This window comes from Pinus tabuliformis, chromosome 3_1 (genome assembly GCF_031772625.1).
Source record: "Pinus tabuliformis cultivar Carrire ecotype Pingquan chromosome 3_1, CPIR1, whole genome shotgun sequence".
In the NCBI taxonomy this organism is placed as follows: domain Eukaryota; kingdom Viridiplantae; phylum Streptophyta; class Pinopsida; order Pinales; family Pinaceae; genus Pinus; species Pinus tabuliformis.
Genome location: NC_142301.1, coordinates 84,828,386 through 84,900,474, shown reverse-complemented (window position 1 = coordinate 84,900,474; position 72,089 = coordinate 84,828,386). Strand labels below are relative to the sequence as shown.

General features: G+C 38.5%; 2 protein-coding genes across 2 annotated transcripts; one reads left to right on the top strand and one right to left on the bottom strand.

Moving 5' to 3' along the window:
• Positions 1 to 16,924: 16,924 nt before the first annotated feature.
• LOC149185881 (LEAF RUST 10 DISEASE-RESISTANCE LOCUS RECEPTOR-LIKE PROTEIN KINASE-like 2.4) lies at positions 16,925 to 19,552 on the bottom strand. Its single transcript, XM_089409158.1, has 4 exons — positions 19,094 to 19,552; positions 18,748 to 18,766; positions 18,465 to 18,659; positions 16,925 to 18,153 (listed from the first exon to the last, which is right to left on the bottom strand). Exons 1-4 carry the CDS (start codon positions 19,550 to 19,552, stop codon positions 16,925 to 16,927), a joined length of 1,902 nt encoding a protein of 633 aa, XP_089265284.1.
• A 5,903-nt stretch (positions 19,553 to 25,455) lies between these two features.
• LOC149185880 (uncharacterized) lies at positions 25,456 to 54,936 on the top strand. Its single transcript, XM_089409157.1, has 6 exons — positions 25,456 to 26,632; positions 26,806 to 26,813; positions 27,043 to 27,300; positions 28,702 to 29,289; positions 29,482 to 29,891; positions 54,837 to 54,936. Exons 1-6 carry the CDS (start codon positions 25,456 to 25,458, stop codon positions 54,934 to 54,936), a joined length of 2,541 nt encoding a protein of 846 aa, XP_089265283.1.
• The last annotated feature ends 17,153 nt before the right edge of the window (positions 54,937 to 72,089 follow it).

The following is a 72,089-nucleotide window of genomic DNA, read 5'->3' as shown; positions in this document are numbered from 1 at the left end:
CTTTGAAGATTTCAAAGCACTAGTTGAGACACAGCCAGAGAGAAAGATCAAAGCCCTCCGTACAGAAAATGAGGGGGAATATGTTAACACAACACTTCGGCACATTTTCCTTCAGTCCAACATACAATTGCAGTACACAGTTCCATACACTCTGCAGCAGAATGGAGTTGCCGAGAGAAAGAATCGATCTCTCAAAGAGATGGCTTCCTGCATGTTACATGCTAAGTCATTGCCTCATAAGCTATGGGCTGAAGAACTTAATTGTGCTAACTACATCCAGAACAAATCTCCTCATAGGTATATCAAGGATCAGACCCCCTTTGAGGCTTAGAGTGGCACTAAACCAGAGGTCACCCACTTCTGTGTTTTCGGCTCCTGAGCATGGGCCAGGATCCCCTCTGAAAAGAGGAAAGCTCTTGATCCACAGAGCATTGAGTGCATCTTTGTTGGATACCCTGATGGTGTGAAGGGTTACCAGCTCCTGATTCCCTCTACGGACAAGCTCATTATTGAGCGAAGTGTCAACTTTGAGGAAAGTCTCTCGCATGCACCTCAATCGCCGCATGTAGACACCTTTTATCTACCTCATGTCCGAGATGATGAGTCAGTACACTCAGATGCAGATACAGAGCTTGCAGATGCCGAGGTAGAGCATGCAAATGCAGAGACAGAGTCTTTAGATACAAATCTAGTGCATGCAAATGATGCTCCACATCCAAGCCCAGATCGGGCTTCCAGTAGTGAATCATATTCCCCTGTCATAAAATAGAGAACAAGGAGCTTACGTGAGATATATGTACAAGACCACCCAGCTGCTAGAAATGGTCTTGTGGGAGATAATTTTGATCTATAGAGGACTAGCTCAGAGTTTATTGAGCCTCCTCTTGTCCTCACTGCCACTGAACCATCGCCATCCTGGCATTGTCATTTGGTTTAGTCTTCTGATCCACAGTCTTATGCTGAGGCTACTAGGCAACCATTTTGGGAGTCCGCCATGGAGGAGTATAACTCCCTACTCAAGAACCAGACCTGGGATCTGGTCCCCTTCCTTCAGGAAGGAAACTTGTTCGATGCAAATGGGTCTACAGGACCAAGAGTGCTGCAGATGGGCAAATCACTAGACGGAAAGCAAGGCTAGTAGCCAAAGGCTTCCAACAAGTGCATGGCATTGATTATGACGAGACCTTTGCTCCAGTAGCAAAGATGGATTCCATACGCCTTACACTTGCCATTGCGGCTACCCGGGGGTGGGAAGTACATCAGATGGATGTGAAGAATGCCTTTCTTCACGGAGACCTATCTGAGGAGATCTACATGGAGCATCCACATGGTTTCATTCAAGATTCATCCTTGGTTTGTAGACTGAAGAAATCTCTCTACGGCCCTAAGCAGGCCCCGAGAGCTTGGTATGCGAAGATGGATTCTTTTCTCTTATCACAAAACTTTGAAAGATGTAAGTTTGATCGAAATGTTTACATGCTTAGGACACATGATTCTCTTCTTATCTTAGTTTTGTATATGGATGATCTCCTAATCACCGGCAGCTCGGCTTAAGCCATTGCTATAGTTAAGAGGGCCTTGCATGATAGGTTCTTGATGACGGACACGGGTCCATTACACTTCTTTCTTGGTCTTGAGATCAGCCAGAATGCCACATGCATCAAACTCTCTCAGGCTATGGATGCATGGGATCTCCTCGAGAGATTTCGCATGACTAACTGCAAGCCAGCACCGACTCCTTTTCTGTCTGGGGTCCGCCTTGAGGATGGAGGTGACACTCCATTAGTTGACAACACTCTCTACCGACAGCTAGTGGGGAGCTTATTGTACCTCACCCACTCCAGACCAGATCTCTCATATGCAGTAGGGGAAGTTTCCAAATACATGTAGGAGCTGCATGAGCTACACTGGAATGCTGCCAAGCGCATCCTCCGATATGTGCAGGGCACCATTACCTTCGGGATTCACTATGCAACAGGCACTACATTGAATCTCCTTGGTTTCACAGATTCTGATTGGGTGGGAGACAACATTGATCGCAAGTCCACCTCTAGATATTCACTCAGTCTAGGATCTGGCCCTATCTGTTGGTCAAGCAAGAAGTAGGCTGCTATTGCTCTCTCTTCAGCTGAGGCCGAGTATAGAGGAGTAGTCAACATCACCATTCAGGCTTTGTGGCTACAACACCTCCTCACTGAGTTGGGCATCCAGTTCCACTAGCCCATTGTCATCTGGTGTGACAACCAGAGCACTCTCAAATTATGTAGGGATCCAGTACAGCGGTAGCGGACGAAGCACATAGAGATCCATATGCACTACATCAGAGACTTAGTACATGATCGGGTCATTGATTTGCAGTTCTGTCCTTCAGTAGAACAGACTGCAGACATCTTCACCAAGACCTTCACTGAGCATAAGTTTCGCTCTTTGTGCGATCATCTTGGAGTGAATGACACAGTTGCTTAGCAACTGTCTTTTCTTCCTCTTTTCTTTTGATTACATTATATTTTGAGGGGGGGTTTTCCCATGAGGTTTTCCCTCTTTCCTCAATTTTAGTACAAGTTGCATTGTATTTTGGGTGACCTTTGGCCTTAGTTGCCAGGGGCCATTTTCTATTTTTCCCCATAGTGGTGTTCAGGGGGGGTGTTGGAACTACTACACACCTACATGCAGACTCTTATTTAGAGCATGGGACTACATGCAAGATTCCTTCTCCATGATTTACTCCTTGATTTGCTCCTTCTTTAATTCCGCAACTGCTTAGTTCTTCTGCATGATTTACTCCCTGATTTTCTCCTTCTTTAACTCCTCAACTGGTTAGTTCTTCTGCATGATTTTCTCCCTGATTTGCTCCTTCTTTCACTCCGCAACTGGGTAGTTCTCTCCGGAACTTCTTGTAGGTGTTGAGTCTTCTCATTGATCACCACTATGGTGCGTTACCTTGGGATCTTCACCCAGTAATGCTATATCATGAGCATTGTAACCTATTTTCTAACGATTCATTCTTTTTTCTTTTGATTTTCTTTTAGTGTTTTTGCTCTGCAAAGCTGTGTGTTCAACCTTTACTAGCTAGATCCATCTGTGCAGGTTTTCTAACACATTTACAACATCACCCTTGATTATCACACCTCTTAGTACGCTTCCACTACGTTATAACCTCGCCAGACTTGATTCTCTTTAATCGAGTCTATATGTGGATTCCAAACCCTGTAAGTGGATCCTTAACACACTCATTGACTCCTCTGCACAAAAGAACTTTATATGAGTATATTTAGGTAGGGAGATTAAACAAATTCCTGAATAATAAGAACTAAATCTTAAATGAAAACATAATCAAACATAATATAATAACTCTTTTCGTTATTTCTAAATAAAAAACATTAAGACAAACATTTTGAACATAAATATAAAATTTATAAATAATTAAAGTACTTTTTGAAATTCATAGGTTGATGTTTAATAACTGGAATTAAAAAGTGTGATGGTTTAATGCATATAATAAAACTAAAAGTGTAAAGACTTAGTCATTGGATTGAAAATAAGGGTGATGATTTCATGAATATGATAAAACTAAAGGTTTGAAGATGGTCTAAAGATGGATGGATTGTGTAGAATTTATTTCAGTTTTACTTTTTAGGTGGATACTAGGCAACCATCTTGGGAGTCTGCCATGGAGGAGGAGTATAACTCCCTCCTCGAGAACCAGACTTGGGATATGGTCCCCTTCCTTCAGGAAGGAAACTTGTTCAATGCAAATGGGTCTACAGGACCAAGAGTGCTGCAAATGGGCAAATCACTAGACGGAAAGCAAGGCTAGTAGCCAAAGGCTTCCAACAAGTGCATGGCATTGATTATGATGAGACCTTTGCTCCAGTAGCAAAGATGGATTCCATATGCCTTACACTTGCCATTGCAGCTACCCAGGGTTGGGAAGTACATCAAATGGATGTGAAGAATGCCTTTCTTCACGGAGACCTATCTGAGGAGATCTACATGGAGCAGCCACATGGTTTCATTCAGGATTCATCCTTGGTTTGCAGACTGAAGAAATCTCTCTACGGCCCTAAGTAGGCCTCGAGAGCTTGGTATGCGAAGATGGATTCTTTTCTCTTATCACAAAACTTTGAAAGATGTAAGTCTGATCCGAATGTTTACATGCTTAGGACACATGATTCTCTTCTTAACTTAGTTTTTTATATGGATGATCTCCTAATCACCGGTAGCTCGGCTTCAGCCATTGCTACAGTTAAGAGGGCCTTGCATGATAGGTTCTTGATGATGGACACGGGTCCATTACACTTCTTTCTTGGTCTTGAGATCAGCTAGGATGCCATAGGCATCAAAATCTCTCAGGCTAAGGATGCATGGGATCTCCTTGAGAGATTTCACATGACTGACTGTAAGCCAACACCTACTCCTTTTCTGTCTGGGGTCCGCCTTGAGGATGGAGGTGACACTCCATTAGCTGACAACACTCTCTACCGACAGCTAGTGGGGAGCTTATTGTACCTCACCCACTCCAGACCAGATATCTCATATGCAGTAGGGGCAGTTTCCAAATACATGTAGGAGTTGCATGAGCTACACTGGAATGCTGCCAAGCACATCCTCCGATATGTGCAAGGAACCATCACCTTCGGGATTCACTATGCGGCAGGCACTGCATTGAATCTCCTTGGCTTCACAGATTCTGATTGGGCGGGAGACAACATTGATCGCAAGTCCACCTCCGGATATTCACTCAGTCTAGGATCTGGCCCTATCTGTTGGTCGAGCAAGAAGTAGGTTGCTATTGCTCTCTCTTCAGCTGAGGCTGAGTACAGAGGAGTAGTCAACATCACCATTCAGGCTCTGTGGCTACAACACTTCCTCACTGAGTTGGGCGTCCAGTTCCACCAGCCCATTGTCATCTGGTGTGACAACCAGAGCACTCTCAAATTTTGCAGGGATCCAGTATAGTAGCAGCGGACAAAGCACATAGAGATCCATATGCACTACATCAGAGACTTAGTACATGATCGGGTCATTGATTTGCAGTTCTTTCCTTCAGCAGAACAGACTGCAGACATCTTCACCAAGACCTTCATTGAGCACAAGTTTCGCTCTCTGCACGATCGTCTTGGAGTGAAGGACACAGTTGCTTAGAAACTATCTTTTCTTCCTCTTTTCTTTTGATTACATTGTATTTTGAGGGGGGGGGGGGGGGGGTTTCCCATGAGGTTTTCCCTCTTTCCTCAATTTTAATACAAGTTGCACTGTATTTTGGGTGACCTTTGGCCTTAGTTGCCAGGGCCCATTTTCTATTTTTCCCCATAGTGGTGTTCAGGGGGGGTGTTGGAACTACTACACACCTACATGCGGACTCTTAGTTAGAGCATGGGACTACATGCAAGATTCCTTCTGCATGATTTACTCCTTGATTTGCTCCTTCTTTAACTCCGCAACTGATTAGTTCTTCTGCATGATTTACTCCATGATTTGCTCCTCCTTTAACTCCTTAACTGGTTAGTTCTTCTGCATGATTTACTCCCTGATTTGCTCCTTCTTTCACTCCGCAACTGGCTAGTTCTCTCCATAACTTGTTGTAGGTGTTGAGTCTTCTCATTGATCACCACTATGGTGCATTACCTTGGGATCTTCACCCAATAATTCTATATCATGAGCATTGTAACCTATTTTCTAACGAATCATTCTTTTGTTCTTTCGATTTTCTTTTAGTGTTTTTGCTCTGCAAATCTGTGTGTTCAACCTTTACTAGCTAGATCCACCTGTGCAGGTTTTCTAACACATTTACAACCTCACCCTTGATTATCACACCTCTTAGTACGCTTCCACTACGTTATAACCTCGCCAGACTTGCTTCTCTTTAATCGAGTCTATATGTGGATTCCGAACCCTGTGAGTGGATCCTTAACGCACTCACTGACTCCTCTGCACAAAAGAACTTTATATGAGTATATTTAGGTAGGGAGATTAAACAGATTCCTAAATAATAAGAACTAAATCTTAAACGAAAACATAATCGAACATAATATAATAACTCTTTTCATTATTTCTAAATAAAAAACACTAAGACAAACATTTTGAACATAAATATGAATTTATAAATAATTAAAGTACTTTTCAAAATTCATAGGTTGATGTTTAATAACTGGAATTAAAAAGTGTGATGGTTTAATGCATATAATAAAACTAAAAGTGTAAAGACTTAATCATTGGATTGAAAATAACGGTGATGATTCATGAATACGATAAAACTAAAGGTTTGAAGATGGTCTAAAGATGGATGGATTGTGTAGAATTTTTTTCAGTTATACTTTTTAGGTGGACATTTGATTTATCATTAGGGATCATAAAACTAATAAATTTCTAATGATGGGTGGAGTGTCCACTTGAAATCTCTCTCATAGAAAAGATTTTGTTCATATCACTCTACTCATCATCAAGGATCATAAAGCCAATGAATCCTTAATGATAGAAGGAGTGTCCACTTGAAACATTTGACAAGAAAAGATTAATTAATGAATTTTATGTATGTCTTTTATTTTTAATAGAAGAACATTGTTTGTGTGATTAACAAACCGAATGAGTTACGGATTTGCATCACAAATAGTGTTTAGTAGAGATCTTTAATTTGATTAAAAATTTCCGAAATATTTAAGAATGAAATATGAACAAGTTCAATAGATATGAACTAGATTAAACAATGAACTTTGTTTATATCTCTCAGATTTTAGAATATTCCAAAAAACCATAATTAAATTAAATCTAAAATTTTTACTTATTCATAGTTCAAAATTGCATTTTATGGTGATTATGAACAGAGATTTATTTACGAAGACGCAAATTCTGCTACCAAACTGATGTCCACCTCTATTATGCCAACTGCAAGAAAGTCAATTTGCATATTATATATTGCTATCAAACCGATGTCAAAGAAATTAAATTAAAGGAAGTACTGTCTACGATGCAGACAATTATACCTTGAATTCTCTGTTGAAATTATAATTTCAACTGCAGTGAACAGAACAGCAGCAGCTACTTTATTTATTTGTTGTGATCCGGCGCCCCACATTTTCTCCCGATCTTTTATGTCACCGCCATTACCATCTTTTCACTCTTTAATTATTTTTGAGTTCCCAAAGGATGAAGATCAGATACAACACTACATCATTACTTCTCAACAACCATATTAATGAGCAGAACGACTGAAAGAGAAAAGAACCAGCCTCGAGCCGACGTAGCATTTATCAACCATAGATTTCAGCACAACCGACTCAAGAAATACAACAAAAGATCAAATATGTTAATCATGAGGAGCAGAAACTTTATCAGCAAGTTAAAGCGGTGAAGACCCTTTCCCGCACTATAAATAGAAACAGAAACAGAAGTAGAAAATAGAGAGAAGATAGATTGAAAGTCCTTTTGTAACACACATCAGTGTAGAACAAGAGAGTTTTTTTTGTATTGCATAGCAGTGCTGAAATTTTCTGAGATAGTTGTTTTGTGGAACTGAAGCGTTCCTGTTGTAATCCCTCTGTCAAGAGGAAGATGCTCTTTAGCATAATATTTTGTGAAGATCCCTCTACGTGAGGAAGACTTATTTTATCAGTTGGTTTATTTTCATAAATAGAAGTTTCTTTCTGTGTGTTGTTGTTACACCAAAAGTTATTTTGTCAAAAATTTCCTGTTGCTGTTACACCGTAAGTCGAAAAATACTTGACGTCAAAAATCACGTTGCTGCAACACCACGAACAACAACTGAAAAAATTTACGTTGCTGCAACACCACGAACAGCGTCGCTGCAACACAAGTTACAGCAACTGAAAAAAAACTGTGTTGCTGCAACACCGTTTCCAGAGAACGAATTTTTCTGTTTTTCTGAGTTAAAAACAGAGTATTTTTCTACGTCAAAGACAAAGTATTATTTTGATCAGTTTTTGATCCTGAGGCAAAGTAGAGTATTGTTTTATGCTCTATTCTTGTGTTTTTGAATTATCAGAAAACAGAGTATTGCTCTCTGTTCATATTTTTGTTGTTTCGGAATTTATCAGAAAATTCTGAACAGTGGAAATAGAGGATTTTTCCACTATATTTTGTTTGGAATAACCAGAAATTCCCGACATGGTATCAAAGCTTGTCCAGGCTCTTTGAAGACATCAAAGAAGCTGAAAGAAGATTTGTTGCTGCAGCAGATTATCCAGCAGAGCGAAAACGCTGTCAAGGTATTTTTCAGATTAGTTTTTTGTGTAGCTGGTGAAGATAATTAAGTGATTTTTTTTTACAGTCAAGTATTGCAAGAATGGCCAACACCAGCGTGGGTATGTTTAATACCCAGCTCCCACAGTTCAATGGGAAAAATTATGACTACTGGGCAATAACCATGAAAGCCGTGTTTGCCTCACATAATTTATGGGAACTTGTTGAATATGGATTTGAAGAGCCAGCAAATGAAGAAGAGTTTATTGGATTAACTCAGGCAGAGAAAGCGCTGTTGAAGAGCAATAAGAAGAAGGACTCAAAAGCCCTTGTATTCTTATATCAAGCAGTGCATGAGAGTGTGTTTCCGAGGATAGCAGCAACCAATACATCCAGAGAAGCATGACAAACTCTCAAGGCAGCCTATCAAGGCATGGAGAAAATGAAGACAGCAAAGCTACAGTTGCTGAGGAAAGATTTTGAGAACCTGCGTATGAAGGAGTCAGACAATATTGACTCATTCTTCACACAAGCAATTGGTTTGGTCACACAGATAAGGTCTCATGGAGAAACTCTTGAAGAAAGGAGGATTGTGGAGAAACTATTGAGGTGCCTACCCTCAAAGTTTGATGTGATTGTCACCACCATAGAAGAGACAAAGGATCTCTCAAATTTCTCAGTTGATGAATTTCATGCATCACTGATAACTCATGAGCAGAGGTTGAGTAGAAATGAAAACTCATCTCTAGAGCAAGCCTTCAAGACCCAGATGTGATTTGGAAAAGGAAGAGGTCAAGGCAGAGGAAACAAGAGAGGAAGAGGCAGAAGCCAATACAGAGGCGGAAGAAACAGTCCAGCAAACGTTCAAGGAAGAGGCAGCAATCCAAATCAGAACCAAGACCATGGCAGCATCCAACAAAGTGGACAACATCATGCTCAAGGACAAAGGTATGAAAAATCCAATGTCCAATGTTATTATTGTAAAAAATATGGGCACTATGCAAATGAATGTAAGAAAAAGCAGCATGATATGAGTAATAGATCTAGTGCAAATATCACTAGAGAAAATATCAGCCAAGATAATGTGTTGTTAGTTTGTAATATGGCTGAAACAAACAGTGAAGATATATGGTTTCTAAATTCTGGTTGCAGCAACCATATGACAGGAAACATAGCCCTGTTTTCTGCTTTAGATCAGAGTGTGCAGTCACAAGTCACGCTTGGGACTGATAGTAAAATTTCTGTTATGGGAAAATGAGAAGTTAAAATATTTACAAAGAAAGGTGAAAAGAAAACCATAGCAGATGTTTATTATGTTCCTGGAATGAAGTGTAATCTCTTGAGTATTGGACAGCTTGTTCAGAAGGGTTACAATGTTTTCTTTGAGAATGATGTATGCACCATCATGGACAGATTACCCAGCAAACGTTGTATTGCTGAAGTGAAGATGACAAGGAACAGGATGTTCCCTCTCAGAATAAGGGCAGATCTGAAAAATAAAGAAGTAATTGCAGCAGTGACACAAGAGGCTCTCCAAAGCGTACCAAAGGATGAAAATTGGTTGTGGCATTTGAGATTTGGACATCTCAACTTTGGAGGTCTTAATTTGTTGAGTAGAAAAGGAATGGTAAGAGGATTACCATTGATAGAAAAGCCAGACAACCTTTGTGAAGGTTGTATATTGGGAAAACAACACAGAGAAAGTTTTCCAACTGGGAAAAGCATAAGGGCAAAAGCACCTTTAGAAATTGTCCACTCAGATTTATGTGGACCGATGCAAGCTCCATCACTTGCAGGCAGCCAATATTTTCTAACATTTATTGATGACTTTACCAGAAAGACTTGGGTTTATTTTCTGAAGAATAAGAGTGAAGTATTTGAAAAATTTCAAAATTTCAAAGCACTTGTAGAAAATCAAAGTGGGCTGCGTATCAAGGTTTTGAGAACTGACAGAGGAGGTGAGTATATCTCCAAAGAATTTTTACGTTTTTGCAGAGAAAATGGAATTCATAAGCAATTTACAGCAAGGTACACCCCGCAGCAAAATGGAGTTGCTGAAAGGAAAAACAGAACAATCATGGATATGGCAAGGAGCATGTTGAAGGCAAAGCATTTGCCAAATGATTATTGGGTTGAAGCTGTACACTGTGCAGTATATATTTTGAATAGATGTCCTACAAAAGCAGTGATGAACAAAGTGCCAGAAGAAGCATGGAGTAGGAGAAAGCAAGGAGTCACCCACATGAAAGTTTTTGGTTGTGTGGCTTATGCACACATTCCAGATCAGCTAAGGAAGAAATTGGATAGCAAAGGGGAGAAATGTATTTTCATTGGAGACAGTGAAGAATCCAAAGCTTACAGGTTATATATCCCATCCACCAAGAAGTTTTTTGTGAGCAGAGATGTTCAATTTATTGAAGAGGAAGCTTGGGATGGAAGCATAGAGAAAACAGTGAATGTTAAAAACTATTTGTCTCATGATGATGATGATGAGGAGTTGGCTGAAACACATCCCCAAACAGCAGCACCAACAACAGAACAGCGAGAGACACCCTTGAGGAGAAATGAGAGTGTTTCTCCAAGCACACCACAAGGAGGAAATTCAAGTGCATCTACAAGCACTTGCACACCGAATGAAAGAGGTAATAAATTCAGAAATTTAAGTGATATTTATGATGAAGGAATGAATTCTTTGTTTGCCTTGTATTGTCATGTTGATGACCCTGTTCATTTCGAAGATGCAATTAAGGATAAGAAATGGATAGAAGCTATGGACGAGGAGATGAATGCCATAGAAAGAAATAAGACATGTGATTTAGTTGATCTACCAAAAGGTAAAGAAGTCATTGGAGTTAAATGGGTCTACAAGACCAAGAGTAATGCTGAAGGCAAGATAGAAAGGCATAAGGCAAGACTTGTTGTCAAGGGATACAAGCAGCAATATGGGAGAGATTATGAGGAGACTTTCGCACCGGTTGCAAGAATGGAAACAGTAAGAGCAGTGTTGTCCATAGTAGCACAAAACAAATGGAAAGTTTACCAAATGGACGTGAAGTTAGCATTCTTGAATGGAGTATTAATGGAAGAGGTTTACATCGAGCAACCTCTAGGCTATGAGAAGGAAGGCCAAGAGCACAAAGTCTGCAGATTGAAGAAAGCTCTTTATGGGCTGAAGCAAGCACCAAGAGCGTGGTACAGTAGGATAGATTCCTATCTACTAGAGAACGGATTTGAGAATTGTGAGGGAGAACCCACTGTTTACATCAAAGAAAAGGACTGTAAAATTTTAATTGTTGTGTTATATGTTGATAATGTGATCTTTATAGGTAACGATGACTACCTCATTGAAAATTTCAAATCAGTCATGAAAGAAGAATTTGAGATGACTGACATGGGTTTGTTGAGATACTTCTTAGGAATAGAAGTAGATCAAAATAAAAATGGAATTTTTATTTCACAGGCAAAATATGTAAATGAAGTGTTGAGCAGATTTAACATGCAGGACAGCAATGCAACAATCACTCCCACAGTGATGGGATTAAAACTCAGCAAAGAGGACAGCAGTAAAGATTTTGACCCTAGTGTGTACAAGAGCATAGTTGGCAGCCTCATGTATTTGACTGCAACTAGGCCAGACATAATGTATGCTGTTAGTTTAATTTCCAGATTCATGGAGAAGCCAAAGGAAACACATTGGCAGGCAGCAAAGAGAATTCTGAGGTATGTTAAAGGTACAAAAAGGTATGGCATATTTTATACTGTTTCAGAATGTTCAGATTTAGTTGGATACACAGATAGTGATTGGGCTGGAAGTGTAGATGACCGGAAAAGCACATCTGGTTACATTTTTCACATAGGTTCAGGAGCCATTTCATGGGCTGCCAAGAAACAACCAATTGTGGCATTGTCTACAGCAGAAGCAGAGTATGTGGCAGCTACAGCAGCAGCATGTCAAGCGGTTTGGATGAGGAGAATGTTGAGAAGTCTATGCCAGGAGTAGGCAACAGCAACAGTTATTTTTTGTGACAATAGCTCAGCTATTGCATTATCCAAAAACTCTGTATTCCACAAGAGAACAAAACACATAGATACAAAGTTTCACTACATCAGAGAATTGGTGAACAATGGAGAAATCATTTTACAACATTGCAGGACTCAGGAACAGGTTGCAGATATTCTGACAAAGCCATTGGATCAGAAAAGTTTTGAGTTTTTAAGGAAACTTCTGGGTATGACTGATAACCCAGCAGTTGAAATTAAAGGGGAGTGTTGAAATTATAATTTCAACTGCAGTGAACATAACAGCAGCAGCTACTTTATTTATTTGTCGTGATCCGGCGCCCCACATTTTCTCCCGATCTTTTATGTCACCGCCATTACCATCTTTTCACTATTTAATTATTTTTGAGTTCCCGAAGGATGAAGATCAGATACAGCACTATATCATTACTTCTCAACAACCATATTAATGAGCAGAACGACTGAAAGAGAAAAGAACCAGCCTCGAGCTGACGTAGCATTTATCAACCATAGATTTCAGCACAACCGACTCAAGAAATACAGCAAAAGATCAAATCTGTTAATCATGAGGAGCAGAAACTTTATCAGCAAGTTAAAGCGGTGAAGACCCTTTCCCGCACTATAAATAGAAACAGAAACAGAAGTAGAAAATAGAGAGAAGATAGATTGAAAGTCCTTTTGTAACACACATCAGTGTAGAACAAGAGAGTTTTTTTTGTATTGCATAGCAGTGCTGAAATTTTCTGAGATAGTTGTTTTGTGGAACTGAAGCGTTCCTGTTGTAATCCCTCTGTCAAGAGGAAGATGCTCTTTAGCATAATATTTTGTGAAGATCCCTCTACGTGAGGAAGACTTATTTTATCAGTTGGTTTATTTTCATAAATAGAAGTTTCTTTCTGTGTGTTGTTGTTACACCAAAAATTATTTTGTCAAAAATTTCATGTTGCTGTTACACCGTAAGTCGAAAAATACTTGACGTCAAAAATCACGTTGCTGCAACACCACGAACAGCAACTGAAAAAATTTACGTTGCTGCAACACCACGAACAGCGTTGCTGCAACACAAGTTACAACAACTGAAAAAAAACTGTGTTGCTGCAACACCGTTTCCAGAGAACGAATTTTTCTGTTTTTCTGAGTTAAAAACAGAGTATTTTTCTGCGTCAAAGACAAAGTATTATTTTGATCAGTTTTTGATCCTGAGGCAAAGTAGAGTATTATTTTATGCTCTGTTCTTGTGTTTTTGAATTATCAGAAAACAGAGTATTGCTCTCTGTTCATATTTTTGTTGTTTCGGAATTTATCAGAAAATTCTGAACAGTGGAAACAGAGGATTTTTCCACTGTATTTTGTTTGGAATAAACAGAAATTCCCGACATTCTCATTTAAACCTGTGTACTCAGAATCTGGAATATGCAAATGGTTGAAGCAATCATGTGTAAGTTCTAAGGAATTTATAAGTCACCATGGTTCAAGGCATTGTGTGTATGAGAATTCGCAATTAGTTGCTTCCCACGGAGATGGCGCACAGTTTACGAATGTTCTTCATGTGAAATTTTGAGGGTTGGATTTTTCAAGTCATTTTGGTTCCTAGATATTGGAGTTCCGATGAGTTAAACAGATTCCAGTTACAGTGACTGTAAAATGACGTCTTTTTTTTAAAGCGTTGAAGGAAATTTACGTTTTTTCAAGAAGGGGAAAGGAGATTGCATTGGTAATTTACTAATTTTCCATGAAGGAAAAAAAAAATCCGTCAACTGGGCGCTGGGGTAAATTTGAATAAACTTAAAATTTATTATTCATTAATAGGACTAATACCAAATTTTACCAATAGTTACATATTCCTTTAATTTATATTTATATATAAACTTTTCCAATTCGAATTAAAAGTGCCATATTCTTCTAGGATTTCGTTCCATCTTAAGAATTTCTAATCCCAGTGACATATTGGTTAGAAGTGCTCACACTAGTTATGGGGTTCGTCCATTTTCAATTCCTATTTTGTTAGCTGCAAATTTAATGAGACACATAGGTGACGTAACCCTGGTTTTAGATTTATTGTACTAGGTCAAATAACGGTGGCATAATCTCTCGTTAAAGATTTATTTTCAGAAATAAGAACAAAACTTAGAGCCATGAAATGTGAGAATGTAAAAAAGGGTTGCAAGTAATGGTGAATGAATTTTGAGAAACCTTTATTGAGATACCATCAGTCCATTTTCATAAACAATAACAAAGCCAATGTATTTATTACATCCATTTACATCCATTAAGTGATGTTAGGTAGGAAAAGGCATACATTTTGTAATGGCATAGTGCATCAATTTTAGCATTTATTAGGATGGTAATTAGGAATTAGGATGGTAATTAGGAATTATTATTAGGTTTTTAGTTCAAATTTCATGGGAAACGACTACATTAACGTTAATTATTTGTAAGATTTTTTTATTTTATTTTTTATAACTATATTGGTATGATTTTGGTGATTAGATTTAGAATTTTAAATTTAATTTACTTTTTAAGTAGATTTAATCATGCTTACTTGTTTATCACACCCATCATTTTATTGTTTATGGATATCAGTGAATGCCAACTCTATTTTTATTATATGCAAATTATGTATTATCCCAGTCAAAGGGGTTATTTTGTGGAGCATCAAAGATTATTTTGTGAAGCATCAAATCAGTACTCAAAACAAAATTTCCCTGAATCTAAGGGCACCCATCATTTCATTCTTTATAGATATTAGTGAATGCCAAATCTATTTTTATTATATGCAAATTATGTATGATCCCCATCAAAAGGGTTATTTTGTGGAGCATAAGGGTTATTTTGTGCAGCATAAGATCAGTACTCCTAACAACACTTTCGTTACTCTAAGGGCACCCATCATTTCATTGTTTATAGATATTAGTGAATGCCAAATCTATTTTTATTATATGCAAATTATGTATGATCTCTGTCAAAGGGGTTATTTTGTGGAGCATCAAGGGTTATTTTGTGAAGCATCAGATAAGTACTCAAAACAACACTTTCCTAACTCTAAGGGTTAAGTAAAGTTGTGAAAAAATGTCTTTTCTTATTTGGTTGCAAGTTTTAATTATAATGAGAAAAGTTTACTGCTTCAAATTGGACTAGAACCAAGTCATTCTCTTCAAGTGGTTTAATGGTATAATGAGAAAAGTTTACTGCTTCAAATTTGGACCGATTGAGAACCAAGTCATTCTCTTATTTGGTTGCAAGTTTTATTTATAGTGAAAAAAATTTACAACTTCAAGTTGGACCCAACCAAAACTTTTGCTTTTAAATTTTGCAAAAACTTATTAGATTTTGAATAATAGCATGCTAATGAACATTAACATTACCACGTGTTTTTTTTCAAAAGCTGTGCAAAGTTGCAGCATATACATGCAAAACAAAAGAACAATGAAAAACCATTGCAAAAAAATAGATTTATTAGTGAAATTTGAATTAACACTTACTTGTTACAAATTCCTTTCTTTTATCTCTGGAAGCAAAGAAATGTATCCCAGATGAGAAGAAAATCAATCACTATTATAAAATAAAATCTAAGGTAATGACCACTTGCCCAATATGAAACTATTGATCCAAACAACCATTATTAATCTATATAAAAAGTGCAGAGGATATCAATCTCGGACAATGACCTCATGCAAACAACTTTGACATTCTTTCTACAATAAGTGGTGCAAACAACTTTGACATAGCTTCCACAATATCAACATGTACTAGCCTCATATGCCTTTAGCCCTGTAAACCAAGCATTAAAAAGTATGACAGGTAACTTAAATTATTTGATGTCACATTTACAGGTTCAAATTTTGTTTCCCTGTCACTCTTGTCCTTTCAGAATATTTATTCATTGCAAATATATTTAAAAATAATAATAATTGTAGCTAGTGATAACATTTTGTAGGTTTTGTAGGTGAGTAGATCATTTTTCCATTCAATATTGAGGCTGAGGCGTAGGCTGAAGCTAAAGCAATATTGAGGCTGAGGCTGAAGTTGAGGCTGAGGTTGAAGCTGAAGTTGAGGCTAAAGCTTATCTCAACTCAACTTAGCTGAAAAAATAAAAACAAAACACACTATTAACATGGTAAATATCGAATAAAATAATAAATAATGAGATAGATGACTTTAGTAATAACGTAAACAGAAAAAAAATAGATAACTCAAACCTTCGGGTAAATCAGAGAAAGAGATAACGTAAATCCAAATGGAAATCAAGAAGAAAAAATCAACACAGATTTGAAAATAAAGATTAAAAATAATTCAAAACAGATTTAAAAATAAAGGAGGTATGGACCTGACGAAGAAATACTGGGGAAATGCCCGTTTTATTTGGAGTTATCTCCCAGTATTAAGGATAACATGAGATGTTGGGATATGGACCATTACCAAGAAGAGAGATTTTATACAAATTAGAATCTCAAAAGTTATGCATTGGATATAGAATGCAGAAACGGTTTGCAACATCAACTCATTAAGACGCTTTCCTCTTAAAAAAAACAACATTTTTAATTGGACATTTCTCTTTCAAAATTGGCAGACAACACTATACTTGTATTCAACAAAAATAAATAGGGTGTTTTAGTAGTTATACACAATATCATATTTGAATGCAAGCATGTGGTGTGAAATTTTGCTTTCTTAGTTATTTTTATTTATTTAGATATAAAATATTCTATATTTTGATGTGCTGATCTCGTAACTTTACCTTCAAGGTTTTGGCAGATTGAGTACTTGTCGGATTTATCATTTGAACCTCTGAAGCATCAGATGAAGAAGATCCGTGAGATGCAGATTGCTGCACAGGTGTGTCAACTGGAAATGGAACCGGTGGAATAGAAATGTCAATGACTCCTTCTAACATCTGGATCACTTTGTTCATCGAGGGACGGCCAGATGCTTTGAACTGGATGCACCATAGTCCGACTAAACTTAACTTTTTGGCTATCTCTTGGTCATCTTCTGACATGTTAATACCCTCTCTCAAATTTCCAAACTCTCCATTCTCCACCTGCTTGAAAGCCCACTCAGGATAGTAGAATTTGCTGGATGCACTGTCTAAATTTTTGTCAATATTTTTTCTGGCGCCCACCATCTCCATGACCAACATACCATAGCTGTAAACATCAGACTTATCAGTCACAGATCCATACATGCCTGACCACATCTCTGGAGCAGCGTAACCTAGTGTTCCTCTATTAGCTACGGAGATGTGAGATTTCCCTCTGTCTGATATTTTAGCTAGACCAAAATCTGCAACTTTTGGTGAAAAATCTGCATCAAGTAGGACATTGTGAGGCTTTATGTCACAATGTAAGATGTGATTATTGCAATCTTCATGTAGGTATGCAATACCGCGAGCTGTACCAATTGCAATTGAATACAACTGTTTCCAATCCAACTTGTCTCTAAGGTTTCCATGGATATACTTGTCTAGGGAACCATTAGTCATGTATTCATACACCAAAGCTCTTTTGGATCTCTGCACACAATAACCCAAGAGGCGCACCAGGTTAACATGATATGTCCTCCCCACTGTAGCTACTTCTGCTATAAACTGTTGTTCACTCTGTTTCGATTCATCCAAAATCTTGACAGCGATGGGACGTCCACTTGGAAGCTTCCCTTTATAAACTGTTCCAAAACTTCCTTGGCCAACCTTCTCTCCCAAATTTTTTGTGTAAGCTTTAATCTTAGCATAAGAGTATCTAGTGGGCATTTGTGAGGAATAATAATTTAAGAAATTCTCGATCGGGGGAGATGTAGAGTGAAGGGGATCCATAAATGCTCGAACGCTCTGCTCTTGAGCAATGCGAGACTTTTTAGAACAAATTTGACGATGGATCATTATCCCGGAAACCAGTACTGCTATGCTAAACACAGCACAGAGTGGAAAAATTATCTCTGAAAATAAAACTCAACGTTAGTAGGAAAAAACAGATATATGTTTGCTTCTACATTCCATATCATATATATTGATACACCAAAAGGCCACAAGAAATTCAAAAGTGTCTCGATTCCCAATTGCATGAATTCAAGTTCCATGAAACTTTCCTAGAAATCAAATCTATTACAAGAATTCGTGAAACTTTCCAAATCTTCACAGCATATTACAATTTACATAAAGATATTAACAAAGAAAATATTTTTAACCAAGATGGTGGACCTAGTAAGGAAGTGTAACAGTGGTTGTGTGACAAATATGAGAGATTTACCTGCCATATGTTTTGACGATGTTTTCTTTGGTAATATTCTTCCTTCCTGGGGAGCATCCCCAGGTGCATTTGTATACTGATCTGGTATTCTTCCTTCGCGGGTACCATTTAGTTTGGCAGATACCTGGGGTGGAGCGCTTGGTTGACTGATACCATTTGCCTCTGCGAAGAGCCAATTTGAATCAATTGCCGGTCCTTCACAGACACAAGAGATCAGTAAGAAAATATAACTTTGGAGAAAGGCAACATGCTGTTGAAGAAAGGGAGTTTTGGAGATTCTCACCATCGTAGCAATACAATCCCTGAATAGTGCCATTAGGACAAATACAATAATCCTCATAACCAGCGTTTTTACCATAAAAGTCGTAGATGTGAAAAAAAGAGAGACATCTTCCTTCAGTGTTTTGGCACTGAAGACAATTCTTGGGTGTAGACCATGTAATTTGGAATCCGCTTTGGAGGATTTCCTCAAAATTGTCATGTGCGCTGAAGTTATAGGTGGTTACATCAGCCGAAACCCATATTGGTGTATATGACGTGCACTGAAGATAAAAATCTGTCGCAGGGTAGAAGTAACAATAACTGTGATTAGTTAAGGCTTCACTACAATTGAGCCATGAGATGTTCACCTTTTGTAGAATTCCCGTATCATTAACCTCTTGCTTACAGGCATAAAGTGTTCCCTGTATGTATGCGGGATCAAGATTGAACAATCCACGCTGCAACAGCCAGTCGTAATTGGATAACGAATCGGTTGCATAATCGTAAGGAGCGATGTGTACTTTTCCGTAGTAACGCGATTCTGTGATATCTCCAACGATTGTCCAACCGTACCCGGAGTTGTACCTGTAGGCGTTGCGCTCGAATAAGCGTACGGTCTGATTGTTTTGGCATTCGGCAGATAGAGGCCCACATTTGCCGAAGGGATATTGGATGGTGGAATTGCCACACTTGACAGGAGCGCAGTCTTTAAAAGATGGAATATCAAATTGGGTGTTAACGGCCGGGATGTTGGAGCATAAGTAGGGCACAAAAATAATATCGGTAAGAAGAAGCAGCGTGATTAAGACGGGGAAGGACAATGTCATCTTGTAAAGATAAAAATACGGCCGAGTTTGTTTGCCAAACTAAAGAGTTGCAGAGAGAAAACAGTGTGATGTGGAGCGTATGATGGGGATTTTGCAGAGCAGAGAGGAGAGGAACAAGGACAGAAAAGCTGATGAGATGATAATCCAAAGAAGAAGTTGGAAAATAAAATGGATGGATAGATTTGACCTAGATCAACCATCAAAAAGGCTGTTTTAGGAGAATTGGTTTATATGGGTTTAGTTTCATCAAAGGTGATGGGCACAGGAGGAGGATGTTCCTAGGGTGCTCATAGGCACGATTTTAATGACAACATTTTACAGTTGGGCAGGGGTATTCAGCGCACAACCTGATGACAACTCATTGCAATTGTCTTACAATGCTGTGGAACATACTTCTATCCATTCCCAGTGATAATATCTTACAATTAGGCAGTATATACTTTCATCTAACCATCCAATGACAACATGATAATATCTTATAATAAGGCAGAATATACTTTCATCTAACCATCCAATGACAACATCTTACAGTTGAACAGTGATATTCAGAGTTACAACTCATTTTCTTGATAGCATTTTACAGTTGAACTTGGGTATTCACAATTACATTTCATTCTATTCCATTCTCGTGATAACATCTTCTCGTGATAACATCTTACATTTGGGCAATGAAATTCAAAGTTTCAATTTTTGTGACATCATTTTACAATTATTTTACAGACTAATAGAATGTGTTTCCATCAAATACAAGTGACAAACAACATCCTCTTTGGATTATTCATTTTTCCATCCAAAGTTGAAAGTACTCCAGCTCATCAAATACAAGTGACAAACAACATCCTTTTTGGATGATTCATTTTTCCATCCAAAGTTGAAAGTATTCCAGCTCATTATATTTGGGAAAAAATCATAAATTATGAAAAAAAAGTCGAAATGCTTTATATATTCACATTGTTATTGGCATAAATTCATTCCTATAAGTATATTGATAAATGTAATTAACATACCTAAAATTATATTTTTTCTAATTATTTCGATAATTTTGATAATAATTATATAATGGTATGAAATAAATACTCTGGGAAACCCTACCATCTATCTAGTAGAAACTAATTTCTTGAAATATATGGTTAGATTAATATCAAAATCAATAACATCACTCCTAGTTCCAAAGCTAGTTTGAAAAGAAAAGCTCCAAAATCATAAATAGTGTTAGACCAAGCTTTCCAAAATCATAAATAGTGTTAGACCAAGCTTTCCAACCTAGAATTTGGAGGAGGAGCAATTTAAATAGCAAAAATTAAAATTTTGATGGTTGAAAAAGAAAACATGGATGGATTTATAGAGGTAAGAAATTTAACATTTAAAATTTCATCCATTAATGTAAAAAGAATGAGAATAGGTTAGTATTTTTCATTTCTAACTATAAAATAAAAAAATTGAGAATGACAACATTTTACACTTGGGTAAGGGTATTCAATGCACAATCTATGACAAATTCTTACAATTGGGTGGAACACACTTCCATCAAATCTTAATGACAACATTTTATAATTAGGTAAGGGTATTCAGCCCACAACTTCATGACAACTTCTTACTATTGGGTGGAAAATACTTCCTTCCATTCCTAGTGATAATATTTTACAATTAAGCAAAACATGCTTTTATCTAACCATCCAACCCTAGTGAAAATATAATCTTCATCATAACATCTTACAGCTGGACCGTGGTATTTAGAGCAAGTGTGGTATTCATAGCCACATTCCATTCCATCCTCGTCATAGCATCTTACATTTGGCAATGAAATTCAGAGTATTTAGAGCGAGTGTGGTATTCATAGCCACATTCCATTCCATCCTCCTGATAGCATCTTATATTTGGCAATGAAATTCAAAGTCACAATCTTTATGACAGATAGATAGAATGTGCTTCCATCAAATACTAGTGACAAGCAACATTTTCTTTGGGATGATTCATTTTTCCATCCAAAATTGAACTTACTCTGCTCATTATATTTGAGAAAAAATCATAAATCATTTAAAAAATGAAAACAAGTCAAAATACTTTATACCTTCACATTGTTATTGACATAAATGTATTCCTATAATTATATTAATAAATGTGGTTGATACACCTAAAAATATAATTTTTTCTAATTATTTTAAGTTTTTATAATAATTATATAATTATATTAAGTAAATGTCTTACCAAATATTAAATAAAAGCTATTTCTCTGAATTAAACAATTCCATCCATACCAAAATCAATAACATATTTTCTATTTCCAATACTAATTGTTTGAGAAAAAAAACTCCCAAATGACAGTGTTAGAACAAAGCTTTCAGGTCATAAACAATGTTAGAACAAAGCTTTCCAACCTGGAATTTGGAGGAATAATCTAAATAACAAAAATTAAAGTTTTGATGGTTGAGAAAGTAAACATTGGTGGATTTTATAGTTATAAAAGATTTAACATTTAAAATTCCATCCATTATTATAAAAAAAAAATGGAATAGTATTTTTCATTTTTAACTATAAAATAAAAAATTGAATTAAAAAAATATAATTTACCAACATTTAACATGAAAAATGGCCATGCTACATCAACGAAAGCACTAAGGGAAACGCCAACCAACCAAATATATAACTAAATATTAATGCTTGACCATGAAAGTGGTAATGGTTACATTGACTTGAATTTGACGAACCACCATGGTCAAAACTTAAGAAAAGTAAAAATTGGGAGATAGAACGAAAAGGAGGACGGATGCATTTTTACTTTAACCCTACACTGACCAAACCAAAAGTGTTTTGAAATTTTTACATCTAACCGTTTTTTATTTTTCTTAATTTCTTACTCAAAATGAGCATAAATTCCATCGAAATTATAGATTCTGATTATACGTATTAATTCACCAACTTCTAGAACCCATTGCATCGAGATTATCTAACTTATAAATTCCATATTTAGAAGTTTTATAATAGAAATGAGGGATGGACATTAATGGGAAAGCAGATTGATATTTTATGCATCCTCATTTCATAAATGGATTCCTGGTTCCCGATAGTCCACGGATGAGGTTTAAAGCTTTCCGACCAGGTACAGGGAAGAGAGAAGGTAGAAAAAGTGAATCAATAGATCGAATAGTATGAGGTTGATTAATGTAAAATTATTTGGAAATAATGTTTACAATAGTATATAGGTAGATTTGGTTTGTTGAGAAAGTTTTTGAATATGGATTTTCTATCTTAAAATTTGTTCAAACTTATATGCATTATATATTTGTGATGTATTTTGGTTTCAAAGTACAATATAAAATTTATTTTGTGTGTAATCTTGTGCTATGCTTGTCCGATCCTCAAATTTCTTGATTAGTATCAATGCCCATATGGGTCACTCCTTCAATAAAGGGCATAGGAAAATGGAAGAGGTTTGAAAATTGATCCAATGTACACAGATTAGTATAGAAGTATAGGAGTGTGAGATTATATTAATTTAGTGTGTGAGATTTATATGTGTTTCCCTATCTGTTCTAGTGTAGATCTTGAGTCTAAATCGATAGTTTGTCATTGGCTTCCAAGAACGTTATGGATTCGTCAGGCTGAGAGCTTAGAGGCTAAGTGCTTTGACTAAGGGAAAAAACACAAATTGAAAACGAGCCGCCTCTTCCAATGTGCACAACCTTTCAAGCGCTGAAATTGCAACATGTCGTGGACATTGATGTGCCATCACCATAACTTCGTTGTGATCCCAGTTTGTTGATGTTATATGTGGATCATGTGGTGCACATTTTGATGGACAAGATGGTGTGATCCCTAGCAGTAGGTTAGAGGATGAGTAGGCCATTTCTATTTGTGGAGACTATTGCAAACATTCAATTTTTTCATCATCAGATCCATGGGGTCACGGGGATGTTGAAATAAGGAATTTTTTAGAGGGGGAGTGATGCAGGAGCATCCAGCTCCGAGGAGACAGAAGGTGGTTGACTGTCTCGAAAAGAAAACAAGAACAAGCCGAAGACTACATGTATTGCTGGACAGGTTATTAGACTTGTCGTTTTTGGTTTTTTTTATTATTTGTTTCATTTTCAAGAGGGCCGTTAGAGACCGTAGGATTACAGTTGTGAATTGTTTCAGTTTAGGAAATAATTAGCAGTTAGTTATCATTTTTGTAAAAAAAAATAAAACTGGCTAACAGTTGGACAAATTCTAGTTGAACAGTTCAACCGAAAACAAGAATCAGTTATGGTTTCCAAGTATTAAAAACAAAGTGAAAATAGTTAGAGGGGAGAGAACCTCTGGAACGAAGAAACAAATACAGTCCTCTGTAATAAAGAAAACAAATTATCTACCTTGCCAACTGATGATCCATTGTTAAATTATTTCATACGTTAAGTCCTATGTCCATTTCATATTACTTTCTACTGTGATCAAAATGCATTTGAAACAATAAGACAGCAAGCTGTAACAGGAGTCGAGAAGGGTAAAGTGCTGCTACAGGAAACCATTTCCAGTAAAGAAGGGAGAACCAAATCAACAGTCACCGACGAATGACCAGGTAACAAAATACGATGCCTTCATACCATTTACAAAATAATACAAGTGCTGAAAGCAAATGTGAAACAGTTTAATTTAATTAACCAGTTAACCACCGTCCATTACAAACAAGAGCGCACAAAAGGATTTTCTGAGCAGATAGCGCTCATCTAAAACAAATTTTCTTTCAAGCGAAACCTCTTAAGCTAAATACAACAGAACAGGGCCATACGAGCCACAAAGGACAGGGAGGAGCACAACCCATCTACAACTCAGGTGACCGCAACTAAAAAGGAACAAGAACCAGGAACATCGGAACCCTTCATAAATTAACAACCGAATCATGGTCAGAAAGACCCTACCCGTTGTGTGAGACTTGGCGGGTTTCGAACTGCTCCCTAGAGATTGCAGAGAGCAAACCCTCGACGGCCAGCCACCTTAAACAACCTGCAAACAGAGGTGGATGAGGGTTAGTGCAGAACTGGAACGAGAAAACGAGCTAATCCAGCAAACGAAACAAGCCATAAAATACATTGGTTCATACCTGTAGTTGATAAGGCGACATTGCGAAACCGAACCCGATAAACAGAGCCTGAAGACAAGGAACGAGACTTTAAGAGTCTGAAACAGGCGCGAAAGCAGAGTATGGCATAGAACTAGTGCATACCTCGGAGGCAAGGTCGAACGAACCGAGCCAGAAGCGCGGAACTGGAGGGAACCCTGTCACAGTTACGAGTCAACAGAGCCCAGAAACGAACCCATGCAATAGAAATTGTCCAGAGAAATAGCAAATATACCATAGTACAGGGCAGGAAACTGTTGGTGATGTCGCCCTCATAGAAGCTCAACGCACAGAACAGAGGAAGCCCGGAGGCACCAACGAAGCTCAACGCACAGAACGGAGGAAGCCGGAGGCACCAACATACCTCGGCAGAGCAGAGTTCAACGCACAGAACAGAGGAGGCCCGCAGGCACCAACAAACCTCGACGGAGCAGAGCTAAGAGTCGAGCACAACAAACAAACGAAAGTGACAATAAACGAGGGTAGGGTTTGACAAAAGGCGGGAGCGGCCAGACCGAGAAGACCGACAGGTGGCGTCCCATGACCGGTGAGGAAGGACAACAATCAATACAAGAAGATTGCAAGTGAGCCCAAAAATCCACGGAGGGTTTAATATCATCGCATATTAACATGACAGCTAACCTAACCATAGGTTAATCACCGAAGGGTCGAGAGGGGCCTGTAACCTTGGCACGGTTACCAACTGCGTTCACATTAAGTTCCACACGATTGAAACAAACTACGCCACGTTGGAGGGCTGGGCCATCAAAAGTGGTATCAGAGCAGGTTTGCCGAATAGGAACAAATGGAGGTTGGCAGAAGAGGAAGAGGAAGAGGAAGAGCGGTCCGGAGAATAGCAGAAGAGGGACTCCGTGAGGAGATTCGCATTTTGCGTGAAAGATTGGCAGTAGTAGAAGCTGGGGGAAGGAGAGACCCAACAGATGATAGTGATGAAGATGTGGCAGAACCAGAAGACGAGTTTGAAGGGGTGACACCGGAATTCCGGTTATTAAAGTCAGTTTTGCTGTCCAGTCATAAGCCAAAGCATGAGCTACCCACTTATGATGGAAGTTTGTCTGCAGATGTGTTACTGGATTGGTTGAGTGAAGTAAATAAATATTTTGAGTTTGAGGAAACCAGCGAGGACAAGCAGGTGAAGTTCGCCGCCACAAAGCTGAAAGGACATGCGTCCTTGTGGTGGGACAGCGTTCAGGCGGAAAGGAAAAGGCTACACAAACAGCCTATAAAGAAGTGGACCAGGATGGAAGCAAAACTGAAGGAGAAGTTTCTGCCGAAAGACTATCAGATCATGTTGTATAGGCAGGTACAGAACTTGAAGCAAAGAGGGATGACTGTTAAGGAATTTACAGAAGAGTTCTATAAGTTGAATCTGCGGGCAGGGTATGTGGAAGATACCCCAGAAAAAACAGCCAGATTTGTGAATGGGTTGAGGGGGGAAATACTGGATGAAATCGGTATCCTCTCACCCAGAACTTTGGATGAAGCATACCAGTTTGCACTAAAGGCGGAGGAGAAAATTAACAGGAAACAGAATGCCAGGAGAGGAGGCGGAACTGGCAGGGGGAAAGGTAAGGTTTTTGGCAGAGGCAGAGGTGCAGGTTCCAGTGAAGAAGGCAGCAGTTCTAAGTCTGCAGGCACAGCAGAGAAGGACAATAGCACTAGAGGAGGACGACCGGCTCAGCGAGGGCGAGGAAATGGTCGGGGCAGGGGAACTGTCCAGTGCTATCGTTGCCACAAGTGGGGACACAAGTCGTATGACTGTCCTGAAGGTGAACCGGTAGGTGGAAGAGGAGCTTATGTTGCTCAGCCAGAGGATGCTGAGGCAACACCTCAGGAAGTGGAGAACGCACCAGAGACGGGTGAAGCTTTGGTGTTGAATAAGGTGCTGTTGAAACCAGCAAAAGAAATTGCAGAACCTGACCAGCGAAAGGCTTTGTTCCGAACAGTTTGCAAGTCACAGGGTAAGTGCTGCAAGCTGATCATCGACAGTGGAAGTACTGACAATTTAGTGGCTGTAGAGATGGTGGAGAAACTAGGATTGAAAAAGTTGAAGCACCCCACTCCCTACAAAGTGTCATGGCTGCAGAAAGGACATAAACTGTTAGTTGATGAACAATGTGAGGTGGGGTTTCAGATAGGCAGGTATAAGAATAAAATTATCTGCGATGTTATGCCAATGGATGTCTGTCATATACTGCTAGGACGACCCTGGCAGTTTGACATAAGCGCAGTTCATGACAGGAAAACAAACTGTTATAAGTTTGTCAAAGATGGGATCAAGCACATGCTTGTACCCATCAAAGAGGAGAGTGCAGCTGAAACCAGTGGGGTAAAAGCATTGTTGATGGGCGGAAAAGAATTTATAAAACAGATTGAGGACAGTGATGTAAATTTTGCTGTCATAAGAAGGCCAAAGGCAGTGATACTGCATACACAGATTTCAGATTTGCCCGAGGAAATTCAAAATATGTTGCAGGAATTTGGAGACATCGTGGTGGATGACCTTCCGGATGAACTACCCCCCAGGAGAGGTATTAGTCACTGTATTGACTTTATACCAGGGGCCAGTCTGCCAAATAAAGCAGCTTATCGTATGAGCCCTAAGGACCATGAAGAAATTAGGAAGCAGGTCCAGGAGTTGTTAGACAAAGGATTGATTAGGGAAAGCATGAGCCCCTGTGCAGTACCGACCGTTTTGGCTCCAAAGAAAGGAGGAGAGTGGCGAATGTGCACAGATTCTAGAGCCATTAACAAAATTACTGTTAGGTACAGGTTTCCCTTGCCGAGAATGGACGATATGATGGACTGTTTGAGTGGGGCGGCTTATTTCTCGAAGATTGATTTGAAGAGTGGATATCACCAGATCCGAATTCGGGAAGGAGATGAGTGGAAGACAACTTTCAAGACAAATGAAGGGCTGTATGAGTGGCTGGTGATGCCATTTGGGTTGAGCAACGCTCCCAGTACTTTCATGCGCCTGATGAATGAGGTGCTGAAGGAATTCATTGGGAAGTTCGTAATAGTTTACCTGGATGACATTCTGATTTTTAGTAAAACTAAGGAAGAACATTTCAGGCATGTTCGAAGTGTGTTGAGGAAGCTGCAGCAAAACAAGTTGCTGATCAATCTGAAAAAGTGTACTTTTTTTCAGCGGGAGTTAGTGTACCTGGGTTTTGTAATTGCGGAAAATGAACTGAAGATGGACCCAGAAAAGGTGGCAGCTATAGTTAGCTGGCCTTCTCCAAGAAGTTTATTTGAAGTCCGAAGTTTTCACGGACTAGCAAGTTTTTACAGGAAATTCATCAGGAATTTCAGTGAGACCTGCGCACCTATGTTGGATACGATCAAGAAGGCAAATCAACCTTTTCACTGGACCGAAGCAGCGGAAAATGGTTTTCAGATTTTGAAAAGGAAGATTACCGAAAGGCCGATATTGAGGCTGCCTGACTTCAACAAACTCTTTCAAGTTCGTTGTGATTCCAGTGGTACAGCCATTGGGGCAGTACTTAGTCAGGAGGATAGACCAGTCGCATATTTCAGTGAAAAGCTGAACGAGAGTAGACAGAAATACTCAACCTATGACAAGGAGTTCTACGCAATTATACAAGCGTTAAAGCATTGGAGACATTACCTGTTGGGTAATGAGTTTGTTTTATTTACGGATAATTCTGCATTACAGTACATCATGCAGCAACATAAATTGAACCATAAGCATGCAGCATGGGTTGAGTATCTTCAGAATTTCACGTTTGTACTGAAACATATTAGTGGGCAAGCGAACAAGGTGGCAGATGCGCTGAGTAGGAGGACCCTACTCTTACAGGAAAGTACAATGCAGGTTTTAGGCTTTGAGCACCTGAGGGAACTGTATCAAACAGATGCAGATTTTAAGGAGGCCTATGAGGCCTGCCAAAACCCTCTGTTGAGAAATAGTAGCCCATGGTTGGACTACAATTTACAGGAAGGGTTGTTGTTTAAGGGAGGACAGTTATGTATTCCCAACTGCTCTATGCGAGAGAACATTATTCAGGAAAAACACAGTGGGGGTCTGGCTGGACATTTTGGTATAGACAAGACAATTTCACAGGTAGGGCATTTCTATTTTTGGCCAAAGTTGCAACGGGATGTACAGAGGTACGTAAGTAGGTGCAAGATTTGTCAACTAGCAAAGGGTCACAGTCAGAATACAGGTCTTTATTTACCATTACCCATTCCGAGCAGACCGTGGGACTCCGTCAGCTTGGATTTTGTTCTGGGCTTGCCTAAGACACAGCGGGGTTTCGATTCAGTAATGGTAGTGGTAGATCGATTTTCAAAGATGGCGCACTTTATACCTTGCAAGAAAACCAGTGATGCTACTTATGTAGCACATTTGTTTTTTACCGAGATCGTTCGACTGCATGGTCTCCCAAGGTCCATCATCTCCGACAGGGACGTAAAGTTCACCGGACATTTTTGGCGAACCCTGTGGAAAAAGTTGAACACCCAGTTACAGTTCAGCTCCGCTTACCACCCGCAGACCGATGGACAAACTGAAGTGGTAAACAGGAGTCTGGGGAATTTGCTACGGAGCTTAATAGGTGAAAATTCACGGATGTGGGACAGTGTATTTGCTCAGGCAGAATTCGCATATAACGATTCACCTAATTGCAACACCGGTTATAGTCCCTTCCATATTTTATAGGGCATGCATCCACACGGAGTGCATGAATCACGAGATTTGGGAAAGCTCGAAAAACGAAGTGCTGATGGGGAAGATTTTGCCCAAGCAATGAGCAGCTTACATGAGTAGGTAAAGCTGAAATTACAGGACAACAGTCAAAAGTATAAGCAGCGAGCTGATTCAAAGCGTCGGGAAGTTCAATTCAACGTTGGAGATGAAGTCCTTGCGTATTTACGTAAGGAACGGTTTCCAAAACGGGAGTACAACAAGTTAAAGTATAAAAAGATCGGTCCCTGCAAAATCATTCGCAAGTTTTCTGCAAATGCCTATGAGCTACAGTTGCCACCAGGGATCGGTATTTCTCCCATCTTTAATGTGGCAGATCTGTTCCCCTATGTCGCTGATCCGGAAGACAGTGCAGCAGCAAAGCCACCGCGGGACACCAGTTGTGAGGAAAGTTCATGGATGAGACAGATGCCAATGGCACAACCCCTTGAGATCGAGAGGATCCTTGACACACAGGTAGCTAGGCGCACACGCAGGAAAGAATATCTGCGGTACTTGGTCAAGTGGAAGGACCGTCCGATAGAGGACAGTTCGTGGCTTGACGCAACGCAGATACAGAAAGCAGGCTATTCTGTCGACGACCTCATGGAACGGAGCCATGACTTTTTGCCACCCCGGGAGCCTGATGCAGGAGCATCCAGCTCCGAGGAGACAGAAGGTGGTTGACTGTCTCGAAAAGAAAACAAGAACAAGCCGAAGACTACATGTATTGCTGGACAGGTTATTAGACTTGTCGTTTTTGGTTTTTTTTATTATTTGTTTCATTTTCGAGAGGGCCGTTAGAGACTGTAGGATTACAGTTGTGAATTGTTTCAGTTTAGGAAATAATTAGCAGTTAGTTATCATTTTTGTAAAAAAAAATAAAACTGGCTAACAGTTGGACAAATTCTGGTTGAACAGTTCAACAAAAAACAAGAAGCAATTATGCTTTCCAAGTATTAAAAACAAAGTGAAAATAGTTAGAGGGGAGAGAACCTCCGGAACGAAGAAACAAATACAGTCCTCTGTAATAAAGAAAACAAATTATCTACCTTGCCAACTGATGATCCATTGTTAAATTATTTCATACGTTAAGTCCTATGTCCATTTCATATTACTTTCTACTGTGATCAAAATGCATTTGAAACAATAAGACAGCAAGCTGTAACAGGAGTCGAGAAGGGTAAAGTGCTGCTACAGGAAACCATTTCCAGTAAAGAAGGGAGAACCGAATCAACAGTCACCGACGAATGACCAGGTAACAAAATACGATGCCTTCATACCATTTACAAAATAATACAAGTGCTGAAAGCAAATGTGAAACAATTTAATTTAATTAATCAGTTAACCACCGTCCATAATAAACAAGAGCGCACAAAAGGATTTTCTGAGCAGATAGCGCTCATCTAAAACAAATTTTCTTTCAAGTGAAACCTCTTAAGCTAAATACAACAGAACAGGGCCATATGAGCCACAAAGGACAGGGAGGAGCACAACCCATCTACAACTCAGGTGACCGCAACTAAAAAGGAACAAGAAACAGGAACATCGGAACCCTTCATAAATTAACAACCGAATCATGGTCGGAAAGACCCTACCCGTTGTGTGAGACTTGGCGGGTTTCGAATTGCTCCCTGGAGATTGCAGAGAGCAAACCCTCGACGGCTAGCCACCTTAAACAACCTGCAAATAGAGGTGGATGAGGGTTAGTGCAGAACTGGAACGAGAAAACGAGCTAATCCAGCAAACGAAACAAGCCATAAAATACATTGGTTCATACCTGTAGTTGATAAGGCGACATTGCGAAACCGAACTCGATAAACAGAGCCTGAAGACAAGGAACGAGACTGTAAGAGTCTGAAACAGGCGCGAAAGCAGAGTATGGCATAGAACTAGTGCATACCTCGGAGGCAAGGTCGAACGAACCGAGCCAGAAGCGCGGAACTGGAGGGAACCCTGTCACAGTTACGAGTCAACAAGTTAACAGAGCCGAGAAACGAACCCATGCAACAAAAATTGTCCAGAGAAACAGAAAATATACCATAGTACAGGGCAGGAAACTGTCGGTGTTGTCTCCCTCATAGAAGCTCAACGCACAGAACAGAGGAAGCCCGGAGGCACCAACGAAGCTCAATGCACAGAACGGAGGAAGCCGGAGGCACCAACATACCTCGGCAGAGCAGAGGCACAGAACAGAGGAAGCCCGCAGGCACCAACAAACCTCGACGGAGCAGAGCTAAGAGTCGAGCACAACAAACAAACGAAAGTGACAATAAACGAGGGTAGGGTTTGACAAAAGGCGGGAGTGGCCAGATCGAGAAGTCCGACAGGTGGCGTCCCATGACCGGTGAGGAAGGACAACAATCAATACAAGCAGATTGCAAGTGAGCCCAAAAATCCATGGAGGGTTTAATATCATCGAATATTAACATGACAGCTAACCTAACCATAGGTTAATCACCGAAGGGTCGAGAGGGGCCTGTAACCTTGGCACGGTTACCAACTGTGTTCACATTAAGTTCCACACGATTGAAACCAACTACGCCACGTTGGAGGGCTGGGCCATCAGGGAGGGGTGGCGCGGGGTGAATCAGTAATTAATAAACTCTTTTCCTTTTCTTATTATTCTTTTATTCCCTTCTTATATTCTTTAACTTGTAAGAGCATTCATTCACAAAAACAATGAGCCAACAATATTTCAGACATGCATGTTCAAACAACAATCACATGAGAAACACACATTTGACACATCGTTTTTCATGTGGAAACCGAGAGGGAAAAAACCACCAATTTTTTGTTTGTTTATGATGTAAATTAAGCACCCACTTAATTACATCTGTTTGTTTGTGAACACCCACTCACAACAGGCATCGAACCCCTTTGGTTAGCGAGCACCAACTTGCCAAGAGGCACCAACCTGCCCTCGCCACTGTTCTACTATTTCATACAAATTTCAAACTGAAAACAAAGGCATACAATCATTCAAGTAAAATACCAATAAATGGTTGTTTGTAGATTCAACTTATGCAATCTGCCTTCTATGCTCACTTTTAGCAGATCTCCTCTTGCTACTCACATAAACACTTCCTCTGTGCTCTGCCTTCACTGTCAAGGGATCCTCATTTATTTATCTTCAACACTACCCTTCAAATTCTCCACCCAACACTCTCACTACTCTTTCTTCTCTATTAGATAGAGTCCTCTCAGGTGCTTTAGCCTCTCTGTCATGATGCACTTCACTCACAACACACTCACTCATTTGTTCAACTAGCCCCACTTCTTCATTGTTGGTGATGGTTTTCGTTCCATTGAGGTACTCTACGCAAGGAAATATTTCATGTTTGTCCTTTAGGTGCCCAACTTTACTTAAGCATGGCTCCTCTTGCCTCTCTTGCATCTTCTAGTGGTTTCTTGTCACAGTACCCAAAATAGAGATAGACCTTGCAGTTCTCCATGGTCTAATTGTGTAGAGCTCCCATGCTAAGAAATTAACTCTCAAGTGAGCTGCACACTTCTCCAAGAGTCCCAATCTCATTTATCACTCCATATTTCTTTGACGGATCACAAATATGACCGCTCTGTTCTCATTTAATACAGCCATTCGTGTGGGTGACAAAGTCTACAAGTTATGCCCCTTTCAATCTACCAACTCCTATGTTCTTGCATTTAGTTCCACAGCCGCCGACCCATATGCCTTTAACTCTTTTACTGTATTATCGGAGATACTTCATATCGCAACTTCACAATGGTGCAGTGTTCCGATACTCTTCTTTCGTTGAGCTCCTTAAGCATTTATCCTCCATGGGATTGAGGGTTGTGACCTGCAGCTCAACATTGAGGTGCTAAGGCACTTTTTTCACGTCAGGGGCCATTTTTCCTTTGTTAACTGCTATGCACCCTTGGTTTTCTAAATTCTCATGACCATGTGCCAACCCAATATCGGAAGCCCCCTTTATTTTAACTTTTCCAAACTCCATCTGTTCTAGATTTATGACATCTTCAATCTTTGATATGCAGACCTCCAATATGACATCATCACTCAATGTGGCTTCTCTTTAAAGGTGACACGTATCACCCAGTTTTGGCCCATTAGAATACCCAATAAGGTTAAATATGTTTGCAACGTGTTCTGCCATATTGCCACGTCATGCTGATGTCAGACGCCATTGTAGCTTATCAGAGCCAATCATATGTTTCCATGTGTCCTGTTAGAGGAGAGAGAAGAGGACCCGTTAACCTTTGTTTTTGAACCAAAATCCTTTGTTAATATTCTTTTAGCATTCCTTAGCGCTTATAAAGGCTTATCGACACTTATCGAATATGGCAACTTTTAAAGATTCTTCATTTTAAGAAGTTCTGATATTCTGATCCTCGATATGCCGATGTTATGATGTGCTAAGGCTCAAACCTCCATCATCTTGTTCTTCAACATGCCAATGCGTTGATACGCCGATCTTCGATATCCTAAGTGCCGATATGTTGGAACTCGAACATTCCAAGCTCCGATATCCTAAGTGCCAATATGTTGGAACTCAAACATTCCGATCTCTGATATGCCGATCTTCGATACCTAAGCGACGATATGTTGACCTTTGATATTCCGATCTTTGATATGTCGATATTCCTTCCTACTAAGGCTTCAAATCCCTGAACTTCAACAGACCATATCTTTTGATCCAGGAGTCCACTTTTGGACTTGCACATATGGTTGGAAAGCTTGTTCATAGAAATTTCCAATGGAGAGAGTCCGATGTAGGCTTTGAGCCCATTTATTGCTTACAAAATTATTGCAAAACGTACCACCAAGGTGATCATTTTATGGCTTCTTTAGTAAGGATGCTATTGTGATGATTCTCTACATGAAGCCTGCAACTACCATGAGATTCTTCCTAGGCCATAACTACCAACATCTGCTACAACAAACATCCAAGCTAGTCTAGCTAACATCAATGCCAACATTCATGCACAATACTAGCACAACCACCATCAATTGCCCAACAGAGGATTTTTTTTTTTTTTTGTGTCGACCATTCTTGCACGAGGAGAGAGAGGCAATCCATGAAGACACGAGCCATGAAGTATTTTCCAAATTGATTGAAAGATTGGGATGTTGAAAGGAATTGATCCTTTAGCATGGCTACAGTATGCACAACGATGGTGGGATCTTCTCTTGCTAGTGTAGCGGGTGTTATGGTAAAATATGCAGGGACATTGCCTCTTGAAGAATCTTGTTTATTTTTTGTCCTTCCATTGGCTTCATATATAGTTGTTCAACCCATGTCTCTTTTAAATCATTTCAAAAAATTATTTTTAATCAAGCCCTCTGCTACTTGAACTACCACAAATGCATCATGTTATTATGATCATGATCATATTCAACGAATATTATTTCCTTTAGTCCATTTTCTATATTAAGGATTTAGAGGAAGGCACAACTCTATATCGTTGTTTGACAATATTTCCTTCCTTATTCGATGTTGGAAAGGCAGAGGAGGAAAGACACAAAATTTAACACACACACAATAACACGAGTTGTGAATCTTCTATTGACCACACAAACTTGGTTATTACAATGAACCTAGTGAGAGGCATTTAACCTTTCTCAACTAGCGACTCACTTAAAATAACTTTTGTAGGTTTTAACCCTGTACAGAAATTACCTGCATACGAATTCTTAAGCAAAGAAAATAAACAATGCGAGAGCATAACCCATAAAACACATATGCACAGAGATTTTTCCCTGGATCCCAAAACCTGGACTACTAGCTTGATTTTTCATTATGTTCCTTTCAATGTTACAATACATATTTATACATGCCGAAGCATCCAATACCATGGACCGAAATCCATTGCGTCCAATACCATGGACCGAAAACCATTGCATCCAAAAAACATGTGCGAAAATCATGCACAAAACCATAGGTGGGTCCGCCCAACCTAACATATGGTCCAAAACCAAAATTTTCCAGGGCGCTGCCCCGGACCCCATAAAGTGGGGTTATGGGTGCCCTTCAAACTCCCTATTAACTAAGTGGAAAGAATATAACACAACCCAACAACTTTGACATGAAACAACATAGTAAATTTGAATTTACCCAAAATACGACTTAACTTGAATTGAATCAACTTGATTCCGTTAACTAACTCTCTAAACTAAGACATGATTTGTTAGGTCCCTATAATACTATTGATTCCCCCATTACTATTGTCATTCTAGCCCTTATTGTTATTATTGTGCCCCTATTGTCCCCATATTTTTATTAGTGTACCCCATAGAAACCCACTATTGTTATTGTTGTGCCCTTATGTTATTACTATTATGTCGACTTGATTATATCATGACCCCTTAGACTCCTATATATAGAAGGAAGGTTTAGTCATTTGTATCATCCAAGAATTGTTCATTTGTGTAATGTAAAGGAGGTTTCCCCCTCGAAGAGGCTGAATTCTAAGGTGTTGATCTATCTTTTCTATCTTTTTGTGAGCTGGTTTCATAACATTTGGTATCAGAACTTTGGATTCTAGGGTTTCGCTGCTCCAAAAAGGTCATCGTGGCATTTTCGCTATAAAATTTTTCTGTGATGTTTAAAAATTTAGAACAAAAACCCAGTTGCGCCAAAATCGTTCTGAACTTCACGTTTAAATTTCTGAGCTTGTGTCACTATATTTTCAGAGATATGATCTGAGGAAGTTAGGGTGTTTGCAGAATCCTGAATTACATTCTAAATAGGTGACCTGGGGAAAATCGTCATGACTTTTGTTCTGAGCATTAGATTGAAATTTTGTAAGACATTTCAGAAAGAGGATGGCCTGTAGTTTTCTATATATTAGTTTTAGGTACTAAGGTTGAAATAGTGACACGTGGCACTTCGTACAAGTCACTCTACTGAACTAGTCTATAATCAGGTCACCGTGGGATATTTGGCATATCTCTTCCTTAGAGAATCCAATCTTGATTAGACTTGTGGGGTTAGAAGAGGACTCAAAGGGATACTACAAGATGCGATTTCAGATATTCGAGATTCATAGTTACATAGATAAAACAATTGCAATATCGAGCTCTTACAAAGTGAAAAAGAAGGTGTTTAGTTTGTTTTAAATTTCGCATAATATTGGTTTGAAAAATTAGTTTGAAGGAATTCAAAGGGAATAGTGAAGAATTATTAGCATTAATTGATGGCCCAAAGAAAGAAAATGGAAACACCTGGTAAGCAACTTGAAAGCTCTGGCATGACTCATGAAGAAGAGGAAGAAATTAAACATGATATATCAAAATTACAAGACCAAGTACAATAAATTTCACTCTCACAAAAGGTAAATGAAGCCAAGATGAATGATGTGGAAGCTAATATGAATGGTGTGCAAGTTAAGATGGATGGCATGGAAGCTAAGATGGATGGCATGGAAGCTAATATGAATGACATGGACATAAAGATGAATGGCATGGATGCTAAGATGGAAGAATTGAAGATAAATTTGAATAAGTTGCTACAAGAAATGGTTACTAATGGTGAAAGGGTGGTAAATGAAACTCATGATGAGAACAAAAGAAATGTTAATCATGATTTCATAAACTCTAATGTTGGATTGAAGACCCACCATGTTCCAAAAATCGATATGAGGAAGTTTGATGGCAAGGATCCCAGAACATGGACACTAGAGATGGAGCAATTTTTCGATCTCCATAATGTGAAAAACACACAAAAGGTACGTATTGCAACTTTATATTTGGAACCAAATCAGTTTGTATGGTATCGATGGCTTTTCTCTCGTAAACAAATTGTCACTTGGGCAATTTTTATGGAAGAAATGATAGCACATTATGAGGATACAAAAAGAAACACCTTTTTTAGCCAATTGATAAATCTCAAACAAAAGGGTTCAATGATGGAGCACATTGAGGACTTCCAAAAATTGAACATAAGGGTAAAAGATATTCCAGAGGAGCATAGGATTGATGTGTTCATAGTGAATTTAAAGGATAAATCCAACATGAGGTTCACCTTTGGGAACCTGATTCATTGGAGAAGTCATTCAGGTTAGCAAGAAAAATAGAAAGAAAAATTATGGCAACCAGGAAGCCTACCACTCACAAATATAAAGATGGAAGTGTTGTTGCCCCTAGCCTTCCACAAACTACAAGGCTGACACCACAACAATTGGAAGAAAAAGAGCAAAATGGCTTGTTATAGTTGTGATAGAAAGTACGCTAAAGGTAATAAGTGTGTTGAGAAGAAATTATTCCACATAGATTGTGAAAAGGAGGAAAAAAAGCAACAAGAAATATCAAAAGAAGAGGATATACTCCAGAAACAAACCCTAGATAAAGAAAAAATGAATCCGACAATATCTTGTAATGCATTGGCTGGAATTACAACTCCTCAAACTATCAAGATAGAAGTACATATCAGGAATAAAAAGGTAATAGTGTTTATTGATTTGGGAAGTACCCATAATTTTATTCATTGTAAGATAACCAAGGAATTGAATTGCTTCCTATTTCCAACACTAGAGTGTCAAGTGATGGTTGCAAGTGGAGGAACCATAAATTACTTTGGAAAGTGCCATAATATCAAGCTATCCATGGGAGAATATGTATTGAATAGCCCAATGCTTTCCATTCCAATGGGTGGTACTGATGTTGTACTAGGAGTCCAATGGCTACAATCCTTGTGTACAATAGCTTTTAATTTTCAAGAAATTTTCATGAAATTTTATGCAGAAGGAAAGGAAGTTGAATTAAGGGGTATTGCAGGGAAACCGAGAAATATAATGAGCTCTAACGGTATGACAAAGCTTCTAAAAAAGGAACAAGGAAGCGTAATTGCACAATTATGTTCGCTAGAGGTTCCCACATCGAAATCTTCTATTTCTCGAGATCTCCAAAAAGTCTTGGAAAATCATTCCAAGGTATTTGAGACTCCCAAAGGCCTCCCATCTATCCATGATCATGATCATGCTATTCATTTGATTGCAGGAAGTGTTCCTCCAAACATCAAGCCATATAGATATCCCTATGCTCAAAAGAGTGAAATTAAACGTATGGTTGCAGAAATGCTAGAGGCTAGTATAATTCAACCTAGTGAAAGTTCTTTCTCTGCTCCAGTAGTATTGGTGGACAAGAAGGATGGATCATGGTGCATGTGCCCGGATTATAGGAAGCTCAACAAGCTCACTATTAAAGATAAATTTCCCATTCCTGTCATCGATGAATTATTAGATGAATTGCATGGATAAATTTTCTTCACCAAGTTGGATCTTCATTCAGGATATCATCAAATCAGAATGAAGACTGAAGACATTCCGAAAACAACATTTAGAATTCATGAGGGTCATTATGAATTTTTGGTCATGATTTTTGGCCTTACCAATGCACCTTCTACATTTCAAGGTTTGATGAATTCCGTTGTAAAACCCTTCCTTAGAAAATTTGTGTTAGTATTTTTTGATGATATACTAATCTACAACAAGTCTTGGAAGGATCATGTTCAACATGTTGACAGGGTGCTAAAACTATTGGATGAGAAACAATTATATGCAAAGAGCTCCAAATGTTTATTTGGAGTACAAGAGGTGGAATATCTGGGTCATATTATGTCTCATGAAGGTGTTAAGGTAGACCCTAGCGAAATTAAATCCATTAAGGAATGGAAAATCCCCACATCCATAAAGCATCTGCCATGATTTCTCAGGTTGACAGGGTATTATCGCAAGTTTGTTAAGAATTATGGGAGAATAGCAGCACCTCTAATGACATTATTGAAGAAAGATGCATTTTCATGGACTCTAGAAGCAACAAAGGCCTTCGAACATCTTAAAGAGGCAATGTGCCAAGCACCAGTCTACGCTGGACTTCAAAAAAACCTTTATTGTGGAATGTGATGCTTCAGGAAATGGAATTGTTGTTGTTTTAATGCAAGATGAAAGACCCATTGCTTTCGAAAGTCATCCAATAAAAGGAAAGTATTTACACAAATCTATTTATGAGAAGGAAATGTTGGCAATACTACATGCACCTAAGAAATTGTGACCCTACCTAATGGGAAGACACTTCAAGGTAAAAACAGATCATCATAGCCTTAAATACTTTTTAGAACAAAGATTATCCTCTGAAGAGGAACAAAAATGGGTCACAAAGATGTTGGGTTATGACTTTGAAATCATCTACAAAAAAGGGAAGCAAAATGTTGTGGCAGATGCAATCTCAAGAAAGGATGAGGATATGGAAGCATTGTTGTGTGCCATTTCTATTATCCAACCAGATTGGATAAACAAAGCAAGGGATGAATGGAATACTATGAAGAAGTGTGGGAAATCATTCAAAAATTACAACAAGATCCCAGTACATCTGATACATTTAGCTGGAAAAATGATTCGTTATGGTACAAAGATTGCTTATACCTGTGTAAGGATTCCCAACTCAAACAAAATATTCTTATGGAATTGCACACTTCTCCCTTAGGAGGGCACTCATGATTTTTAAAAACTTACCATAGCATTAAGAGGGATTTTTTTGGGATGGCCTTAAATCAGATATTCAAAAGTTTATGGTGGAATGTTTGGTTTGCCAACAAAATAAAGTTGAAACAATTAAGACCCCAGGTCTATTACAACCTTTACCCATTCCAAACAAACGTTGGGAGGAGGTTTCAATGGATTTTATCACAGGTTTACCCAAGTCTGAAGGAAAGAGTGTCATCATGGTGGTAGTTGAAAGACTTACCAAGTATGAACACTTTTGTGCATTATCACATCCATTTAAAGCCAATACAGTTTCTACTGCATTTATGGAAATAATTCAAAAGCTACATGGAAACCCAAAGATTATTGTAAGCAGTAGAGATCCCATTTTCACTAGAAATGTTTGGACAAAATTATTTTCTTGTGTCAATACTTAGTTAACTCATAGCTGATCTTATCATCCTCAATCTGATGGGAAAACTGAGATAGTAAAAAAATATTTGGAAGGATATCTTCGTTGCTTTGTGTTATCGCTTGGATCTACCTCAGGCTGAAGAAAGGCAGGTATAGGGTAACATGAAATCACGCTTAACCTGGTAGGGCTACTGGTAGCTAGCCTTACCATGTCAGGAGAGGGCTCTCTGCTTGTCAATCTAAAAGAAAATATGGCAAATAAGGCTTGAGATGACTGAAATGAATACTAATTTTAGGCTAGGTATATTTGCTCAAAGGATTTGATTGATTTTAATGGTTGGTTACTGGATCAGATGAAGAAGGCAGCTTTGGGTCTGGGAAATCAACTTAGATTTGCAGAGGTTTCTGTGGGGTGAGGTGGGAAAATGTTTTAGCACTTTGAATTTGATGATATGGTGAGTCTAAATATTGGTGAGGAGTTGGAGAGGGAATGCAAGGTTCATGAGTCCTCTTCAAACAACATAAAAAATTTAAAACTAAATAAAACCCCAAGGCAGAGCACTGAACATCAATGGATTCCACCCTTTAATCTTGATTCATTTAGTTATGCAGAAAAAGAGATATGATGGCACACATAAACATAAGATCAACTATGATTACAGAGAAGAAAACAATGCTAATTCACATTACCACAAGAATCCCACAAAATGTTGCAAAACACTAGTTTGTTTCCTTGCCAAACTGCAGAAGTGATGTACAAGGTAGCTCAATGCATCCACAAGAGTCCAACCTTGACAAATGACTAAGAAAGTACAAGATATAGACATAAAACCACCCATTCTAGCCATCAGGGGTCGAATCCATGAGTCAAGGAGCTATTTCAACAAGATCTAAACTAGGAACTGAAAAATAGGCAGTGGAACAACGTGCCTCTAAAACTATGGAAACTGATTCATTCAGCTCAAAACCACCTAAAACTGATGTATCTACCTCATTAAGTCATTTTTCATCATTTTACATAAAATTACATAAATTTACATCATATTACATCATGAAATTGACCATGAGAGAGAAAAATTCAAACTGGTAGAAAACTAGGCGAAAATTTGAGTTTTTGAGCAAAACTGGCAAAATTTTGCCTGATGCTCAGCGCATTTTCCAAGCTGAGTTTGAAGGCCTTCCCCTTCACCAAATTTGCTCCAAGATGGCTTTTTGGAAAGGTATGTCTGTCTACTTTCTAGGACAAGTGGAATTTTTGGATTTGGTGTCCATTTTCCCCTTCAAAAATTAGTTCTCCCAAGACTGCTTCCTGTGGGTCCAAAAAGTGGCAGAGAGGGCATTTTTGAGGTGTTTTTTGCCCTTTAGGTGACCCATATATCCTCCAAAATTCATGAAATTTTCTGGGTTTCCATATTTTTTCATGAGGAATCCAAAAATGTAACTGGAATTGTGCATCAGAGAAAACTTTCTGCGTTTTGCAATTAAAATTTAGGAAATGACAAAAAGTTCTCCAAAATGCTTCAAAATTGACAAGAGGCAAGCTTATCAATTGCATTGCTGAGCCAAGGAAGTTTTAGCCAAGATTATAAGTTTATATTTCTCCTTTTTGGACTTTAAGGCTCTCCCTAGCTTGAATTTTAGGCTTCTTATTCTTGTCTTGCAGATTTGTTCCGAGCCAAATAGTGATAGGCCATGTGGAGCAACATGTTCTTCTCCTTATTAGCCTTGTCCAGTAGCTTCTCAAGGTGGATATTCACTCTTTCCAACCATGATTCTCGGTCAGCCTCTATTTCTTGCTCTAGTGAAGTCAGCTTGATTTTCCTTCTTTTTGCCAATTGCTGATTTTCCCTTATGGTTTGCAGCTCCATGATTGTTTGTTTGTCCTCCAATTGCTTGTTCTGTTGCTCAAGGTAGTTAATGACCCATTTAGCCCTCTCAAGGTCAAGAGATAAGGCTTGGATCTGAGCTTCTTTCTCCTTGATGATCACATCCTTGAGCTTTGAGCTTTGGGAGCCCAAATCAGTGTCCTCTTCCTCAACCAAAATGAAATCCCTATCTTGGCCTTTAGAAGGCCCTTCATCATGCAATGGTTTCTTTCCTCTATCCTGTACCTGTTCTGCAAAAGAAGAAGGCAAAGCCCCTTTCACCCCAGGTGAAGATAAGATTTGCCTGTTGTCTGGTGAAGAGAATGAGACCTGTTCCACCTCTGGTGGAGATAATACTCGTTTGGCAGCTGCAAAAAGTCTTCTTGTGCCCTTTTCATAAGTTATAAACACAGGAATGTGAGCCTCTTCAGTTCTTCTTTCATGATCTCTTTGTTTTCCGGAAGGTCCACCTTCCTCTTGAGGTTCTGTAAAACTTTGAGGCCCCTTGAAAATCTCATGGGCAATGAAGGTTTCCCATGGCACTCTCAACTGAGTGAGCTGATGTACAACAACAATCTTGATGACAACAAAGTGATAAATACTATTAAGCTGCTATGGGTATGGTTTTCTCTTTGCAGCACATTCATTCTCTTTATGTTTTTGCAAATGAAGTATGGTATACTCATCATTCTAACCCTGGTAAAATGCATAAGAAATCTGATATGATAGGCATAGAGTCTGGAGAACCTTCCCTCACATGTGAAGTATTTAATGATGAGTTTCATTAATGGCAATATCGGTCCTACAAAAACTTAAAAGGAAACACCCTGTCCAATTGACTATGATATTTGGCTTTAATGTAGGGTTCATAGTTCTGTTTGTTGATATTATATCTTTTGTTCCATCTTTCCCCCACATCTGGCATCCTAATTGCTTCTAAAATAATGGTTGGTGAAAGAGTGAAATTGATGCCAGCAAGCTGTACCATATTGTCCTCCATGTTGATGACAAATTGCCTAGCCAATTCATGATGATACTTAACCCTCTCAACTAGCTCACAAAACTCAAAGCAAGATTGGTATTTGAAACAAGTGGTGGCAAGAGGGCATGCAAGAAGTTTAGCAATGCTAATAGGTTCCTCTCTGATTATTTTCCCACCCTTGTGAGGTCTCCTAGGCTGTACATTCCTTTCTCTTGGACTATCACTTTGTGTTTCTTCCTCATAGCTTGAGTCACTATTTCTTGCCATAGTGCTTGTCTTAGGAAAATGATGACATGAAGGTATGGTGAAAATTGGTGATGAAAGAGGACAATGGTGATGAGTATGAAGATATTTTACTCTTGGGAAATGGAATTGGGGAATGAGGGGATTAGTTTTGGGAAATTAGGGTTTAGTGAGGGGTTTAGGGTTTGATGAGGGAAATAGTTGCTTTAGGGGAGTGGGATATGGGAAAATGGGATAAATGGATTGTATTAGGGTAATAAAAGAGTGAAAAGGGGTTTAATGATGTTTTTGTGAAGATGGGATGAAAATTGCACAATAGAATGGCAAACAATGAAGAGAAACTAGGGTTTCATTTTCCACATGCAAGATTTATGAAAAACACCAATGTGACCTCAAATTCAGCTTTGGGATGATGATTACTTACTTGTAGCATGAAAATATAGCAAATTTGAGGGTTATGGCACGATTTGGAATGATTTAGAACAATCTGGACTGATGCACAGTGCATTGGGCCCAATGCGCAACACCCTCCTGATGCGCAGCGCCAGTTCAAAATTACACTGCAGAATTGCCTCTGATGCTCAACGCCTGCCTGATGTGCAACGCACTGCCTCTGATGCACAGTGCCAGGTCAAGTTGCCTTGAAAAACAGGGTTTTTGTCTCCTTTGCTCCCAAATCGTGATTTTCGCTCTCCAATTTAGTATTTTGCACAATGAAATGATGAAGAGGACATCTTTCACTTTAAATATGAATGACTTTAAATTTTTACTCATCTCAAACCCACTTTTCTAATGTCAAAGTCACTTTTGGTCTTGAACTTTGTTTTTCCATTGAAATTGAATTTTCTTAATCATTTGGTAAACTGATGCATTGATGCTTGTGTTTTTGTCTACAGTGGTTGGAGTTGGCAAGCTAAGCTAGGGCAGTAGCTCTGAACTTCTTACATATATAAAAAAAATTTGAAATTACATAAATTTTTTATACATAGGAATAAAAACTCTGTTTTAACCTCAAAATAGGGTTTTGAGGAAAAAATCACTTATTGAGTATATCATCATTGAAATTTTGATTTTGTGGACTTATTAGACCTCCTCATGTGGCTGCTGACTGTTTATTGAGTTTTTTGCTAACCATGGTGACAAACCCTAGACCTAATGAGACCTAAAACCATAAAAATGGCTTTTGCAAATGTAATGACAAAAAATGACTGTAAATGACCTGAACTTGTGAAAATAGGCCAGAAGGTAAAGACCATGAGGGAAACTTGATAATCAACCACTACCATCAGTTGATCCATGACCTAATGGAATGCAGCTGATCGGATGGGACACCTAAATGCATGCAAAAAGAGAATTTGATCACTGATGGAGGGATGAAGATACCGACACTAACGCTTTGTATATGATAAACATACATAATGGGTCAAATGGTTGCCTCTGGCTGAATGGTAGTATAACACTTCCTTCCATACTACAACAAAAATGACCCCATTTATGGCACTTTATGGATATCATCCACCATCCATCACATCATATTTAAGAGAAAATTCTAAGGTTCAACCAGTGGAACACCACATCGAGCATCAACAACAAGTTCTCCAAATCTTAAAGGATAAACTCACGTTGGTGCATAATAGAATGAAACAACAGGCAGATCAACATCACAACGAAATAAGTTTTGATGTAGGGTACTGGGTATTCCTACGGCTACAACCATATAAATAAATGTCCCTCAAGCAATCTAAGAAGGATAATAAATTATCACCAAAGTATTATGGTCCGTACAAGGTGTTGCAAAATATTGGTACTATGGCATACAAATTGGAGCTTCTTGCAACTTCCCGAGTGCACCCAGTTTTCCATGTTTCATGTTTAAATAAGGTTATAGGTGACAAGCTCCCAGTTCAAACAATATTGCTAAAACTTGATGAGGAAGGAAAAATCATATTGGAACCGGAAGCAATCATAGAAACAAGAACTCGACAACTATGAAATCGAGAAATTTCGGAGTATCTCATCAAGTGGAAGAACTTATCCACTAAAGATTCCACATGGGAGGATGAGAATTTTATACAGAAGCATCTAGAACTACTCAAGCATTGAGGACAACACTTTTCAGAAGGAGAGGGGCATGTTAGGTCCATATAATACTAGTGATTCCCCCATTACTATTGTCATTGTAGCCCTTATTGTTATTATTGTGCCCCTATTGTCCCCATATTGTTATTAATGTGCCCCATAGAAACCCACTATTGTTATTGTTGTGCCCTTATGTTAATACTGTTATGTCGGATTGATTATATTGTGACCCCTTAGACCCCTATATATAGAAGGGAGGTTTAGTCATTTGTATCATCCAAGAATTGTTCATTTGTGTAATGTAAAGGAGGTTCCCCCTCGAAGAGGCTGAATTCTAAGGCGTTGATATATCTTTTCTATCTTTTTGTGAGCTAGTTTCATAACATGACTCATGACAACTCAAACATGTCTGCTGGTCTAAGTCTTAGCTAGAGTTACAACACCCAATTTTCCTCTATGAAGCTTAAATACATATTTTTCTAATGGATTAGTGAATATATTAGTCAATTGATCACTCGATTTAAAAGGCTTCAAGTAGACTTCTCCATTGCTCACTATTTCTCTCATGAAATAATATCTAGTATCAATATGCTTGCTCTTTTGGTGAAATACATTATTCTTAGATAGTGCAATGGCTGAGGTGTTGTCACAATATATTTTTCATGATCCTTGTTGTTTCTACTTGAGTATGTCCAAGACTCTTCTTAACCATACTTCTTGGCATATTGTTGATGTCGCTACTGCATATTTTTCTTCTGTTGACGAAAGTGTCACAATAGGTTGTTTCTTAGATGCCCATGAAATCATCCTTGAACCAAGATAGAACACATAACTAGAAGTTCTCTTCCAATAATCCAAACTATCTGCAAAATCACTATTGGTGTATCCAGGAAAATCCTTCTTCTTTGTGCTTGCATACATTATGCCAAAATCTATAGTTCCTACTATGTATCTCATAATTATTTTTCCTACTTTCCAATGTGAGTCTTTTGGATAATCCATAAATCTATTGATCAAGCTCACTCACATAATATCCTGTCTTATAGCTATGAGATACATGAGGCTGCCAACCAATATTTTCAATAAAGTCGGATTGACATTTGATCCTTCATCATCCTTAGTTAACTTTGTACATGTTGCAATTGGTGAAGGGGCAGGTTTGCAATTTTCCATCATGAATCTTTTCAGAAAATCTTTAGCATACTTGTTTTGACAAATAAAAATTCTTTTCTCAGATTTCTCAAATTCTATGCCAAGGAAATATTTCATAAGACCAATATTTTTCATCTCAAATTCTTTCTTCATGGTTGCTTTAAATGCATCTAACTCAAGATCATTTGTATAAATCATGTCATCCGCATATAAACAAATAATCAAAATTTTTCCATGCTCATTTACCTTTGTGTACAAGGTAGGGTCAATGTTGCTTCTGAAAAATCCATTATTGATCATGTAATTGTCAATTCTGTTATACCAAGCTTTAGGTGCATGCTTGAGTCCATAATGCACTTTCTTCAACCTGTAAAATTTATCTTCTTGTCCTTCTACTTCATATCCTGGAGGTTGTTGCACATAGATTTATTCTTCTAGAATTCCATTCAAGAAGACTTATTTCACATCCATCTAATACAATTTCCACTTGTTATGAGCTGTTGTGGCTAACACTGCTCTTATAATATCCAATTTGGCTACTAGAGCAAGTGTTTCTCGAAAATCTATTCCCGGTTGCTGCGAGAACCCTTTTGCTACAAGCCTTGCTTTAAAATATGTCGATTTCTCCTCTCTCATTCAATTTTGGCTTGTACATGCATTTCACACCAATGAGATTTTTTCCTTTGGAAAATCAACCAAATCCCATGTATCATTCTTTTCAATAGCTTCAATTTCTTTATCAATGGCTTGCACCCAATTTTCATCTCTTATAGCTTCTTCAAATTAAGAAGGCTTGAATGAAAACAATGTAAAATTTGAACTAACATCCAAATCATCATAAATATCTTTCAGACTTTTCATTTTTCTCTTACCATTGCTTGATTCATCACTTGACTAATTTTTGGGAGAATTCTGATCTATTGATCTGATTGAAGATCCATGTTGTTGAGAAAATATCAGAGTCCTTGCTGGTGTGACTCTGTTTGGTATCTTCTCTTGTAATTATTTCTGCTCCTTTATTGTTACATCCTCTTCTTACATGAGTGGCACTCTTGCATCAACCATTTTATCTACCATCCCATTCCAAGACTTGTTCTTTGAACACAACATCTCTGTTGATTATGGTCTTTTTGGTGACAGGGTTATACAATTTGTAATCTTTTGACTTCTCACTATAACCGGTAAATATGCATTTTTATCTTCTTTCATCCAACTTATCTCTTATCTCCTTAGGTACATGTGCATAAACTACACATCTAAACACTCTAAGACGAGATACACTGCATGACATACCTAACCATGCTTCTTCTGGTACTGTGTTCATCACACTCTTTGTAGGATATATGTGTATCACATAAACAACACATGCAACTACTTCTGCCCAATACTTAATAGATAAGTTTCTTCCTTTCAACATGCTCCTTTCGATATTCATAATGGTTTTGTTCTTTCTCTTTGTTACACCATTTTGTTGCAATGTGTATCTTGTTGTAAATTGCCTTCTAATTCCATGTTGTTTGTAGTAAGCATGGAATGCCTTCGAGTCATATTTCTTCACCACAATATTATCTCAATAACTTGATTTGACATTCACTTTGGTTCTCTGCTAAGGCTTTGAATTATCTCGAAAAGACATAGGATCTCATTTTCCCAACTAAGTGACTAAGTGATCCTATGTTGGGAAACATGGAATGAGATACGCAAGAGGAGGGGGCATAAAAACCGACTAAGTGATCCTATGTTGGGAAACATGGAATGAGATACGTAATCTCGAAAATACAAGGGTTAAAATACAAATGAAAGAGTCGGATTTTCACTTTCTCAAGCAATGCAGAGATTCAAATCAGTAGGTTGGTCGGCTCAAATACTTGACATCTCAACCATAACCTTATTTATCACTACTGGCTCTCTCCTTTGTAAATCAAGTCCCGATGATGAGTCTTGGTCTAGACTCTAAACGTCGACAAAGCAAAGATGAAAAATGTGGAATATCCGAGTGTAAATTCTAAAAAATCGAACCACAAAAATCTACAATCCATTATCTCGACCCTGTACGGAGGAGAAACATGGAATGAGATACGTAATCTTGAAAAGACAAGGGTTAAAATACAAAGGAAAGAGTCAGATCTTCACTTTATCAAGCAATGCAGAGATTCAAATCAGTAGGTTGGTCGGCTCACATACTTGACATCTCAACCATAACCTTATTTATCACTACTGGCTCTCTCCTTTGTAAATCAAGTCCTGATGATGAGTCTTGGTCTAGACTCGAAAAGTCTTGGTCTAGACTCGAAATGTCGACAAAGCAAAGATGAAAACTGTGGAATATCCGAGTGTAAATTCTAAAAACCGAACCATAGAAATCTACAATGGAATTGTTTTCTTTGCATACCAATGAAAATTTTAGATCATTATCAAATAGATATAACATATATGGTTATCATTAGATATTGATTCTCATCTAATTGATTGGATTTTAATTACAGAGTAAGTGTTTTGTGTTTTTCATGCACTCAGCCTCAGTGGGAGAGCGAGTGTAATTCCAATATAGAATATCTGGTGCCATTAACCCCACAGGTATCTATTCATACATAGCTATGTCAGATTTTACACTAGCAACATTTATGTGGATTGGTCAAATAAACACATGGGTTGATATGGATGATATACCCCATCTACTGAAGTGGAACTAGTCTCACTTGTTTGAAGTCATAATACTCATAAAAAATGATTGTAATAACATAGCACTATAGGCAACATCCAACAACACAGTTAGTAGTGAATATGTAGTGGGAACCCAATGTTGAAGGTTCAATCTGACAATTTATGAGCTTTGGATTGGTTTTTTATTAATTTATTTTTTCCACCCAAAGTTTCAATTTTTCAAATGGTTAAGCAATCGAAGATGTAATTTTTGTAGAAAGCCTATTGTAGGATTACCATTTTGTAGAAGTGCACCTGCAAAGGGGGAATTTGTAGAGAATTTAATTCAATACATTGTTTTGTATGGGTTTTATGGGTATTTGGGCTCGTTATTGGTCCAAATTGGATTTTGGAAGAAGTTCCATTATCAAGGCTCTAAGGTGGATACATCCAAAGGCATGGAAATCCATGTTGACCTATATTTGATGACCAAGATCTTAGTTCCATGGTTTAGAGGGTTTATGATATAGTTACATTTATTTTATATATATGGAAAAAATAAGTTCCAAGAGGGAGATTATGTGTCCATATTAATGAACTAGTTGGAGTAGAGTATGGGTAGAAAATAAGATAGCTAGTGATAGTGATTTATATGAATATTGGTGATAATGATTGCAGTGGAAATGATAGTAACGATAGTGTTTGTAGGTTGTGACTGAGGTTGCAGTGGTAGTGGTTGTAGTTACAATGGTTGTAGGTTGTGATCATGATGGTAGTGAAAATGATTGTAGGTTGTGATGGTCAATTATGACATCAATTATGATTTAGTGATTGATAACTATAGATGATGAAAGTGGATCTAGTTTGAAATATTTTTAAATGACTTCCACAAGGAGTTCAAGAAGGAGGTGGGTGCCTCCTTTGAGGTTGGAGCCTAGAGCAAGTAAAATATTTCTCATCATCGAGGTTGGGTCATAAATTAGGCTGGAGCTTAGAGTAGGCCAGAGCTTGCTCATCACTAAGGTAGGAGCCTAAATCAAGTTGGAGCATAAGTAGGTTGGAGCTTGCACATCATCTAGGTTAAAACCTCAATAAGGTTCTAGCTTACAATGCATTGATACTTGCACATTTCAAGGTTGGTGCCTCAATCAAGTAGTAGCTTTCATATCTTGGGGGTATGTGCCTCCAACAAGTTAGAGCATGCAAATCTATATAATTAATTGAAGAATAATAAGAAGAAGAATTTGTGGATTTCTACTGTATGGGTTTCACTGTCAAAGTTGATTTCTCATTGTTATTGATGTGATGGCTTCTTGATGTGTCATTCATGTGATGATAAATTTATGCTGCATTGTTCTATTTTTTGATATGACACATAAGGTTATGTTTCATTTCAAAATGACCATACGTTAAAAAAAAGTTATGAAATGGTAAAAATTCTCTCACATTGATTCACGCCCCCTCTCAATGTGATGTTTGGTCCAACAGGTGGTATCAGATCAGGTTCCTTCAAGAATAGTTAACTATTGGAAGGTATATCAAAGAAGCTATGACCAATAAAGGGAGGAGAAAGAAGAAGCTATCTTAGAAAAGGAAGGGCTATAATCATGTGAGAAATTTAGGTGATCCCCAAGAAAACTCCCTCTACATACACATGGATGTTAAAGAATCATATATTTCTTTTTGTTTCAATTGTGATAAAGAAGGTCATTATACTTCTATATGTCCACATCATGCCATTGATGATGAATATGACATTCGTCATCTAATGAAAGAAGAAGTAAAAGGAGAAATTGAAGGAAAAGCAAATTATGCAAGAACCTTTAATATCAATTACTTGTGACATCTGCACCTTAATTCTACCAAATAGTTTAACTGAATTTCCTGTAATAATTAAATAATCAACATACAAAGAAATCAACACAACATACTCCTTTGCGTCAAATTTAGTATACATATTAGGATCACTTTGACTTCTTGTAAAACCATACTGAAGAAAGAAGGAATCTATATTCTCATACCATGACCTAGATACCTACTTCAGCCCATACAAAGCATTCTTTAATTTGCAAACTAAATATTCTCGCCTCTTTTTCACAAACCCTTTAGGTTGTGTCAAATACACCTCCTCCTTTAAACAACCATCCAGAAAAAAGTTTTTACATCTATTTGGTGCAAATTACAATGGTACTTTGTAGCTAATGTAATTAACAATCTAATAGTATTTAATTTAGATACAAGTGTACATGTTTATACATAATCAATTCCCTCCTTTTTTGAGTACACTTTTTAACCCAATCTAGCTTTATATTTATCTATAGTACCATCTGCTTTAAATTTGGGTTTGTATAGCCATTTACATCATATGGGTTCCTTACCTTTAGGAAATTCAATCAATTCTGAGATATGGTTTTTAATTATAGATTCATGTTCTTTATCCATTGATTTTCCCCACTCTTCATGTTCATTAACTTCATTAAAAATCATGGGTTTTATGACATTCAAAACACTACTCATTAGGGCATAGTACTTATACCTTTCAAGCAGGAAAATATGTCAAGTAGATCTTCTTCGTACTTCACTGTCTTCATCATTGTTCTCTGAAAGTACTTCTCCACCTTTGGTTAGGCTCTGACTCCTCGTGATGTCCATATAACTAGATTATTCCTCAAGCTTTTGTTGCTCATTGTTTTATGCTTCTGCATTTAATTTATTGTCTTCAACTTTAGGAAGTATGTGCCACCTTTCATAGCTATTGTCATTGTTGCATTCATCTTCTTGTTCATGGAAAGTTACATCTCTACTCGTAAATACTTTGTGGGTAGATGGATCACATATTTTATATGATTTAAATTCTAAACAATATACTACAAAAATACATTCGATACCTTTAGCATCAAGTTTCTGTTTGTTCTCCTTCAGAATATGTGCAAAGGTATTACACCCAAATATCCTAAAATGATGATTTGTTGATTTAAAACCATACAAGGCTTCGAATGGCATCTTGAGATAAAGATACATTGTTGGACTTTGTTCTTTAAATAAACAATAGTACTAATGGCCTCTGCCCAAAAATCATTTGAGAGATTCTTACCTTTGATCATACACCAAGCACACTCCACTATTGTTCTATTTTTCCTTTCTTCAACACTGTTCTACTATGGAATGTAGAGTACTATAAATTGTTGTATTATTCCATGATCCTTGTAGTACTTGATGAATTTCCCCAGCCTATATTCTTCCCCTTGATCTAAGTGGAGGATGTTTATGAACTTCCCTATTTGCTTCTCTACCATGTTTTTGAATTCTTTGAAATACTAAAAAACATCACTCTTTATCCTAAGGAAGTACACCAAGTGTACCTTTTGCAATCATCAATAAATAATAGAAAATAATAAGCACCGCCTAGGGATCTGGTCTATATGGGTCCACAAACATCAGAATGCACAAGTTGTAATACATCTCTTCTTCTCCTGTCAAAATTAGTGGGGAATTAATCTCTATGAATTTTTCCTAATGCACAACCTTCACATGCAACGTACTCATTCATTAACATAAGGATTCATTCAACTATTCTTTGTTTTTGCAGTAAAAACAAGTCATGATAATTGATATGACCATACCTCTGGTGTCAGAGGCTTTCTGTTGACATAGTTGTAGATGTTAGTGCTTTATGACTCTTACTGGTGACATCGAGCTTATACAATCCTCCAACTCTGACTCCTGAAGCAACATGTTTTCAGTGATCCAACAATTCTTTTACTATGTTGTGTGTTTTGAAGAATTCAACCTTCAGATTATGATATGTAATTGTGGACATAGAAATCAGATTTTTCTTGATCCTGGGCAAATATGTAACATTATGAATGTGCCCGACACTGTCATTTGGTAAAGTCAATGGAATATCACCATATACCTTGATTTGATGTGCACACTAATATCCAAGATAGATGTTTCTACCATTGCTTATTTCCTTGAAGTTATCATCCTATTCCTTATTGCATGTCATGTGAATCAAAGCTCTAGAGTCCACAAAACAAGCATTAACATCATAGGTTTCAGCGCATAACGTGACATTAGAAATAAACAACTTAAGGTTTTTGAGATCAGAGTTCAAGCCTTCTCTTGTAAAATGCCCTGAATGTCTTCTGTGATTATTATGCCTATCTTCATCACTTTTCTTCTTATAATAGTCTCTGACAAGATGTCCACTTTTACCACAATAAAAATATTTCAATCCTATCACAATAAAAATATTTCAATCCAGAATCATTTCTGACAGATGACATACCTTGATTTGGTTTTGGAAATGGTCTTTTCTGAGATAGACTTCCACCATTACTTCCTCCTACCTGTTTCCCTTTGAAGAACTTCTTCTTCATCAACAATGCTAAATCTGGATTCCAAGGCTTCAAATTCCTGCACCTCCCTTCCTCCTGCACTGGTATGCCTGTCAATTCCTCAAAAGTGGGAGATTTCTCCCTTGTTGCAAGACATGTAATAAACCTCTGATAGTTCTTTGACATTCCATTTAACATGAATGTTATTAGATCAATAATGAGTATTAATTCTCCTATATCTCCCAGCTTAACTTTCAAGTCTTTGATTATTGAAACAAAAGCACTAAAAAATTCATTTTATTCTATGTTAATATATAGGAGCTTACATTTCAGAAAGAAGATTCTCTTTATATTTTTGGTTTCATACAATTCCTTCAGTATATTCCAAGTTTCACTACATGTCTTGCAATCACTAATATGAGGGATTATGTTATCTTTAACATACATCCTTAACAATACCTTTGCTTTTTTCTCCCACTTCTGTAAGTCTTGAATTGATGTCGTTGTTAGGTTTTTCTTCTTCTCCATTTGTGACAGTCCAAACACCATAGCCTTCCAGAAGTGTTTGTAGCTTGAATTTCCAGTTAACATAGTTGGTGCCATCCAATTTATTGACCTCATTCAAGTATGCCTTTGCAAGTGGATTCACCATATTGACAATAAAACCCAATATTCAATAACACCACCAATTACTTCAAACACATTTGTAAGAAAATAAATTCTCTATTTCATAAATATCCACACGATACGTAAATTGTATCTTCAGATTAAAATAAAAATAAAAATCAAGCTTTACTAGAGAATCCACTCATTTATTGCATCCTTAGAAAGAACACATATATATTTCTTTGCACAAAACTAAATTTCCAACAATGGTCAAAGGGGCACTAAATAATCTTGATCAATGTGTATACCTTTCTACACTTCCACAGATTGTTAACATACTGTTAAGATGTGCTCCTCCAACAATCTCACTTCACAACAATCAAACCTCTCTTCTCCTCGATGGCTCAACAACGATACACAAGCGTTTATGTTTGATCAAAGCCTTGTGCCAAAGTACTCAACATGAAAACCCTCCAAACAATGCAAACAAATTAGATCTCTCAAGTGACGCCAAGATGCTTCCACCACTCCACGTCGTAGCGATTGAAACTTGAGACCTCTCACTCTTTGACCTCAACTTCATATAAATCATATCAAAAGGTCATGATCGACTATATTCATGCACATCACACGTTGTGAATTATTGAAATTGTAATTTCAATTTCCATGCAGCTCCAGTGACCATAAACAGTTTTTGGAAACCACCAGTCTTCCATCGCACCGCTTTTCACCGAGAGGTGCTTTTCCTCCGGAGGGAATTGATTACAATTAGCTGCGGACACATGGATCAGTAGTTTTGTAAAACAACTTTTTTCCCGGAGCATAACGTTGGGCAAGAAGTGGCTGTGCGATATTGCCATCAGTCGTCCGATTGAAAGCAAAGTTGACCACCGTCGATTGAAGCCAAAGGTTGTGTACAGGCCTACAACATGAAGATTGACGTGAAGTGAAAGTTTTGAGTTTGATCGCCAGTTTTCAGTAAAAGTAAATTAATGAAATTGTACTATGGTTGGTAAATATAGGTGAAAGATTTAATTTTATTAATTACGGGAGTATGGCAGAGAAAAATGAATTGTTATGTTTTTTGTTGAACTTGCAATGTAATGTGAAAAACGCAGCAGCGCGGAAAGGGAGAAATTTTTACACAGTAGTGTCAATTTCTCTTGGTAATGCACAACAGTGCAGAGATAACGTTTCTTTGTTGAGAGATGAAAATGTAATGATACACGCAACAACGTGAAGGTAATTTCATTTGTTTTTGTTTTGTTTACCATGAATGGTAGCGCAGCAGAGCGCAAATGAAAGAGGGCAAATATGCATAGGGAGCATAGGGAGCACACATAAGCGTGAAGAAATGTTTTTTGTTGTTTTGAAACATGTAATATGCAGCAGCAAAGAAACAAAGTGGTAGTAGTGTTAATCCCTTTGCAATATAGCGCAGCAACGCCCGAATGTAATTTCTGTTCTTGAAAAAGGAATAAACAGCAACATAAATATATCATGTTTTGTTTGTTGAATATCTAATGTAATATGTAGCACGCAGCAGTGCGAATGCAAGAGGAGTATGAAGAATTTTTACACAACAGTGTAAATCTTTTCAAGAAGAGTAAAAAGAAGAAGTGAAATTTTTTTCACACAGCAGTGGATGTAAGAAATATTTACACATAGCAATGTAAATTTGTAAGTTGGGACAGAGTAATTGTTCCAGAAGTGACAGAGTAAATTTTTTTTGTGGAGCTGAAGCGTTCCTGGTGAAATCCCTCTGTAAGAGGAAGATGCTTTTTTTGTAATAGTAGTCTTTTAATGAATACAAGTTTTTATGTGTGTGGGTAAAACTCTATGTTCTGGAAACATTTTTTTTAGTTTCCGCTGTGTTGAAAAACAAAGCATTCTGTTATGTTCAGTTTTTGTTTGGAATTACCAGAAATTCCCAACATGGTATCGGAGCTTGTCCAGGCTCTTTGAAGGTGTCAAAGAAGCCGAAGGAAGGATTTCTTGCTGCAACAACTTCTCCAACAGAGTGAAGACTCAGTCAAGAAAAAATCCAATGTATTTCTCTTGCTTTTTTGTGTGTCCTCAACAGTGTTACTGTACTCACAGTCAGTTTAAATACACATTCAAGTATTTTTGAAGCATAGTTAAGAGTGTTAGAACACAAATGGCGAGGTCAAGGAAGAAAGTCTCCAATCCTCCTAAGGATGTGTCTCCCTCTACTACTAAAATAGAAGACAATAAATTTGATGAGGCTCCAAGGCTCAGTGGGAACTTTAATATATGGGAAGCAAGAATGAGGACTTTCTTACAGTCTCAAGGGATTGAAATTTGGGAATCAGTGATTGATGATAGTAGGATGGATAGAGAATCCAAGGGGTACAATGTAAAAGCAGCAAAGACAATCTTCAATGGGCTACCTGATTCTATAAAGAAGAATGTAGGAAAATATTCATCAGCAAAGGATATATGGGACAAACTTCATTACCTTCACTCAAAACGAGATCATGAACCCATCATAGAAGCTGAAAATGAGAATGATGACATCAAGGCTGAAGCAGACCTAGAAGATGAAAAGAATGAAAAGGAATTTGTAGAAGAACTCCTCGCTCAACTTATGACTGCCATGGAAGAGATTAACAATTTGAAAAAAGAAAATGAGGCACTTAAGAAAATAGCTCAAGTTGGTAACCAAGATCAAACAAGGACGAAAGTTGACCTCATCAAGCTTCAAGTACAAGAAAGGGATGAAGAGCTTGCCAAACTTAAGAAGGAATTTCATCAAAGCAAAAGGAAGCATCATGAAGAAGTCATATCCATGAAAAATCAATTGAATAAAGCAAAGAAGCAGGAAAATACCTTGTCAAGTCAACTTGAACAAAAGCACAAGAGCGTGAACAAACTTGAAGAAGAGATTGGTCAGTACAAGGTAGAGGTCTCCTCCCTTAAGTCTCAATTACAAGAAGCTAGGAAACATGCATAAGAAGCTGAGAACAAAATGGAGAGCAGTCAAGCAAAGAATGAAGAAATCTTCAAAATGAAGTCAGATATCATCTCCCTTAAAATAGTAGAAGTTGAAGCTACTCGTAGCAAGGAAGAAACTAAGGAACAACTTGCAAAGAAGAATAATGAGTGTGAAAGATTGGAAGGAGAGATTGTCCTCCTCAGAAAAAAGGTTGAAGGGATGAACAAAATCTTGAAGAGCTCTCAAGCCTTGGATGACATGCTCAACTGTCACAGATGTCCATCTGATAAATCAGGACTCGGGTATGCAGGTGAACCCTCAAACAAGAATGAAAATGCTTTAAGCAAAAGAGATGTGAAGAAGCTAGAAAGAAATTGTGATGCTCCTAGTTCCAGCAAAGGCAAGGAGAAAAATCAAGACTACAATAGAAGAAATCCTATTCCAAGAAGAAATCTTGCTCCAAGTAGAAAACCAACTCCAAAAAGAAATGTAGATGATGTCAAAGAGGCAAGAGGCAATGGTTATCATCAAAGGATCTCAAGGCAGAAAGGCTTCAGAAGTACATCAAGGAAACCTCCATCTCCTAGGTACCAAACTTCATTTTTTGGTTATTGTTATTCTTGTTCAAACTTTGGTCATGTGGCAAAAGACTGTAAAGCATCTCATAGAGATAGATGTTATAGTCTCCGACAACCTCCAAGAAACAATTTTACGGGAAGAAATCATGAAATCTTATTCATGAGCAATGTAGAATGCTTCAAGTTTCATAACATTGGTCATATGGCACGTGATTGTAACTTAACATGGGCTCTTACACAAGCTAGAACCATGCAAAAGAAGACAGTTACACAAGTATGGAGAAGGAAGGAAATATAGTCCGAAAGTCCTTTGGGCTCTCCAGCCAATCTAAGCTTTTTTTGAGAAGACTCTGCCAAAAGGAGACGATGCATACAGTGAGGGGGAGCCTGTAATTCTTGATCATTATCGCTGAGAGAAAATGACCTATTCATTTTCCCAGAAAGCACAAGTGCAAATCATGCCCCAATGGATATAGCTAGTTGCAAAGATAGTACTCTCATTCCCTAGAACAGTATCAGGCACAGTTTTGTGGCTCAGGATTGATTGGAGTGCCTGAGCACAGTGGTGAAAGTGATGAAACGAAAGCTGATACGAATAGGTAGAAAAGTTTTGAGTTTTTGATGAAATGTCTGGGTATGACTGATAACCCATCAGTTGAAATTAAAGGGGAGTGTTGAAATTGTAATTTCAACTGCTGTGCAGCGCCAGCGACCATAAACAGTTTTTGGAAACCGCCAGTCTTCCATCGCACCACTTTTCACTAAGCGGTGGTTTTCCTCTAGAGGGCAGCGATTAAAATCAGCTACGGACACGTGGATCAGTAGTTTTGGAAAACAACTTTTTTCCCGGGGCATAACATTCGGCAAGAAGTGGCTGTGCGATATTACCGTCAGCCGTCCGATTGAAAGCAAAGCTGACCACCGTCGATTGAAGTTAAAGGTTGTGTACAGGCCTGCAACATGAAGATTGACGTGAAGTGAAAGTTTTGAGTTTGCCCGCCAGTTTTTAGTAAAAGTAATTTAATGAAATTGTACTATGGTTGGTAAATATAGGTGAAAGATTTAATTTTATTAATTATGGGAGTATGGCATAGAAAAATGACTTGTTATGTTTTTTGTTGAACTTGCAATGTAATGTGAAAAATGCAGCAGCGTGGAAAGGGAGAAATTTTTACACAGCAGTGTCAATTTCTCTTGGTAATGCACAACAGTGCAGAGATAATGTTTCTTTGTTGAGAGATGAAAATGTAATGAGACACGCAACAACGTGAAGGTAATGTCATTTGTTTTTGTTTTGTTGACCCTGAATGGTAGCGCAGCAAAGCACGAATGAAAGAGGGAAAATATGCATAGGGAGCATAAGGAGCACGTAGCATCGTGAAGAAATGTTTTTTGTTGTTCTGAAACATGTAATATGCAACAGCATAGAAACTGAGTCATAGTAGTGTTAATCCCTCTGCAATATAGCACAACAGCACCCGAATGTAATTTCTGTTGTTGAAAAAGGAATACGTAGCAATGTAAATATATCATGTTTTGTTTGTTGAATATATAATGTAATATGCAGCACGCAACAGTGAGAATGCAAGAGGAGTATGAAGAATTTTTACACAACAGTGTAAATCTTTTCAAGAAGAGTAAAAAGAAGAAGAAGTGAAATGTTTTTCACACAACAGTGGATGTAAGAAATATTTACACACATCAGTGTAAATTTGTAAGCTGGGACAGAGTAATTGTTCGAGAAGTGACAGAGTAAATTTTTTTTGTGGAGTTGAAGCGTTCCTGGTGAAATCCCTCTGTAAGAGGAAGATGTTCTTTTTGTAACAACAATCTTTTAATGAATACAAGTTTTTATGTGTGTGGGTAAAACTCTGTGTTCTGGAAACATTTTTTTTAGTTTCTGCTGTGTTGAAAAACAAAGCATTCTGTCCTGTTCAGTTTTTGTTTGGAATTACCAGAAATTCCCAACATGAATTACACAAAAAACAAAAATCACATAAGATAGTGTTGTTGCTCACCAAACACAGTTCCACTGTCGACATAAACTGATACAAAGTGCTGAGGTTGGTATTATATCGTAACGTTTCTTCCACGCCGATCTGCCAACACTAACAGTCACACCAATGTTGATAAGAGACCACCTCACCCTTGATTATCACACCTCTTAGTATGCTTCCACTACGTTATAACCTCGCCAGACTTGATTCTCCTTAATCGAATCTATATGTGGATTCCGAACACTGTGAGTGGATTCTCAACGCACTCACTGTTATAGACATTTTTGGGCACTGCAACCCCAATCATAAATGTCCATAAACCAAGGGTTCCTAAGTCCCTAAAAGTGTTGTTCCAACCCCTAAAAGAACAAGGTCAAATGATTACATCATCTCCTAGAAGTTCTCCATGAAAAACTACTCAGAACTGGTCAAAACTGGACCATTTTACCTGCTCCATGGTCAAAGTGCATTGCATCACACCTGCCTACACACAGTAGGTGTGATGCATGTTGAAAAGCCCTTCTATGGGGTTCGATGGACGAGAGTGGAAAAATGGCAGGGTCAATCCGCAAGGTGGAGAAGCATGGAATCTTCCAGAAGCTTCTCCTGTGACACTTGCCTCTCTGCATTCACCCAGGGATGAGTAAGAGATCATCAGTCTCCAAGTGGAATCAAGAACTATCAGAGAGAGGACACTAATCAAATCTCAAAAGCTGACTCACCCCCCTTGCAAACATCTATATATGGATCCCTCATCCCAGAGATCTAGAGGCTGGAATTTCGTATCTTGCAAGGAAGTGTTGTTGGTTTCTTGGTGCAATATCATAGTGTTGGGTGATCTAAGCTTTTCATGAGGTTAAGAAGGGATTTATTGCTGAGAGGATGATGCTGGGTCAGAACAATTGGTTGTAATCCTCTTTTCTCTTTCTTGATTATCAATAAAGCTATTTAAGTTTTCCTCCACATTCTTGTATGATTGATGATTTATGCATTTTTGTGGTCAATATATATCTGGTCCTATATTGTTTATGATAATAGATCTATGTTCTTGGATAGTGTTATGCTGCTTTGATTCTACAGGTGCTCAGTGAAGCTGGGTGGACAAGGAAGCGAGTAGCAAAGATCTATCAGAAAGGAGAGGAATCAAGTAAGGAACCAAGCGCAAGACAGAGGTTGGTATCCTTATTCCCCTCTTATCTATTTCTCATAAAGGAAAATGAAAGTAGTTTTAGTTTGTTTGTTTCTAAGGTAGCTACCAGCCTTAGTGGGACTAGCAGCTCTGCATAGAAACTAGTTTTCCCGATAACAAAATGGTGACTCCGCTGGGGAACGAATAGATTGTTTGTTTATCCACATTTGTTTACTATATAAAGTTACAGATGGAGCCTGAAGTCAAGCCAGCTAGCCTTCGAAATGCATTTGCTATGCAAGTGCAAAGTAGATCAATGTTGTTCTAGTCTATCTTTGGGTTTTGTTTATGAATTAAATGATTTATTTACATGCTCTCTAATTGCCCTTCTGGTCGCTCTAGTAACCTCCTTAGATCTACCCTTGTGATTGATTTACTGATTACCACTTGCTTGGCCTAAATCCCTGAACTGAGCTGTAAACTGTGACCCGGAACCCAGCTAAAGTCTCGTCCCTTGTCCATCGCACTGTGTCTTCTTTGAAACTTGAATGTAGTAGGTGCGTTGCATTTCAGTTTCCCTGTGCTATAGGTGCGCTGATCAGACCCCTTCTGCTCTTAGATTTTGGCTTCTGTGTTCATACTTTTTAGCGCTATTACAGGGAAAAGTGTCTATTTAGAACTGCTCTATCCCACTAAGGTGTGACAACTACCTTAGAAACAAACAGAGAAAAGCTACTTTTGTATTTCCTTTATGAATTATAGATAGAGAGGAATAGAAAGAACCAACCTATGTCTTGCGCTAATCCTTTGATTCGATCCCTCTCTTCTTTGATAGTCTCCAGCTACCTGCTCACTAGCACGCCCAACTTCACAAAGTACCTATAAGATCATCGAAGCATAGCACTATACAAAGACATGGATCTATATTCATAAACAACTTAGGATCAGATTTAAATTGACCATACAAATGTAACAAGCATCAATGATACAAAAGCATGGAGGAGAACTCAAATAGCTTTTATTGATAAACAAGAAAAGATCCAGGAGGAGTTACAACCAGTGGTTCCGACCCAGCATCAACCTCCCAGCAAAGAAGCCCCTCTTCACCTCAAACAAAGCGTAGATCACCCAACAATTTGATGTTTGTCTCTAGAAACCAACAACAATTCCTTACAATATGCAAAATTCCAGCCTCTGGATCTTTGGGATGAGGGATCCATATATAGATATCTGTAAGGAGGATGAGTCATCTTGTGATTTGATTAGTGTCTTCTCTCTGTCAGTTCTTGCTTCCACTTAGAGACTGAGGGCCTCTTACTCATCCTTGGTCGAATTCAGTGAGGCAAGTGTCACAAGAGAAGATTTTGGAAGCTTCCATTGCCTCTCCACCTCGCGGAATGACACTGCCATTTGTCATTTCTCGCCCATCGCACCCAACAGAAGGGAGTTTTGAAATGCAACGCACCCTCACAGTGCATTTGGGTGAGATGCAACGCACCTAGCCAATGGAGCAGCTGCAATGATCCTGTTTTGACCAATTTGGAGTAGTTTTTCATGGAGAACTTCTGGGAGAAGCTGTAATCTGTTGACCTTGTTCCTTTAGGGGTTAGAACAACACTTTTAGGGACTTAGGAGCCCTTGGTTTATGGACATTTCATGCTTGGAGTTGTAGGGCACAAAAATGTCTATAACAGTTGCCCCCTAAAGTATGAGGCCGTTAACCTTTTGGTGTCAGGTGAAATGCTTTATTATGAGGATCCGAAGTTCTTTCAATGCTGGGAGGAGACCTGTAATAAGATACAATACAATACATTATCTTCATAATATTTTCATGATCTAGCTGAGGCAGGCATTCCCATGCTCAACTTTATAAATTCATTTTCATGTACATAGGACAGACAACCGTCTGAGTGTAGACTGATGATTCTAATAGAGCCATCATCCTTTTGGTAGGATGATTATCTGTGCTGCAATGCTGTACATTTAATGTCTTTATTTCCCTGAATATATATCGTAGCCCGGATGGATGAAACTAGATCCGGGGTCTTCAATCTCGTCCGATCTTCACTCGAAGTACAAGTCGATCCATGTGAGAAATGTTCTGAAGTCGAACATGGAAAGACATCGCTTGATTTCTAGTCAATGATGTAAACTGTTAAAAAGCGCGAGAGGAATCACCGATAATGATAATGACCCTCAAGGTACTGCAATACAATTCACGTGGTGTGAATAAAGGACTTCGCGTCGAACACCACGCAAAATCTTTCGTTCGAAGGCCATTGATGTAAACCTGTCACCGGAAGTGAGAAACTTGCCATTGAGGCATGCAAGCTTCAAAGTACTGAATGGGGTGTTCCTAGATCAACTTCTTGGATAATGAGCTGACGTCGACAAGAAGTGATCCATCACAAGAGGGCCTTAATGAATCCCACATCAATGACACGAAATGGAGCAAATGATTTTGATGGAGGTGAAAACGATCTGGTGATATAAGGTTCAGGGTGGCGGTCATGAAAGAATGGAGTATAATGTATGGTAGTGGGTGAGACACAGGTGACTTCTCTGGATGACTTCTCTTGAACATATCGGTGACACTGATGTGATGGATTGGTAGCATTAACCCCAAATGTGGATGGTATGGCGTGACCATGGTGATGTGACTGGTGAATGAAACAACCCAACCCGACTCGGACATGGAGTGGAAGTGTCATGTTCAAGAGCGACTTGCTACCAACAAAGTTTCTTTGAGTTTTCTTCCCAATTTTTCCCCAGTCATTGCTGACCAGTACCTCTTTGTTTTTGTCAAGCTTGAGGAGGATAACATATGCTTGTTCTATAATTTTCCCTTCAGGCAAACCCATCGCTATGTTTTAACGAGCCTAGAGATAGTGAAACTCGTTCTCGTCTAAAGACAAGTTTGTCGCTATTAATCTTTTTAACGAGTTTAACGACAAAGATAACTCGGTCCTTTTCAATTTTAGAGAGTCTGAAAAGGAACGTAAAGGTAACTCCAAAATTCCTTTTTCGTCATCTAATCCCTTAAGTCCGAAAAAGTATAAAACAATACAGAAGGGATGAATTTTCGATAGTTTTAACGAGCCGAACAAAACAAGCGCTCGATCTTTTTGTGTAATAATCCCTCAGGTCCAAAAAGATTAAAATCTAGAGGAGGGATAACACTTCCTGTCCCTTTAACAAGCTGGAGAGGCCAATGGCTTGGAAATCTTTTCATATTTTACGAGTCAGTTGAAAAGAGCTTAAAGGAGACTCGTCTTTTGAGGAACGAGTGATAAAATGGGTAGCAGCTGATTCCAGGTAAGGTTTGGAATTTTCCAATCACGGCAGTGTCACAAGGATGGCTAGTGAAATCACTCTTCGTAGCTGTTCCTCAAAATAGGTAAACAATCAAATGGAGGTGAATGATCGACCAATGAAAAAGTGGAGGTGACGGTGCAAACACGACCAAGGCTTTAATGACTGAAGTACTACATTCAAGATGGTTATTTACTGGGGAATAGTTCATTTTTTAATGAGCTTAAATGTGGGTGGAAACATTTGCTCATGTCTTATGTTTATTTTTTAACGAGCTTGAACTATGTGCTAAAACGGCTCGATGCGGGTTTATTTTTTAATGAGCTTGAACCTTGCGGTAACACTGCTCGATTAATCTAGTCTTGTGATAAGAATGTCTCATATAAAAATGGCAACTTTTAGAGATTTGCCCCACATCCTTTCTTTATGCAAGTTAGGAAACGACCAATCCTACGAGTTTAAAGGGTTAGAGGTCCTAAAAATTTAAAAAATAAATAGTCGCTCTTCGCTTGCATTCCAAAAGGTTTGCATGCCCCCAGGTATAAAACAGAGTTTCAAGGTTACCCCTTCTTTAGTTCGTTAAAGCATTTGTTTTACCGAGAGAGGCCTACCTCTTACAGGTTACCCAAATATTACTCTATTCATGGCGTAAACAAAACACTTCTCTGGCGATGTCTACCGAAATAAACAAAGGTGAGAGGCGATGCTCGCCAACTGACATAACTTTGACAAGAGAATCTTCTTCTAGAATAACCCCTCTTCCAATCACGGACGGGGGTACAGACTAGTCATGTTCTCCCGCGGAAACCTACCCTATACCCGAAGTTTTCCTGCCGAAGCAGACCAGGGTGCATGCCCCCTAGGTTTCAGTCATATCCCTCCGAATCACTAGCGCTCATCGGGAGGACGGACTGGAGATTGAGACATTTCTTGCGTGAAAAGACCATTCAGGGATGGTATATGACTATTTGCTCTGTATGATCTGGGAAATGAAAGCTGGTCCACGAGCTTGACCACTCTTCCTTCGTGCGGAAAACACATTACTCTAAAGAGTGAGGAGACAATTGCTCCCATGCAATAAATATAGTCTCGTCCAAGGAGTAGATTGTAATCCAAGGGCCTTTGAACTACCATTACGTTCATGTGAACGGTTTTCCCTCTCAATGTTATGGGCACATCGGGAAGGATCCCTAACGGTCGACTGGTTCCTTTATCAAAGCCTGTCAGATTTCTCATTTCAGACAAAAGCGATGGCGAACCAAGCGCTTTCCAAGCAGTTGAGAAAAGGATACTCACAGAAGCCCCCTCATCTATGATGGTACCAGCCATAACCATTCTATATATTTGAACAATAATTCGGAATGGTACACTAGCTGGTAAATGGGGTTTGCCTAGTTGATTCCAGTCGAAGGAGACAACTAGGTTGCTTGGAGGTGGGACCGAATAGACAGCCGGTACGACTCTGACGAACTTCCTTCCTGCAGTAAAGGAACGGGTAAATTTCCCCCATGTTCGTTGGAGTCTGTGCTTATGAAAAGAAGTTGGATGGTGTCATCCTTGTTCTCTTCAGTGATTGTATCATCTGAAGATGGAACCTCTGAAGGCAAGACCAGGTCAACTGCCGCCTTGACCTTTTGACTTTCGTCTGGTATGGATTCAGATGGTTCATCTTCAATGACAGATGCTTCGGCCGACCACCTGAGCGGGTTAGCCGGATTTTCAACTAGCGACGGACTCGGCAAGAGTTTTTTATATCCAGGAGGAAGTCGTAATGGTGAAACTGGACGATCATCCAAAACTCTTTTAGCTTCATCTAAGAAGGGACAACGGTGGACGACATGATCGCCTTCGCACAGTTTACAAGGAAATCTATATTTTCCTTTTTGTCTTGGGGCTTCACTTTCACTAGTTGACGGTGTGTTTTCAACATGATCATCAGAGGTTGACGACAACGGGTTGTGCAAACGAGGAGACCAGTCCCTTAAGATCCGAGGGATGCAAGGACAATCTCTGTGAAAGTGGTCTCCTTTGCAAATGACACATGGTGATTTAGGCCTGGTCAGTGCAGTGTGCGGATTTTCGTTAGACGACACTCGTTTGCCCCCATTTGCTTTTGGCTCCTTCTTCTTCTTCTTCTCTTTCTTCTTCTTTTTAGGAACTTGACTTTTGGCTTTACCATCCCCATCAAGCGAAGAGGAAGGAGGAGAGGAAGAATTAGAGGAAGTAGAAGGATGGTGGGTAACTTCGGACTCGTCTAATTGCTGATTCGATTGTTAAGGAATATTGGTGTTCTGAACGACAGAGGTTGAGAAGAGCCATACAGGCAAACCAATTGTCAGTCCTGGAAGCGACAATGTGGCCATATGGGGTGCACCAACATCTTCCCAAGAGGAGAAGGGACTAGGATTTCCTCCAAGGGGAATTCCTTGGTTTGTGGACTCCATTTTCTCAACCCAAGATCAACGTAGGAAAGGGGTAATGAATATTCTGTTTAAAATAATTTTTTAGACGCTTTGACACAACTTGTTTTTTTAGTTTTTAAGAGTTGAGAAAAAACAAAAGATGACTCTAGTCGCCTTCGATTTTTAATGAGCCTGAAGTGACAAGTGCTCAGATGGACCTTTTCCATTAAGGAGTCTGAAAAGGAACGAAAGGGACTACTCTAGAAATCTAGGTAGAGGGAGTACCAAACCAATCACAAAACTGCAGAATACTTTTTACGGTATGGCAGTCAATCTTCTCGAATGCTGTGTTCAGTGCATTGCGATTGATAGGGCGGCAGACACAGCTTCCTATGGATAAAGGATTTAAGCCTATAGGGGTCTCCCAAAATATACTCGACGGTACGTGGGAGCACAAGTCCGTACTGGCACTTATCGTCTCAAAGTGGAGGAATCACCCAACCATCAGTGAGGACAACAGTTACCAGGCTTTACGACGCTGGAATACGTCTCTAACCTAGACCTCTAAATGTTGTGCATTAAGTTCCAAAGCATTGTTAGATTCATTGAATTTATTTTAAGTTGATCTTGTTTATGAAGTTTTCCTTTCGGGTTCACCACGAGATGTAGATGTAATTCCTAAAATGAAATCTAAAGATGATAAACAAACTTTTTATCTCTTTTGTGCAATGAAAATCCTAGCTACTAGGGAAAAGAAAGACAGAATCTTTTCACAAAGAGCAAAGAGCACACTGTAAATACACTTTCCTAAATCAAGCCAAACAGACTGTCTATATGCAAATGCACATGCATGTATTTGTTTTCGACTTTCTTAGTATTGATGCTAAAAAGAAAGTTGATGTACAAATCTGAATTTCTTTTCAAGCGACAAATATAAACAAGTCTCTTTTTTGAAATCAAAAATAGAGATGATTACGACACCTTACGATTTTGAAATGAACACTCATTCTTGACACTAGAAAATTACAAATACAGACGAAAGGAAATAGTAACAGGATAATCGACCATCAACAACAATCAAACTTTCTCCTATGATCGAAACCGACACTTGCGACAGATTCAAATCAAAGGACGACAGTATGACTATGCTACTTTTGCAAAGGAAAACTGTAAACGACTCAACAAACACACAAAAACATCTACAATTCTTTTTTACAAAGGAGGCGGAATAACAGCAAGGAAAAGGGGTTTCAAACAGACATATACTGATCATAGGCAGCAAAATTCAGGGATAGAACTGGAAAGAATGAAGCACAGGAACCACAGTTGCACAGAGCTAGTCTGATCAGCGCACCTGTAACACAGAGAATCTGAAATGCAGCGCAGGTTGTCCCTTCGGGAAGTGCACTGAAATTCAGAACCTCTGAACAGTACCTGCGCTGGGCTAGAAACGAGACTCTTTCCGGGTTCCCGGTCACAGTTTGCAGTTCAGTCCTTGGTTTTTGGCCGAGTAAAAAGCAATCAGTAATGCAATAATCAGGGGTAGATCTAAGGAGGATCTAAGAGCTATCACAAGGGCAATCAGATAGTTTGTGAATCAGCTGTTTAAATCATAAACAGATCCAGTGAATGGATTGAAGCAGCAGTTATCTACTTTGCATTTGTTATGGCAAATGCAATTCGAATGCTACTTGTAAGTTTATGAAACAAACAAACTAATTATTTCCCCAGTGGAGTCGCCATTTTGTTACAGGGAAAAGTGTCTATTTAGAACTGCTCTATCCCACTAAGGTGTGACAGCTACCTTAGAAACAAATAGAGAAAAGCTACTTTTGTATTTCCTTTATGAATTATAGATAGAGAGGAATAGAAAGAACCAACCTGTGTTTTGTGCTAATCCTTTGATTCGATCCCTCTCTTCTTTGATAGTCTCTAGCTACTTGCTCACTAGCATACCCAGCTTCACAAAGTACCTGTAAGATCACAGAAGCATAGCACTATACAAAGACATGGATCTATATTCATAAAGAACTTAGGATCAGATTTAAATTGACCATACAAATGTAACAAGCATCAATGATACAAAAGCATGGAGGAGAACTCAAATAGCTTTTATTGATAAAAAAGAAACGATCCAGGAGGAGTTACAACCAGTGGTTCCGACCCAGCATCAACCTCCCAGCAAAGAAGCCCCTCTTCACCTCAAACAAAGCATAGATCACCCAACAATATGATGTTTGTCTCTAGAAACCAACAACAATTCCTTACAATATGCAAAATTCCAGCCTCTAGATCTCTGGGATGAGGGATCCATATATAGATATCTGTAAGGAGGATGAGTCAGCTTGTGATTTGATTAGTGTCTTCTCTCTGTCAGTTCTTGCTTCCACTTGGAGACTGAGGGCCTCTTACTCATCCTTGGTCGAATTCAGTGAGGAAAGTGTCACAGGAGAATATTCTGGAAGCTTCCATTGCCTCTCCACCTCGCGGAATGACATTGCCATTTGTCATTTCTCACCCATTGCACCCCATAGAAGGGAGTTTTGAAATGAAACACACCCTCACAGTGCATTTGGGTGAGATGCAACGCACCTAGCCAGTGGAGCAACTGCAATGATCCTGTTTTGACCAATTTGGAGTAGTTTTTCATGGAGAAATTCTGGGAGAAGCTGTAATCTATTGACCTTGTTCCTTTAGGGGTTAGAACAACACTTTTAGGGACTTAGGAGCCCTTGGTTTATGGACATTTCATGCTTGGAGTTGTAGGGCACAAAAATGTCTATAACAAGATCTATTCAGGAGTTTTGCTACCTATAGTCAGTATACCTCTATTGAAACCCCCTTCCTTGCCATTATTCTGCCTCCATTGTGCAAAGAACTGTAAATGTTTTTATGTATTTTTGAGTCATTTTCAGTTCTCTTTTAAAAAGAAGTAGTGTAATTGAATTGTCGTTTCTTGATTTGAAAGTGTCGCAAGTGTCGTTTTCAGTCATAGAAAAGAATCCGATTGTTCTTGATAGTTGATTACATTGTTACTCTTGTATTTGATTTGAATTAGTAGTTTTCCAAGTGTCGAAAGCAAGTTTTCAATTCCAAATAACAAAGTGTCGTCATTGTCTTCATTTTTGTTTTGGAAAGACGCTTTTTAGTAATTGTTGCTTTGAAAAATAATTCAGATTTGCGTTTAGCTTTCTTTTTATCATTCACACATTAAGAACGGTGAAAACAAATACATGCATGTGCACTTGCATTTAGACTGTTTGTTGGTTTGATTGAGGACAGTGCATATAGTGTGTGCTCTCTGCTCTATACTGAAAGAATATCATCTCTCTTTCCTTAGTAGCTAGGATTTTCATTGCAAAAGAAAGATTAAACGACTGTTTATCATCTTAGATTGCATTTTAGGAAATGTACATCTACATCACGTGGTGAACCTGAAAGGAAAATTTCTTATGCAAGATCAACTATAAAATAAATTTAATGAATCTAAAAACGCTTTGGAACCTAATGCACAACATCTAGAAGTCTAGGCTAGAGACGTATTCCGGCGTCGTAAAGCCTGGTAATTATTGTTTTCACTGTTGGTTGGGTGATTCCTCCACTTTGAGACGATAAGTGCCAGTACGGACTTGTGCTCCCACGTACCTTCGAGTATATATTGGGAGACCACAATATGCTTTATCCTTTATCCATAGGAAGCCGTGTCTGCCGCCCTATTGATTGCAATGCACTGAACACAACATTCGGGAAGATTGACTGCTGTACCATAAAAAGTATTCTACAGTTTTGCGATTAGTTTGGTAATCCCTCTGTCTAGATTTCCAGAGCAGTCCCTTTTGTTCCTTTTCAGACTCCCTAAAGGAAAAGGTCCATCTGAGCACTTGTCACTTCAAGCTCATTAAAAATCAAAGGCGACTAGAGTCATCTTTTGTTTTTTCTTGACTCTTAAAAATTTAAAAAACAAGTTGTGTCAAAGCGTCTAAAATTCATCTAATTCGGAAACATACTTCCCCTTGATTTTTAGTTGATCGAGTAATCCACAATCGTGGAAGAAAGTCAATTGAAACCCCATCATTCACAGAGGCTTACGAGTCAACCGTATTTGTCTCCAGACTCGAAACTGTTACGGACAAAGCAAACTCGTTTAACCGGTTCCAAATCCCCTGGTAAAGTTAGAACAAGTGTTCCAACACCATCAGAGACTCCGGTTACTCCAAACATTTCTGGTATCCTTGCCTTTACAGAAGAAGTTCAGCAACCACCAAAGGACAGTAGAACTGATCCTAGTGTGAAGGCAAACACTTGTATTACTGAACCAACTCCATCTAAAACTGATTCGGAAGGTGTTATTCCCCAAACATCTATCGCTATAGATTCTATACCTTCTTTAGCACCAGAAATATTTTACGGACCTGACGGTCTACCTCTTCCACCTGGTCTGATTGCTATAGAAGAGATTGTGGAGGATCCTCCATCTAGTGCTCCATCGCAATTTGGAGTCGGGATCACTCTATATCCTTCTTCATCAGAAATTAGTCTACTGTCATCAGAAGCTCTTGATAGAATCGCTAGGCAATCTTTTGGATAGACTAGAAATGTCTAAACAACCGTCAACATCTAGGACTGTGTCATCCGACACAGCGACGACAGAACTTCCTGCTGTCACTCCAACGATGTTCGCCGGCATACCATCTGTCCCAACTAGCTCTCAATCGCTAGACGGGGCCCACTCAGGGGCTAGTTTGACAGTATGGTCCGTTCCTGTTTGTTCATCTGGAATAGTATCCGGGAACTCTTATGTTGAGTCTCAGCAAATTGATCCTTCAGGGTGTCAATTTGGGCAGTCTAGTCCTCAAGAGCAAACAATTCCTTTAAGTACTGGATTACCATCGTATGGGGGGCAGTATACCCTTTCATTGTCTCCTCCAGGAGGACAACCATACGAGAGTTGCCAACAAAATTCTGGTTATGCTGGAATTACATCTAGCAGTTCGGTGCCGATACTGCCTCAACAACCAAGAGTTGTATATTCGATGCAACAATGTTTACCTATGTCAAATATACCAACTACACCGGCTATTGTGACGGTGTCGCAAGTACAAGCGTTTCCTGTTGTATGCCAACCTCAGGTTTCTCAGGTTGTAATGCAACAACCTCTTGTCCCTGCGACTCAACCACAATCGCCAACTAGTGGAATGACACAGGCCCAAACGGGTACAATTACCCCTCATCTTGGTCAAACAGTCAGTATTGGACAACAACACATGGCTTCGCAACCATGGCTGGTGCAATACCAAGAACCGTAATTCCAACAAGTATACCAAGGATCTGAGCAACAAATCTTTGCAAATAGTGGGCAGCCATATATTGAAAATGGTCAAAATCAACCATTCTACAATGGTTACGCCCATCAACCTTACCAAAGTTACCAGCATCAAATGCATTATGCTGGTATGCAAAGACCAAATTCTCAGGCCATTCCATCCTATCCTAGGTATGCTTCACCAATCCTGAATCAACAGTTACCCTTCGTGGCGACTTTAGAGTTACC

Coding starts and splice junctions, on each gene's coding strand:
- LOC149185881 (XM_089409158.1), bottom strand. CDS start 19,552: ATGACATTGTCCTTCCCCGTCTTAATCACGCTGCTTCTTCTTACCGAT. Junction 18,154..18,464: donor ATCGTCAAAACATATGGCAG/GTAAATCTCTCA, acceptor TTTTATTTTCAG/AGATAATTTTTCCACTCTGT.
- LOC149185880 (XM_089409157.1), top strand. CDS start 25,456: ATGGAGGTTGGCAGAAGAGGAAGAGGAAGAGGAAGAGCGGTCCGGAGA. Junction 29,290..29,481: donor GGGACAGTGTATTTGCTCAG/GCAGAATTCGCA, acceptor CTGAAATTACAG/GACAACAGTCAAAAGTATAA. Junction 29,892..54,836: donor CGCAGGAAAGAATATCTGCG/GTACTTGGTCAA, acceptor ATTTCCATGCAG/CTCCAGTGACCATAAACAGT.